At 32.3% G+C, this 72089-nt stretch overlaps 2 pseudogenes; one reads left to right on the top strand and one right to left on the bottom strand.

Moving 5' to 3' along the window:
* Positions 1-13021: 13021 nt before the first annotated feature.
* Positions 13022-17203, top strand: LOC149569127 (sulfate transporter 3.1-like; annotated as a pseudogene).
* A 6438-nt stretch (positions 17204-23641) lies between these two features.
* LOC149569126 (casein kinase II subunit beta-1-like) lies at positions 23642-53963 on the bottom strand (annotated as a pseudogene).
* Between the last annotated feature and the right edge of the window lie 18126 nt (positions 53964-72089).

The following is a 72089-nucleotide window of genomic DNA, read 5'->3' as shown; positions in this document are numbered from 1 at the left end:
GGACTTAGCTTTCAGATCCAAGGTTTTGACACCTTTTCACTTTTAGCCCAATCAAAGCAAGCAGATTAATCCGACACACTAACTAAGATTATCTCGAGATCTATGATATCAACCCCTAGTGATCTATCAACCTCTCCAGAGAAAGGATGCCTCAATCACCAACTTGAAGATCCATCTATCTAAGAGATTCTCAAAGTATCCTCCCCACCCACAAGGAATCCATCTTTGAGAGGAGTTTCACTAGGAACTCACTCCCTCAAGATCCACGAATAGTATTCATGGGGCCTAATTACTATGTGTGTACAGATGTTAATTCCCCAAAAGAAAATCTATCCAAGAATAATCAAAAAGCACAAGGTGGTACACTTAACGCTTTAACTAATGCAAGGTGAGTCCAAAGATGTGGAACACTTAACCCCTCACACAAGCCAAAACGAGTCCACAACTCAAAGATTAGTGAGTTCTAGAAAGCACAAGAGGGTTGCCAGGTGGAGCACTTAACGCTTCTATCCTGTAGACCCCTCCCCTTTAATGTGGCGCTGATCTTGCAACCACAGGGTGGAATGAGGGGCCGACGGATTCAGCGAGTCCAATAACCCAATATAGCTATCTAAATCTATCACTAATAATCAAGCTTGCTAAATAAAAATCAATGGAGATTACAACCTGGTATCAATTATGCATGTGTTTGAAAAATAAAAGCATAAGCAAAACACACAAGCTAGACACATGAGAGGTTCATTTTAAGGTTCCAAATCAAAGTGTTATCAGCCAAAGAAGAATACCTGGAGTCCTCGCAACGCGCTTAGTAGATCTTACCTATTTTTAACAACTTTAGCATGTTTTTCCAATGAAATCACAACTTGCTGCTATGTTGTTCCAAAAAAATCAAAAAACACAGAAAAACCCAAAACAGTGAGCAGTTAGCAAAAAAAACCAGAAAAACACGAAAATTCCTGCAAAAAAAATACGAATAACCTAGTCAACATGATTAGACCTTTTTTTTTGCTATGATTTCGAATCCAAAAATAGAAATGAAAAGAAGAGACCCCTACTAAAAAATAAAGAGCTTTCCAAAAATGTAAGAAATTCAAAAAAATCTCTTCATTTGTGCTCTAGGGACCCAATTTTTCAAAATAGGCCAGATTCATCAAATCGAGTTTTTGATCCTTAATACGGCCTCAAAATTCAAAACACAAAGAAAGAACACCCCTTAGAATTCAAAAATATTTCTGAAAATATAAATTTTTTCAAAAAAATATGTTGATTTGCGATCAGAAACAGCTTTTTATGAAAAATAAAGAGAAATTCATAACTCGCGCAAATCATGTCAAAATGATCTAAAAATTGAACTGGGACATGTTGAGCACATACACAACCCACAAAAAAAAAATTAGAACCAAATTATAAGTGGTTTAAAAGATATTATTGAATCTTTAAACCAACTAGATTTTTTGCCTGCAAACCAATCTATATATGGGTTGGCCTTAAAACCAAAGTGAAAAATTTACAAAAGCACTTGATTAGATCCAATATGATGCTGTAAAAAACCAGAGATAAAAAATAAAAGAAAGTGGAGCTAGAAACTTGATTTAAGCCCCATGGTGGGTGCCAAAAATGTGTGCTAAAATGTTGTCACACTTCTATGAATCATTATATGTAAGAAAACTCAAGAATGAGCCCTCACAAATCAATCCATAGCTCTCTACTCATAGAGTGCAAGGGTTTGCAATGGAGGCCCTCAGTTTGACCTATTTTTGTGCCCATGCAAGTACACCATGAGATGAGAGATTCAAAGAGGAAAAGCAAGAATGCTAGTCTCCATGATCTTCAAATATGCATGAAAATAAGATCTAATCTATGAAAGAAAAATCTAATCTATAAATGCAAGATCTAAGCTAAAAGCCCATGATGGGTGCAAGAGAGAAAAAGACAAGAAAATAGAAGTTCTCCACAAAAAAGCTTTTGTATTCAAACTCCTTCAAAAATTGGTCTTCAAACCTGCAGCATAATGATAGCATAATCATGGGTGTCTAACATGAGGAGAGGGCTCTCCCTTATATAGGAAATTATGGAGGTGAGAGGATTCTCACAACCAATATGGGATAATAGAGCTTGATCCATGTGAGACAAAATTCCACCAATGAGAAAAGAGGAGTGGTTGAGAAGAAAGTGGTGATCCATGTGAGACAAGATTCCACCAATTAGAAAAGAGGAGTGGTTGAGGAGAAAGTGGAAAGATAAATCCCACTTAGACCACATTTTTAAGTGTAGAGAAATTAAATAAAAGGAATTTATTTTATTTCTTTTTTTATCAAAAGAGATATTTAAGTGGGATTTTTATTTAATTAAAAGGGAGCGAGTTCTTTTAAATTAAATAGAAGATATTTAATTAAATTAAAAGAGAGGTTTTTCTTTTAATTAATTAAATGTGGATGAACTGTTTAATTAAAAGAGAGGTTTTCTTTTAATTAAATGGGGATTTTATTTTATTTAATTAAAAGAGAAGATTTTCTTTTAATTAAATAAGACTTGGAATAAAATGATCAATCTTAGAAATGAAATAAATCGAATTTGATCAAGGAAATTGATTTGAATTGATTTAATAAAATATTACAAACCATTGATTTAGAAAATTTGATAAATTGATAAATTGAATAATGGGGGCCCATAGTCTAGGCAACCATTTTTGGGTGCATACACTATGTACAGACAGATTGGGAGACTAAGACCTAGGAAATATTGAAACCTAGGAAGATCTTAGGAAGAATCCATAACTAGGTTAGGGGTTGGTTTGGAGAAGTTGGGATATATCCCAAGAAAAATGAATCTTAGAGGCCTAATTGGGGGCAAAAGGCTAGAAGGCCTATAAGTAGCAAAATAAGAACTCGATAGAAAACCCAAGAAAGAATCCATTAGAATGGGTTAAAATGGATTGAAAAAGTCAAGGAATAGGGGGAATAATTAATCCTATCTCCAAGGATAGTAGGAGAAGGAAAATGGCTAATTGAATCCATGAGTGTATAGTTGGAATCTAAGGCATAATTGAGTGTTTGAAGTTGGCAGAGAGTTCTATAATGAGTTAGGGATCCTAGAAGTGATATATGAGTAGGGTAGTGAGGGATACCCTAGTAGGACCAAAGAATAGGTCTTAGAAAGAGGTAGAGGGCTCTAAGAATGTGGACTCCCCATCAAAGTGGTATTAGAGCCATTAAAAGGCTTGGGAAGTGAAGTGCATATGTTAGAGGAAAGAGAATCCATAAGAGAAAGAACCATGGTGACCAATGAAGAGTTAGAAAGAGATTTGATAGAACAAAAAGAGAAGAATAATCTTCTTGAGTAAGTTGTGGAAGAGATGAAGAAACACCTAGAAGAAGTTGCTAAGACTGCAAGAAAGATGAAAGAGAAGTTAGAAGTAGATGAAGACAATGGAAAAGGTCAAGTATAAGAGGAAATAGAACTTGAGATAGACCCTCCATTGGATAATAAACCTTTCCTCAAGGCCTTAAGGGCACTAAGTGACAAGGGACTAGAAGGCATTCCTATCTTTACTGGAAGGATGGACACAAAATTAGTTATGGAATGGATTGAGGGTATGGAAAACCACTTTGAGTTTGATAGCATAATAGAGCCAAAAAAGGTGAAGATAGCCAAATAAAGATTAAGAGGACAAGTTTTAACTCAGTGGAAGTTCTTGTAGGAAAAAAGAGAGAAGGAAGGCAAGAAGCCAATAGTCAATGTAATAGTATGGTGGTTAAAGTGAAAGAAATACTACCTACTGGAGGATTATGACATCCAACTACACAAGAAGAAACAAAAACTTAGATAGAGAGACCTAGAAGTGGCTGCCTATATTGAGGAGTTTCAAAAACTAAGCCTTGGGTCTAGAGTGCAAGAAAGTGAAAGAATCAAGGTTGCTAGGTATCTAAATGGCCTTATATGTAATATACAAAAAGAGTTGAGTCTCTTTACACTTACTAACCTCTATAGCTATTAGCAGATGGCTATTATAGTGGAAGAAAAGTTGAAAAAGAAACAAGACTCCAATAGTAGGGGTAGAGGAAGAGGCAAAATTCTAGCAATGGACATAGGGGAGGCTCTACTGGGAGAAGCCATGAGAATAGAGGCCAAGGAGACTCTAAGTTCATTGAACAAGAACATGAACCTAATAATAGGGGTGGTTATGGCAAAGCAAAAAGTTTTTCTAGTGGTGGAAGAGGAAGATCAGGTGGATTTAGAAGAAGTTCTCACTTTTCTTCCATGAAGTTAACACTATAATTGTGCGCAGTTGGGTCACCCTTCTTAAAGGTGTCTTGTCAAACCATCATCCTTACAAGGAGAGAAAAAGATAACATATGTTAAAGAAGAGGATTGTCCTAAACACTTAGAGGTGAGTTTGAATTTAGAGAAAGGTGAGAATTTGATGCTTAGGAGGATAATGATCAAAGAACCTACCAAGGATGAGCACAAACACATGAGAACACTTTTTAGATTCAAGTGCAAGATGTTAGGCAAAGTGTGTAGGGTCATAATTGATTTAGGGTCTATTAATAATTTCATCTCAGAGGAGGTAGTTCAAAAGTTGAACCTTACAAAGATACCTCATGAATGTCCCTATAAAGTCACTTGGTTGAATAAGCGGTAAGACATATTGATTAATGAGCAAGTATGCGTTGAGTTGACCATAGGAAAGTATCAAGATAAAATACTCTATTATGTGCTACGCATGGATGTATGCCATCTATTTCTTGGCAGACTATGGCAATATGATAGGGAGGTAGTACACCATGGTAAGGAGAAAAAGTACTCATTCAAGAAGAATGAAGTAACTTTTAAGATTCAATCTTTGATAGACAAAGATGTAGTAGAAAAGGTAGAATCCAATACAATTTTTGATGAATGGGAAGGAGTTCCTAAGAGATATGAAGAGAGAAGGAGTTAGCTATGCTATATTGGTCAAACCAAAGGAGGAGGAGTCATCTAAATAGCCACCTATGCCAAAAGATGTAAACAAATTGTTAGATCAATTAAAAGATATTACCAGTAAAGGTACACTAGTTACATTATGACCAAAGAGAGAAATCAACCATTAGAAAGACTTTGTATGAGGGGCATCATTGCCTAATAAGGAAACATACAAGATGACACAAGAACACAAAAAGGAGATAACAAGACAAGTTGAAGAGCTATTGGACCAAAGGCTGATCATAAAGAGAACAAGCCTATGTGTTGTTCTAGTAGTGTTGGCTCCTAACAAGGGAGGTAAGTGGAGAATGTGTACTAAATCTAGGGAAATAAATAGGATAACTATTAGATATAAGTTTCCTATTCCTAGAATAGATGACTTCATGGACTTCTTAGGAAGTGCAAAATACTTATCCAAGATTGATTTAAAAAGTGGATATTATTATATTAGAATGAAAGCAGGTGATGAGTGGAAGTCAGTCTTTAAGAACATAGTGTTGAAATTCTATAGAATAACTAAGGAGGGTGAATTAGTTATCCAAGGTCCAAATGTATAAATAAAACTTTTCATAGCTTAGTGAACCCATAAAACATTCATACCCATGCATGCATCCAATAAGATTATGAAATCCCTAACACTTGTAGGTTACTGTCAAATCAACTTGTAGAAATGTAAAGCATGAAACATAATAGATTTATCAACACACTTGACACAATTATTTACATGGAAACCCAATTTGGAAAAAATCTACCAGTATCATGCTACACTTTTTCACTCTTCTAATGTGATGCCTTGCGAAAGGCCAACCCTTTTAAAGGTTACAATACACATTGTTAAATGTGACCTGGTTAAAGGATTTCAATCACCCTATTCGAAGTGAGCCTTGTTAGAGGACTTTAGGCCATTCACTTGGAATGCCACCTAGTTAAAGGATTTACAAATGATTGTTAGGTCAACCTTAATCCAAAGAATTTACCCTAGACTAATACAAATGTTAGAGAGTAATAATAGAGCTTTGATCTCATATAACTTACAACTTCTCTTGTAGATTAAAGATCTTTGTTTAGTCCTCCATTTTTCTTAGCTTTCATACTTTGCAGCTCTGACAACTTGTTCACCCTTCAACCATTCATCTCCTTAAGCCTTCTTTCTTAACATGCCATTTAAGATTCTTCTCTTGGGTCACTTGATGAAGCAAAACCCTTAACTTCTTCTCTTCCTAAGGTTCTCACACATGACTACTTCACTTTATGACCATAAATTCCTATAAATAGGAAATTAGGATATTTTCCCACTCATTTTGCATCATCTAATTTAGGTTTTGAATGAATTTGGTAGATGCAATGTATCCACCCCATATCTTTATCTCTTCTAGAAACTTCTCCTAGAATCCATTTGAATTCACCTAAAAATTGTTTACATCAATTTCTATGCCACTAGCTCATTGACCTTATCTTCCTATTGGTTCACATGTTTCAAGAAAAAAAACTTTTCATCTTAGATTTAGTGAATCTTTGATCTTTAACATAATGTAGTAGCTCAACATTATCATCCTTCTAATGCTTAGCACACACTGTATTGCTCCACATCAACTATAAAATCACTTGGCATCAACTAAAGTTTACTAATGAATGACATCAACTAAACTTTACTTGGCATCATCTATCTTGCTCGAAATCCACTCGAATTTCCTTTTGCTTGGCTCCAACTGACCTTCTTCTTGTCTTGTACTAACTTTTCTCGGCACCTACTATCCACTTAGTCAAGCTTAGCAGATAAACTTTGTGTAACTTATTTTTCTAAACTTTCTAAGTGTAGCCGACATTTTTAACCTTAAGTAGATTATCAATTCAGCATATCATCATTGTCTTAACTAATCCTTGTACTTCATTACATAATCATAACTCAACCTTTTCTCTAGGTTCTTTTGTTACATCTTGTTGATCAAATCCTCTTCATCAATCAACTAAGCGATAGTACTGAAATCTTATAAGTAGTTTTCTTACTAGCAAATAGCAGGTTTGACATTAGTGACAAAAAAATGATTGAAACACATAATCTTCTTCAAAAATATCCCTCTTTCATTAATCTCTCTCAACAATGATCTTTTCAAATCAGATTTCAACAATCTCTTTCTTTGGCATTAATAGAAAACCAAAGTGATCAACTAAGTCAATCAAATGATGAACCTCTTATTTAACCAAACTAACTAGGCTAAAACAGTAAGACAATACCAAAAAGAAAACTTGTATCAAAATTTGTCCCTCTATCAACAACTTCCATCTTCTAATTAGGTTACAAAACTCTTTCTTATAACTCCCTCTAAGTTCCATAACTCCTTTTACTAAGTAGATTAGGATTTCTCCCTCTTTCTTTTGTACTAAATTGATCAATAAAATATCTCGCTCTGTGATTATATATTTTGTCTCTTTGATTAATGTCTCCCTCTTTATCCTAACTTGACTCTTGGTATCTTTCTCTAATATACTTGATCAATAAATCTCTCTATCTATTTTGACTCTTGATCTCTCCCTTCTATCTCTTGATCAATAAATCTCTCCCTCTTTGACAATAATGCTAAAGACATATACCGAAAAATTGTCATTTTTAAAAATATGCAGATATAAGCTTTTGCAATTTCCTTAGTTTCTCCCTCTATCACCTTGCTTGTGACTAATTTGAAGTTTCACCTCTATGATTACTTTAGGAAGCTCCTAAAGTAAGATCCACTGCATCAATTTGTAACATATGAACATCAACTTGTTTGATATAGGGAACTTCTTCTATTGCTTAGATAGCCTTTGATAGTGGTATTGCCCCTAGTTTACCTGTTAGATGTTCATGAGCATCCTTAGGTAATGATTTTGTGAAGATATCAGTAATTTTCTCCTTTGTGTTAACGTATTCCATCTTCACCTCTTTATCTTGAACTAACTCTCTCAAGTAATGATACTTGATTGCAATGTGCTTAGTATTTGTGTGCATTACTGGATTCTTTGATATCTTGATAGCACTTGTATTGTTACAATAAAGTATCACTAGTTCTGTGATGTCTTCCTTCATTCCTTTGAGTAGTTGTTTGATCCATACAATTTTTATGTAGTTTACAATAGTAGAAACATATTCAGCTTTAGTAGTAGATTGTAAAGTACAACTCTATTTATTTCTAGTCCATGTAACTAGTCTCCTACCTAAAAAAAATTCTCCTCCATTGGTGCTCTTTCCATCATCAATGTTTCTAGCCCAATTGACATTAGTGTAGGCTTTTAATTCAAACTTTTCATTCTTCTTGTAATATAGACCAAACTCTTTTGTTCCTTTTAGATATCTTATTATTCTCTTCATAGCCATTAAGTTATCCTCCTTGGGATTAGGAGAGAATCTTGCAACTATCCCTACAGATAATGCAATGTTGGGTCTACTATGCACTACATATTGCAATTTCCCAATCATAGACCTATATAATGTTTAATTCACCTCAGCAAAATCATCATAATTTGACAACTTGTGTCCTATCACCATAGGTGTACTTATCAGTTTGGAATCCTCTAATCCAAAAGTCTTCAATATTTCTTTGAAATACTTTGATTGAGTGATATATATATATATATACCCTATTTCATCTGATAGACTTGCAAACCCACAAAAAAATTGATCTCTCCAAACATAGACATTTCAAATTCTTGCTTCATTTGATTTGCAAAATCCTTACATAAAGCATCTTGACCTCCAAATATGATATCATCAAAAAATATTTCAGATAATAGAATACCTTTTCCTTTCTATGTCTTTATGTACAAATTTTTGTTATTGTTAGTCCTTTCAAGTCCAATATTCACAAGATAAGTATGAATCTCTCATACCATGCTCTTGTTACTTGTTTCAAACCATATAGAGCTTTGTGTAGTCTACATACCATATTCTTATTGTTATCATCAAAAAAATCTTTCATCTATTCTATGTAGACTTCTTTTTCTAATATGTCATTTAGAAATGTAGATTTAACATCCATCTAATAAAGTTTGAAACCTTTATATTCAACATAAACAAGAAGGGTTCTTACTCCTTCTATTCTAGCTATATAAGTAAATGCCTCCCCATAGTCAATTCCTTCTTCTTGTGCATATCCCTTGCAAACTAATCTTTCTTTATTTCTTATGACTTCGCCATTCTCAACTAGCTTGTTTCTAAATACCCACTTGGTGTGAACTACATTTTTATCTTCTGCTCTAGGAACTAGACTCCAAGTTTTGTTCTTTTCTATTTGTTCAATCTCTTTGTCCATGGCTTTATACCAGTCAACATCTTCTAATGCATCTTTCACTATTTTGGGTTCCTTCATGCTTAACAAACATGATTCACTTCTCAATATTTTTCTTTTCATTGGCCTAGCATCTTTATTTCCAATGATTTGATTAGCATGATGATGTCTTTTTCCATATTTGGACAATCTTGGCTCAACTCTTATTTCCTCACTTTGTCTTCCATCTTTAGAATTACTGTGTATATCTCTATCAGATACCTCAACATCTACTTCATGTGTACTATATTTAGAATTAGAATGTGCATCTACTTCATTCTATAACTTGACATCTAAATGAAGCACAACTCCTAAATGCAACTCGATTCCTAAATGCAACTCAGTTCTAAAATGTAGCTCAACATTCACAAGATGTGATTCGGCAGTCACTAAAACTTGCTGTTGGTTTCCAACTTGATTTGCAACATCTTCTTCAGTAGGAATTCCTTCATAAATGTATACAAATGATTTTTATCCTTTTGGTTCTTTCATAGGTTCAATATCATGTACTTCTGTATATTCATCAAAATTCACATTTGCACTTTCCATAATTTTGTTAGTGCGTATTCAAACACTTATAAGCTTTACGTCTCGTGGAGTAGCCAAGAAATATACCTTCTTCACTTTTTTAATCAAGCTTTCCATTCCTAACATCTTTAAGAATGTAACATTTACTTCCAAATAACTTAAAGTATTTTACATTGGGTGGATATCCATACCATAGTTCAAAATGTGTTGAATGAGTACCTTTCTTGATTTGCACATGGTTTAGGGTAGAAACAACTGTACTTACAACTTCTCTCTAGTATTTCAAAGAAATATTCTTCTCCATCATGAGTGTTCTAGCACAATCCATTATAGATGTGTTTCTTCTTTCAGCTATTCTATTTTGTGGATGGGTCCTAGGTGTTGATGTCTATCTTTTGATTCCTCTTTCATTACAAAAAATTCCAAACTCATTGGTTGTGAATTATCCTCCTTTTTGTAATCTCAAAATTTTTAGATTCTTACCTATTTCTTTCTCAACTTTTGCTAAGTACCACTTAAACATTTGAAAAGCATTAGATTTCTGTTTCAAAAACATAACTCTCATCATCCTAGAATAATCATCAACAAATAGTATTATGTACTTATCTCCCTTGTAGCTCTGCACTTCAATTGGTCTACACAAATTAGTATGAACAATCTCTAGTATTTCTTTAGAGGTATAAGCTTTACTCTAAAAGCTTGACTTTGTCATTTTGTCTAACTAACATTGTTTGCACATTGCATTGTCAGGTTTCTTCAACGTAGGCAGATCTCTAACTATCTTCGTGTTACTGATACTAGCCAAATTATATCAAAATTAACATGACATGACCTCTTGTGTCAAAGCCATACATCATCAAATTTTACAAGAAGACAAATAGCATCCTCTATATCAAGATATAATAGATTACTTATAGTTTGATCACTTTTTTCAATCAGTTTCCCATTTGTATCACATATCTTAGCAATCTTATTTTTATAGTGAACCTTGCATCCCAAATTATTCAATTGTGTCACACTTAACAAGTTATAGTTTAATCCTTCAGAATAGTGAGCATTGTCACATGAATCTTGTCTATGAATTTGATATAACCTTTTCCTTTTATCAAGCATGGTGCATCATTACCCAATCTTACACTATTTTCATCATAATAGTTTAAGGTAATGAACATACTTTTGTCTCTAGTCATATGATGTGAGCATCCATTGTCAATGATCCATCTATAATTTTCATCTTCATCATATTTTTCCTTCATTGAAACATACACCACTTCTTCATCATGTTCATTAGAATCATCCCTGGTTTCCTTTTCAGTAATGTAGCATGACTTCTTGCCTTTGACTTTGTAATATTGGCTGTCATCTTCTCTTCTATTTTTGTACTTGTTTCCATCTCTATAATTGTCCTTCTTTGTACATCTTGTAGCAATATGAGGGTAAAAGAATAGATCTGTGTCACCGTTTGTGATATTAAAACCTATTTTGGTCAAATTTCATTTCTCTATCAAAACTCAATTTTTTTCAAAAATTAAAAATACCCTTTTATAGATCTTAGATTCAATATCATCATTATATAAATTTTTGATTATTTTGATTAGTTATAATATGTTAGAATTTCAAAATATTATAAGTCAATATTTCAACATTTCAGAAGATGCTCACTTAAAAAAGGTAAAAAAATAGTAAATCATACCAAAAAAATAAAAAAATTATATTTATCTCTAGATAAGAGAGTCCTCTTCATGAATATGTAATTTTTTCTCAAGAAGGTGTAGATTTGATTGGGAAGTTTTGACGGGAGGAAAAAACTATTAGCTTCTGAGAAGGTCAAGCTTGAGTACTTATAACAAAGAAAATATAGATCAAAAATAATTATTTCTTTTTTTGTGCACTAGATATACATGTCATCTATAAAATATTTTCAGATCAAAACAAAAAAAGATGATTTGCATTTTTTTTTGACGGGAACTACACACTATATTTTTTATAGTTAAAAAGGGACTTCAAAATAAAAGAAATGAATAAATTCTTACTCAAATTTTTTTTTTAAAAATGATAGGCATAAATTTCATCCAATTCTACTCATTTCATCAATTTACATCATTTTCAAATTCTAAACACAAATACCATTTTTTTGTCATTAATGTTGAATTGTCGCATTCTGATATCATGTTTCTTCATAAAAGGTGACACAGGTTTGTGCTTTTACCCATGACCAACTTATTTACAATTAAAACAAATGATGGGTAACTTACCTTTGAACTTGCCTTTGCCTTTGTGGAATCTTCTTGCTAGTAGTGCTTCCAATTGTTCAACATCTTCCTCATCTATATCACTATCACTAGACACATATTTTATATATTCTTTTCTTCATATTCTTCTACTTCACTTAATCAGAGTCTTTCAATAATAATTTAGCTTTGAAAGTAGATTCAAGACTCTTAGGTTTTTAATTATCATAGTTAGATAGCTCAAAAGAAGTGAGTCTACCTACCAAACCTTCAAGGGTTAGATCATTTCCTAGAATACATCACAGTTCTTGAATTGTAGAAAATCTAATAGCATAAATAAGTAGTAGTGTTCTCAAGACTTTACTTAGCATAGTATCATCATCTATATGACCAGTAGCTCATTTTATTGTGCTAAAAAATTCTTTTATTCTAGCAACATATTGATAAATATCTCACCTTCTTCCATTCTCATATCATCAAACTTACCTTTGAGACTCTCAGAGTTGGCTCTTTGAACACTTTTGTCTGGGCCTCCATAGATAGTATGTAGAGCATCCCACATTTTATTTGTAGTGTCACAACCTTTGATATCATCAAATTTGGCATAGGTTAGAGCAGAGGAAATATCCAACATCACCTAATTGTGTTGTTTCTTCTTCTTCATATCTTCAACAATTAGGGCTCCAACTAGATCAACATGTTCTACTATAATGGTAGATTGTGCATGATCTCCAAGTCTTCCAAGGTGTAGCTTCATCGAACTTTATCATATAGAAAATTTATCTCTATTAAGCTTGGGTACATCTCTTTTTTACATCTTGATCTTTGTGTTTCTAGTACCTTCGAACTAGTCCTCTTAAGTAGATGACTCTGATACCAATTATTGAATTTTTTTAGAAAAACTAGAAGGGGGGGAGGGATGAATTAGTTATCCAAGGTCTAGATGTATAAATAAAACTTTTCACAGCTTAGTGAACCGATAAAATATTCATACCCATGGATGCATCCGTTAAGGTTATGCAATCCATAACACTTGTAGGTTACTGTCAAATGAACTTGCAGAAATGTGAGGCATGAAACATAATATATTCATCAACACAATTGACACAAGGATTTATGTGGAAACCCAATTTGGGAAAACCTACTAGTAACAAGCTACTCTTTTTCATTCTTTTGAAGTGATGCTTTCTGAAATGCCAACCCTGTTAAAGGTTAGAATACACGCTATTAAATGTGACTTGTATAAAGGATTTCAATCATCTTGCTAGAAGTGAGACTTGTTAGAGGATTTTAGGCCATTCACTTGGAATGTCACCCAGTTAAAGTATTTACAAAAACTAGTACAATTACACCCATTTTTCTACCAAAAATTTTGACCAAAGCTATGAATCCTCCTTTTTTTTGTTTTCATTCCCACGTTGGTCACAAAAAAAAAAAATTCCTTCTTTGGTTGAAATTTTGACCAACATGAGTTTGCCCAAGTTGAAAATATGCAAAGTTTTCCCAAGTTGGTCAAAATTTCAACCAACTTGGGTCATAATAGAATTTAGACCAACAAAATTTTGATAAAGAGCACATGTATTTGAGTTTAATAAATTTTTCATTACATTTGGTGATTTTGTGGGAGGATGAACTTTGGTGATTTCATAGGATTTCACATTAGCTTTGATGATTTTGACCATTTTTGCTCATGAGATTTCATGCCAAAACTATGAAGTGGGAAGTGGTTGGAAGCTTTCAGTGGTTCCTCCATAATGACTTTGTTCTACTCTTTAGTCCAAGAAATGAGAAGTAGTGGGGGGATCTTCTTATAATTTGGATAGTTCAGAGCTTTTCCATCATAAAAAATTAAATGCCTAGGCTATTAGTCAGTTCTTAGTAGGTATCTGGCCTAGTCCCTTCTTGGATGCCTTGTCTCTATGTGGCTAAGAAAGCTAGGTGCTTCACATGAACACTCATACTGCAAAGGCTAGAGAAGATATAGCTGAGTAGGGCCTCGATTTGGCTATACTATGGTAGGTAGATGAATGATGTTTCCCTTATTAGGTCAGTGTTTCCTTCAAGGCTGTTTATCATGACACCTTCATATGTCATATTCATTTAGGCTGATCTGGGTGACATACAGAGTAAAAACATAGATTTATGTCACCGTTTATGATACCAAAACCTGTTTTGGTCAAATCTCATTTCTCTATCAAAACTCAATTTTTTTCAAAAAATAAAGATACTCTTTTATAGATCTCAAATTCAATATATCATTATATAAAATTTTGAGTGTTTCGATTAGTTATAATTTGTTATAATCTCAAAATATTATAAGTCAATATTTCAACATTTCAGAAGATGCTCCCTCAAAAAAGGAAAAAAATAGTAAATCATATCAAAAAAATTTAAAACATTATATTTATCTCTAGAGGAGAGAATCCTCTTCATGAATATGTAATTTTTTTTCAAGAAGGTATAGATTTGATAGGGAAGTTTTGACGGGAGGAAAAAGTTCTTAGATTTCGATAAGGTTGAACTTGAGTACTTATAACAAAGAAAATATACATCAAAAATAATAATTTTTTTTTTCACTAGCTATACATGTCATCTATTAGATATTTTCAAATCAGAACAAAAAGAGATGATTTGCATATACTTGTTTGACAAAAACTACACCCTATATTTTTTTACAATTAGAAAAAGGACTTCAAAATAAAATAAAATGAATAAATTCTTACTCAAAAAATTATTAAAATTATAGGCATAAAATTCATCCAATTCTACATATTTCATTAGTTTACATCATCTTCATATTTTAAACACAAATACCATTTTTTTTGTCATTGATGTTGAACTGTCACATTCTGATATCCCATTTCTTTATAAAAGGTGACATAGGTTTGTGCTTTTACCCTAAAAAATAGGAAGGAATAGCAATTGGTAGAATTTTTGGGCTCATTAAGAACTACCATATTGATGGCAACAAGGAGATGATTTCCATTGGCATGATGAACATTATAGGTCCATGTTTCTCTTGCTACCTCACAATGGGTAAGTCTTTGGGCTTCTTATTTGTTTGGACTCCTGAAGCTTTAGGTTTTGAACTTAGTATGGCACTAAAGTTTTTTTGTTTTAATACTGAATAGCCTTGCTTTACTATACATGAGGTTTGTTCAGGTGTCTTTTCAAGGTCAGCTATAAATTTCAATGTTGGCTACAAAGACAGTAGTATCAAACATTGTGATGGCCATTGGAGTGATGTTAATTCTCCTCTTCTTGACTCCACTCTTTCACTACACTCCCCTTGTAGTCCTTTCTTCCATTATAATTTCATCCATGATTGACTTAATTAATATCCTTAGAGCTTACCATCTCTAGTAGGTGGACAAAATTGATTTCATAGTCTGCATGGGAGCTTTTTCTGGAGTGGTCTTTAGAGATATTGAGATAGGTCTTATCGTGGTGGTATGTTGATAATTCTTATTATTTCATTTCCAAGGACCATGAAAAAAGAAGTATACATTATATTTGTTCCAATAGTGTTATTTTTGAATTTAATACATCTTAAAATAAACTAGTAAAATAAGTAATGAAGTGCTTTCTTTACTCAACAAAGTTTACATCCTTTCATTGCAAGTGGTCATTTCTATACTGAGATTGATAATGACCATTTCAAGGCCTCATATTGTAGCTCTTGGAAATATCCCAAACACCACAATATATACAAAGATACTGAGTAGTATATAGATGCCATAAGAGTTCTAGGAATTATCATTCTACGCATAGATTCTCCAATGTATTTTGCCAACTCAAACTACTTAAGAGAAAGGTTAGTTATCTATTTATCAATCAAACATTGTAAATAATATCTTCAAGAATCAATTTTATTTAAGTAATTTTTGAATCATTCATAGGAATGATTTACACCTTCAAGTTTCCAATAAAACATAGTACATGATCCTACACATTTCATCTTCATAAAGTATATTTATAGGAAAAATGGCCATATCACACATATCTACATGCCATGATCTGCCATTGAACATAGACTGATGAGATGGATAGAGGATGAAAAGAATCTTTGGGTTAAAGAAGATATTTTACAGTATGTTGTTCTGGATATGTCATGTAAGCTGTGAAATCCACCCATTTCTTCTACTTACATAAATCCCATTATTTGTTATCATCCCATGAAAGAGGCTTCCTTTAGATGAATCAATTCCCCAATTTGATATTTAGTGTCACATAGGTCAGATTTAATTGACTTTTTTAAGTAGTTCATATGAAATTATATTAAATTTTTAAGCTTCATCTACTATTTTATGTGATTCTAAATGATCTACTTGCACAAATCAAAACTTGTTTAAATAGTTCACATGAAAATATGTTAACTTTTTTAGCATGATCTACCTTTTGATGGGGATTTCAGATGATCTAATAAACTCTATGTACTTTGAATTTTGGCATATTGAGTTTAAACTACATTTAAATGATGCACTCCTCTATTTTCATTCATGAAGTTGTGGCCAAAATTGACACTAGTGGAATTAGAATGTTACAAGAGATTAAGAGGATCCTTGATAACAAGCATCTTCAAGTGAAAAAACATATTTATTTTTAACTTCAATTTATATATCAATGTTACAAGGTTCATGGAATTACATAAGAAACATGCAATTGATTTTAAAGTTGGCAAATAGGTTTTTTCAAAAGAGACAATGTTTTCATAGGAGAAGTATGTCCTTATATAAGACAATATTCTACTTAGTTGAGCTTATATGGGTTTTAGCTAGCATTGGCCAATCCTAGTGTGAATTTGATGGAAAATTTTAATAAGGAAAAGTTTACAAAGTTTCTAGTCCAAAATTGGTTGTTTGTCACTATTTCTGATGGTGTGACATTCTGCAATTTGCTCCTAAATGCTCCTAAATAAGAAATGTGTGGTGGCAAAGATGAGCTAAATGTTCTTAATACAACAATAGCTTGAGTGGTAAAACTTGATCCAAACTCAAAGGAAGATAATCTTTGAGAATTTTTAGTTTTTCTTTGACTATTTGAAGACAAGGAAAGAAAATAGTTGAGATAACAAGGCACTCCAAAGCATTACATTCAATTTTCATGGACCTTACTAGAAGATTAGATGAACTGTATTGCCATTGTCATATAGAAGTACCTCCTTGGTCTAAATGTTAAGAAGGAATGTTCATAACTTCAAATAGGGTGAAGTATTCTTTGGTTTCATAATATAAACTATTGAGAATCAGATGGAAGGACTCATATTTTTCTTCTAACCCCATGCAACAAATTGGGTCTTATTTCTTCAAAATTGATGCTAGTTTAGGCAATCAAAGTGAGTAATTTTTATTTTGTATGCCCATGTGTATTGGAGAGGTTGAGTGTGTATCTTCCACAACTAATAAGTAACAAAAGTTTCAAAAGTTTCTATGTTGTAATTATGCTATCTGAACTAAAGAAGGAGGTGGTATTTTCTCCATTCTCCAACTTGACTATTCAACCCAATGCCATAGGAATTTGATGGCCTTAGTGGCTTTTGCTAGCTTGTCACCTAAATCCTTAATGAAGTTCTCTATATTCACTTTCTTTCTAATCAATGCCTTTAATGTTTCCTTGCTACCACCATATTGTCTCTAAGAATGCTAACCATCTAAACTCAGACTTGATGAATGGAAAAGAATTTAGTAAGACTAATGCTGCATGTTTTCATTAGTAATTAGATCCTCTCTCATTGATACTAATGTTAGATAAAAGGTCCACCACCTTGTTATCTTCATGTAGCAATGAGAAATAATTTATTTGGGAAAGTTGCCTTAAATATCCCAAGCTTTCCCATAATTTTATTAAGTCTCCAACTTGTTGAATTCCTTTTGTGCATACAAAGGATGATAATAATCAATATCTTTCAATATGAGTTAACAGTTGAGACCATGACTTAGCCATTCTAACTACCACTATTGACTAGCTCGTAGATGAGGTGATAACTGCAATCATACCCTCGATGTAGTTAACTTTAACCATGAGTTAATAGTTGAGACCATGACTTAGCCATTTTATCTAACTTAATACTAACTATCATGAAGCTATGCCTGGTGGCTAACTAACTATTTCACATAATAGCTGCACTATGCCTAATCACAACTTGACTACATGATCACATGATCTGGGCTTTCCATGCCAAGGGGAACCTTCTAGTTTGTTCTCCTATCGCTTGCATGTCTAATCCTATCACCTACATATAGCATCAAAATTTTGCTGATGTCGCCACCACCAGCTAGCTAGATGGGCACCTTATTAGCCAAAAGGAGAACACGGAGAAGAGTATTTGCCCCTCTTTTATGGTTTGTTCTAGGTGGGAAATTCTTGGAAGTTGCCTTTATTATTGTACTATGGTCACCCTTGATAACACTACCAACACTCAAATGTCATGAGTTGCCTCTTGCAGTTCCATTTAAAGTTTAGTGTGAATTCCCCTTTCGATCCTGGAGTCTATTTGATTTGTGCTCTATTGATGGAGGAGAGGAAGTTGAGGGAAGAGGTAGGTGGTTTAACCAAAAGATCTCATCAAGTGGAAAAGTGACATCAAATTTTGTTTAGATTTTTAAAATGCAACAACAAATAGAGGATAAGCTCAAACAGTTACAAAAAACATAGCGCTGGTTTAAAAAATAAAAAAAAAATCATTCAAATTCTCAAAGATTGATTACATTTTAGTATTTTAGACACTCATAATATTTTCAATAGCACAATAATGCATTGTGTTATAAAGGTTGCATCCTTGTAAAAAAATCATTCTTTCCTACTAAATGAATGATTACCAAATATTATTCTTGTTGATAACATTCCATGCATTCAACATGAATTTTTTTGGAAAGTTGTTGTAACTGGCAGATCCAATAAAAAGCTAATGAAAACTACCTCTCAACTAACTGTTAAAACATCACATGAAACCTCCAATAGAAAGGCCTCCACCTCTTCCGCCTCTATTTATGATTCAGACATCATTTAAGGTTATCTTTAAACCAATTTTCATTCTTGAGTTTTTAGACATAGAGAAGAAACATGAGGAAGTCCAGGTTCCTTTGAATGATTTACCTTTTTTCCCAAAATACACAAGTTTTCACAAACTAGAATTGGGTGAGTCATAATTAGTGTATTTTTTTTATCATTAGCATATGTTATATTGGTTTGGAGATTGTGAGGTCAACTTCTATATTTGTCAATTTATCCAAAATCCATCTTAGTCTCTAGGAATTAGATTTGGGTGGATCATAACTAGTGTATTTTTGACAATGAGCACATCATAGTATATTGGTTTGAAGATTGTGAAGTTTACTGATATATATACCTATTTGCCCAAAATTCATCTTAGTCTGTAGAAACTAGAATTGGGTGGATCATAATTAGTTTATTATTGCTCATGAGCCCATCACAGTATATATTGGTTTGGAGATTGTTAGGTCTACTTGTATATTAACTAGGACCTAGTCCAACTAGTTCACATCATGACCAATCAATCTATTATTGTATACTAAAATTTGCCTCAACTTCTCTATCTAATCTTCTTGTCTGGGGCCATAATATGCCTTTTAACATTACCTATTTTATTGGGGTTCCCATAACAAAGAGAAAACACTATTAAAAGGAGATAGACAAATGATATTAATATCTTCATGATCCACCCTCACTATCATACTATGGTATTTATCTATAGTCAAATATTTCTTTTTTCAAATGAATAACATTAATGTAAACAAGGTCTCATAATATCTGTTAATGTGTAGTTTAAGCTTTATGTTCACAATTTGAGTTAGCTACAGTTACTCCAATTCTCATCTATATATCCTTCTTTGATATCCTTCAACATTTCTTAATGCAGTTGAGTAGGGTGGTGGTATTCAAAACATAATGAAAGTTGGAAATTTTAGAGGTTTAGGCACTCTAGCCTATCAATCATATCAAATACTTCAAGGATCTAATTTGCCAAGACTATCTTCAAGACTCCTAAATGAATGGTTTGGTTTTATAAAATTTAAAACACTTAGACTCAAGGCTTATAAGGTTCCAATCAAATTCCAATACCCCCAATCCATACAACTCTTCCTCAAACTATTTAAAAAACCTAGTAGAATGTTTAGTAGACTAGCAGTAGAAAAAAAACCCAAATAACTTAGACTTCTTTCAAGATACCTAACAAGGTGATGGTATTTATGGATACCTTTTTCAATGTTCTATGACATATCAAAAAATTTCATATGCTTGTTTTGGGTCAATACCATTATATATGATTATACCCTTGTTTTTAATGCATGGAAATGACTAGTTTTCCAAAGGAAGTATCAACAAATAACATCCTATCAAACCCAACTACTAGATAGTAACTAGTTATGCATTAAAATGGCCATATGCAAAAGGAATTAACTCCAAAGGGTCCATAGCATCAAAATCCCTAATTTGTGCCTTAAAACCCTATCTAGGGCTTCCATAATCTCCCAGTTCTACACTCTCCTACATCAAATTGAAGATGGATTCACCATCTAATGAACATCACATAATGTTACCAAACATAAAATACACTCCTTGTTTGACCAGATTAGCCACTGCTATACCTGATCCACCATTTTCATTATTTTTCCTTCATTGTTATTTGCCGTGATCACTTCTATTCAATCCAACTCTGCAAATGCTTGGTCAATTATTTATAATACAAGTTAATAGTTGTTTAATTAGGGCTGTGTATTCATGGAATGACTCTAAATTATTCCTAAACCCTACTACAACAACAAACTTCAAACATAAACAACAGGTAATAGTAATTGGTGCAATAGTGAGTCACTACAATGTTTGGAAGCACATCTAAAGTAAAATAAAATGATTTAAGAACCCTGTCAATGCATTTTAAATTCAATAAATCAAATTGAGAATTGATAGATTAGGGAAATTGCAAAGTTTGAATAGTTTATTGCTTGTTGTTCACCCAAAACTATATACACCAATTTCAATACCTTCTCTCCTATCCCGTAACAGAGACCCTTTGCCATTAAAAAGACTCTAATATAACTCCAAAAACTAATCTAACCAACTCTTAGCATTGAGTTGAATGTTTAATCCAAAACATAACAAAACAATAGTTCCCTGAGATAGCCATTATTATTTGAAAATTTGATTTTTTTAAATACCATAAATGGTTTTATTTGAAAATGTGACTTCTTCCTAATTGTTTCCTAAAGTCCTAGACTCATCCCCAACCTATCTTAGACTCCTAGAAACCTTATTAAGAACATTATTGAAACTTGGACAACTTTGGTTCATTACAACCAACCATTAGTCCTTTTGAGGACTTACAAAATGATTGAGGAATTGCATTATTTTAGTTTCATTATAGGTCTTAAGATCCTCCAATTGATCTAATGATCCTACTTATACACTCCATCCTCCTAATTTTTATTGAGGGTCTTTGAGGTCTCTATTGTCTTGAAAATGTTAAGATAGTAAATCAAAAGCATCTTGGTTTGGCGGCATTGGTTTTCAATTAGTTTTAATAGAGAAATAAGTGATCATTGTTCATTGACAAACCCTTAGGTTGGAGAATAAATGTGATTGCCACGTTAAATATAGTGAACTATGGGTACAAAAACCATCTTTCAATTGTGGAACCTCCTTATCCAAGGTGATCAATGTCCTTTCTCTTCAATTGAATCTGGTGCAAAGGTTGTGTTGCATCAATTGGGTACACTACATAATTGAGTGGTATATTGAAACAAAGAAACACAACTTCTGCACACTTGATTCCAATTAAGAGAGAAAGCACATGGATCCTCAATGAAGATTCTTCAAGATTGAAAGATGGTATCCTACCATTCATACTAAAAATAAATTTCATGATCTAATATGTCCTTCCAATGCATAATGCTCATTTGTATACATGATTGCCAACATAAGTCATCCTTAGACTCATGTACTCTCATAGTACATCCACCACATAATCCATCCCATACATCCATCATAACTTATATTCAACATCTCATGAAGAGTTACAATGTTCCTTCATAGATCATAGGGAAGATATTATACGATATCTTGGAAATTCTTTTGAGGCAATGAAGATGGGATACCATCTTTTGAATGTGAAGCATCCTTATCCAAAGGAGATCAATGTCCTTTCTCTTCTATCAAATTAGGTGAAGAGGTTCCTTTACATCTATTAGATATGCCACATAATTGAGTGCTACATTGAAACAAAGCAAAGAAACTTGTGTACACCTAATTCCAATAAAGAGAGAATGTCATGTAATCTCATAATGCATCCAACACAAGCTATCCCATACATTTATCATAACATATATCTGATATCTCATGAAGAGTTACAACACAGCTTCATAGCTCTAAGTTATTTTCAATCAAGACTCAACAACTGATGCTGTGTCTATCTAGATTGACTTAAGATCCATTCTAACTTATCGTAGAACCCATCATATTTTGGGGAGATAAAAAGGAGATAAACAAAAACAAGAATAAGAATGAGAGCAAAGAGTAAGAGAAGGGACAAAATAAGCCATGGGGAGCAAGCACAAATAGCATGAGGTCAAACAATATCTTTGGTTAGAATCATAATAGGGTCCTAAATGTGCCTTCTTACTTTGGCTTGAGTATTAGATTAATTTATTTCCCATAAAAAAAAATGTGCAAGATGTAAAATGCTTTTCATTTTCTTGTCTAGAACCTTTCGTTTGAAAAATAGCATATGAGTGTGATATTGCATGATGTTCCAATTTTTAAAGGTTATCTTAAGTTCATTATTCTAGGTTTTGAAAAATTATAGAGGGTTTCATACCCTTTTAGAAACATTATCTTTCTTGTTTCTTTGGTGTTTTCTCTACTCAAGAACTGTAGAACAATTTAGATCTCATTATCCAATCTTGAAAGAGTGCTTTATATTACTAGCTAAAATTAATGATTCTATGTGTGAAAAACAACATGCTACACAAAATATCTTCTCTAAGGATTTTTTGTAGAACTTCTTAGAAACATAGTCCATATGAAGAAACTGAAAATGGCTTAGAAAAGCCATATGATTCTAATTTTCCTTCAACAACAATGGTTGGTTCTATGAGGGCACCCCTTTGCCCAATTTCTAAACAGCAATAGAACTTGCAAGTCTTTGTACAAATAATTTCTCTAGTTCTCGAAGATTTGATGGAACTCCCACCAAAACCAAAGGGAAGGGTTGTGGAAAGGTTGATGATTCAGAGTTACCTCCTTTTACATCACCACAAAAGAATGGATCTATACCATCCTCAACTACAAATTTGAATAATAGAAATAGGTTTGGTTGGGCACAAAGACATGAAACCAATATCACTAATGGAAGGCAGTCTCCACTTCCATAGGGAAATCATAGTGAAATATCTAGAGACAAACTATACATGGGAATAATGGAGGTGACACATGATAAAATTATACCATAAGAATTCAAATGAAAATAAGCTATGGAATAGGCCCCTCATTAAAAGCCATTGGTCACAACCAACTACATTTTACACCTTTATGTATTGCCCATCTTCCCTCTTGTAGATTTTAAACTCGGATGCTTTTATGATATTTCTTTGCAATGGCTCATTTGGCACTTTTGTGGATTTTAAACCCAAATATCTTCAAAACATAACTTTGCACTAGCTTTGATGGCTTTACATGTCCATATGTCATCAAAAAAAGATGTGGAAATGTTGTTCCAAAATATGCCCCATTAGTATCTATCTTAGTTGAGGAAATTATATGGGCATATAACACTATTAGTGATGCATATTTGTATCTCAAAGTACTGATTTTCTCTCAAAAGGAAAATTGTTAAAATACCTCCACATTACAGATTTAGCCAAAAATATGAAAATATTATATATGAAATTAAATGAAAACCCTAACATATAAAATGACCATTTACTCAAGCTATAAATGTATGACTTTTTAAAGACTAAAATTTATGCAAACATGCTTTATTAAGGATACTACCTTGATATTTGGACCTTGGATAGTAAACATCTTCACATTTTGGATAGTAAATTTTTATTATGCTTGTCCATGGAATATCTAACTAGTACACTGGGAGACATGGCTGACCTAGATAGTAAACTCTTGGGCACCTTCCAAAATTAGTACTCTTGTACTTCTCCATTTGTACATGTAATATCAAGAGAAAAAAGAGGATCATATGCAGCTAGCACAAGCACCTAAATCCTATTTAGGTTCAACTGATTTATGGTCGCATCATAACATAGAATTCATCCCCTTGCTTGTTAAAATATAATGGACATGGATCAAACCATAAATCATCTTAGCAGCAAACTCCACCAACTCATTTTTGTTCCTCAGTTAATATATCATCTATAAGAAAAAAATATAGAAGATTTTAGTCATTATTTATTTTGATACTTAAAATTAAACAAATACAAAAGGAGGTGTTGCATATCATTCATATAACTAATTTCATGTTGTAACTTTGCCAAATGCAATGAATTGACTTCATAGAAACATCATGAAAAATGAATGGTATCGAGATTTATTATAATGAAGGAAGAATTAATAAGTTTCCCAGCTCCTACAATGTTGATGAATATTTGGAGTTGTTTCACCTTGATTGGGATGATCAACAAAATGTGCCAAAAGTACCAATTAAGTAGATACTTGGATATGGTTATTGTAATCTTTTTTAACAAGTTACTTCTAAAGTGACTGATATGCCCAACTAGTTTTACATGTAGAAATTTTCAATTCTTCTTCATTATTTCTCTTGCCCTCCCCTTGTCCTGCTACCTATACGCTGCTCTTTTCCAGACCTATTGAGCCTTCACCAAATAGAGATATTTTTTGTACAAATGGGTTCTTGCAGACTAGACTTTATTAGTTGCAATGGTTATTTACTTTTAAAGTGATTTGATATGCCCTTGACTAGTCATACAGGTAGAAATTTGCAACTCTTCCTCATGATTTTTCTCAAACTCCCCTTGTCTTGCTACTGGTCTACTGGCCTTTCCTAGACTTTTTGACCCTTCACCAAATACAAATATTTCTTTTAGAAATGGATTCTCATAGAGTAAACTTTATTAGTTCTTGTGGTTATTCGTAATGCTCAGTTTATTCTCTATATATGTATCTAGCTTTACATGTGCTTTTTGTATTGTAGTAATATGCCCACATGCCACACATGTAGAATCATTCTTGTTTTCTTTTAGATCCCATTTTTTTGCCAATGATAAGTTGATTTTGTTATCAAAATACATGGTACCTTAAAAGAAAGAGTGATATTACATTTACCATATGGAAAAATGTGAGCATCATCCCATTGCTTGATGTCGCCAAACAAGAGATGTGGATATTGCTAACAACTAAGCAACTATATATATTAATATATATGATTTTTCCCTTGTTGATTAAAAAATGGTTTGTGTATGGTTAGGGACTACATGCACTCATTTATGATATTAATACGAGTAGGGAGACTTTTGAATGGGTTAACTTGAAGGAGCCAAATGTTGACAAAGTTGAAGTTTTTGGACTGTCTAGTTGGGTTTTCCATTGTTGTATCACTAATCATGTTTAGACATAAGGTATTAATTAGTGCCTAAGAAGATTTACATGGTTAGGCTAAAAAGTATTAAGTAGTGGTTTGGCTCAAGGTTTCCCTCTTTACTGTGAAGCACTATTATATTTTGGTTTAAGAATAATTAATACAAACATCATAAGGTGCATAATGATTTTCCATATGATCTCCACTGGGTGGTGTTATTTGCATATATGTAGCAAATGGGAAATCAATACCTTACACAACATACTATACCATACAATATCAATTCACTCCCATCTAAAAAAAGCTACCACAAAGTAACAAAAGCTTTTACAACCTAAGCTTTATCATCCCTAGTTCATGTAGTCCACAAGTTAAAGATTGTCTAGATTCCCTCTTTTATTATTGTTTCTCTTTCTTCCATAAATGTTTTTGTAGTCTACTTTTCCTTCCTCTATCCATGGGTTCCTTCCAAACATTTTATCAATGACAACATACATTTCTAATTGTGCCTATGAACTATGACTGACATTCTTCAATTTTGTTAGATGTTGTATTTATTATCATTTCATTCAAGTTGCATTTGTTGCAAATAGTCATTTTATCAGAGTGTGCACTATTCAATCCCAATTAATGATTGTGTTGAGTCCAAATATTTTGCATCCAATCTTTAAAGGGTGGCATAATAGTTTCTTAAAACAAAATCTGATTCTACCTTTACATTAATGATTAGTATTACATCTTGCCTATAAATAATAGATTTGCAAAGATTTTTTAAAATCATTCTCACATATGCTACTAGAATAACATGAGTACTATAATAAGCTGATAACATTTTCTGAATTGCTGCCATGCAAATATTCTTACAAGGTTGAATGGTTTATTTTTGGTGCATGTGACTATTTTTAGTATTTCTTTTATATAAGTGAGTTTTACGTTGTAGGCCTCTCTAGAAAAGAAAAATATTTTATGCCAAGAATTACATATTCATCTAAAGGAGTCATTGTGCTTGTGGAAAAATTTTTTTCCATTAAATGCAAGGTAAATTCTAGTTTTGTACTTGGTACTCATAAGAAGCATTTGTTTGTGACTCCAAATATTCTAATTTCATTTTTTAGTAGTCTTTTCTACTATCTTATGCAACAACATTACTCTTTTCATATTTGGTGTTACAGGGTTGCATTCTCAAAAATGGTAGATGAGGTAGCTATGCTACTTATGTCATAGAATAAAAGCAATGCATAGGCTCAATCCTTGCAAATAAGTTGTTTTGACACAATAATTGATTCTCCAGTACCAAAGGACCTTCACCTCTGCCATCTCCAAGATGCTATTTCAGTTTTCACTTCACGACTCTCAAAAGTGTCATCATAAAGGTTTTCATTGGTTAATTTCCTCTTTTGATTACTAAAGTCTTGAAATTGAACACTGCACCTTAGTTAGTGTGCAGTGTTCAATTTCTTAACTATGTTATATGCATTCCCTTGATCACACTTTTTTATGTATTTCATTAAACTATGGATTATGGTTGATTATTTGATTATGTGCAAATGAATACTGAAAATTAATGGCTATTTTCAGTTGTATGCTTGATATCAAGGTCATTTTTTGTTAATTATCTTAATTTCAAATATAATTATCCAAAGAAAGCTTTTGATTGTATGCTTGTTATCATATACTAGATTCTATTCTAATGTACTTTTATATAGCAATCATATTTTGTAGTTAGATAGATTTGAGTCATCTTCACAACGTTCATCTCTGCAAGTTGAACTTGCCCAATCGGAGGTATTTAAGCACTCCCTTACTTGGAAGGAAGATACTATAGAATATAAATGAAGATGGAAAAAGAGTTAGATTAAGATTAATTTTCTATTTGATTGATAATTCGAATTGGTCTGGCTAGTATTTTATAGGTGAGTTCTTCATTTGGTCTTTGTTATTGAAACTGTGATTATCATGAATTCCAAGCATGGACATGGTTGTTTTACTATTTTCCAGTTTTCTTCATGAATTGCAAATCTTATTGGCATAAATTTATAGAATTATGTAAGGATGTTGCATTATAGATTCACACTATAAACAAAATTTTATCTTTAGTTCCATGTTTGGGAGCCTAGTCATGGAGTAAAATTTTAGACACATGGAGTCACATCTATATCAATCTATCTCATCCATCTTGGGAAGGGAAGAATGAAAAAATACTAAAGGATATTTATATAGAGTTTTTAGTACAATGAGATAGAGATCTTACTATTTTCCAGTTTGCTTCATGAACTTCAAATTTTATTGACTTAAATTTATAAAATTATGTGAGGATGCTACATTGTAGATTGACCATGTAGACAAAATTGTCTTTAAATCCATGTTTGGGAGTCTAGTCTTCAAAGAAAAGCTTAGACATGGAGTCACTTCTTTAAAAATCTATCTGATCCAACTTGGAAAGTGAAGAATGAAAAAAATACTAAGGACATTTATGAAAAATTTCATAGAACAGTGGAAAAGAGATTTTTCTTACAACTATTGTTATAACTATTTTAGTGAAATTTTTTTTATCTCTTTTCTATATAAATTTTATGCCCTATTTGATTTTAGTAAACTTCAAAAGTAGTTGTTCTAGTGCTAAAGTTCTTGTGGGATAAAATGGATAATTTTCATATATAGTGGTGTTCAATTTAGGATACTTTTCTTCTTTAACTTGTGTACTATACTGTACTGTACTTTGAAAATTGACTGCCATGAATATGAAATTCCTTCGTTACTTTGATTATATAATATATCATTATTCATAGTTGAAATAATTACAATAAACTTTGGTAATATCAAGAGTGCATAATGAGGCATGTTACACTTCAATAGTTCTGCTTTTGCTTACATTCTTAGATGCTTTCATTTCAAAGAAGACATGTCCATGTTATATGTCTACATTCTTCTTTGTTCCATGCTATATCAAGAAATGTCTCTTATCCAATCCATTTAATTTGCAACCTTTTAAATCTTTGCAAAGATAAAGTTGGAGTAGGAGAATTTTTCTTCTCAAAGATGTCCTCTGATTGTAAAGTGTCCATTCCATTATCTGTTCAACAAACAAGACATATCTTGTTCAACAAATAATGGAATGGATGCTTTATAGTTAGAGGACACCTTTGAGAAGAAAAATTCTCTTGCTCCAACTTTATCTTTGCATACATTTAAAAGGTTGCAAATTAAATGGCTTGGATAACAAAAAATTGCTTGATACAACATTTTAAAAAATTCTGACCAAACATTGGTGGGAATTTTGATCAATTCTTGATAGTTTTCTACTAAGACTTGGTCAAAATTTCCACCAATTATAAAAAAAAATTGACCAAACATTGGTGGAAATTTCAACCAATTCTTGATAGTTTTCTACCAAGACTTGGTCAAAATTTCCACCAATTATTAAAAAAATTGATCAAACATTGGTGGAAATTTTGACCAATGCTTGATAGTTTTCTACCAAGAATTGGTCAAAATTTCCACCAATTCAAAAAAAAATTCAACCAAACATTGGTGGAATTTTTGACCAACACTGACAAATTAGAGCTAGCAAAAATTTAAAAAATTTGATGAATGTATTGGTTAATATTTTGACCAAACATTGGTTGGTCAAAATTTTGATGAGAAAATTTACCACAAACTACTTAGTCAAAATTTCAACCAACCTATGTCAAAATTTTGACCAATATTCATCAAAAATTGAGTTCAAATTTACTAGCGAAATGATTGTTAGGTCAAGGTTAATCCAAAGGATTTACCATAGACTAATACAATTGTTAGAGAGTAACAAAAGAGCTTTGATATGATACAACTTACAAGTTCTCTTGTAGATTACAAATCTTTGTTTAGTCTTCCATTCTACTTGGCTTTCATACTTTGTAGCTCTGACAACTTGTTCACCCTTCAAGCATTCATCTCCTTAAGCCTTCTTGCTCAACATGCCATTGTAAATTCTTCTCTTGGGTTACTTGATGAAGTAAAATAATTAACTTCTTCTCTTCCTAAGGTTCTTGCACACGACTACTTTTCTTCATGTCCACACATTCCTATAAATAGGAAATTAGGATATTTTCCCACTCATTTTCTATCATCCAATTTATGGTTTGGATGGATTTGGTAGAATATAATGTATCTACCCCATATCTTATGTCTCTTCTAGAAACTTCTCCTAGTCCATTTGAATTCTCTTAAAAATGGTTTACATCAATTTCTATGCCACTGGATCATCAACCTTATCTTCCTCCTTGTTCACAAGTTTCAAGAAAATAAACTTGTTGGCTTAGATTCAATGAATCTTTGATCTATAACATAATATAACAACTCAACATCATCATCCTTCTAATGCTCGACACATACTGTGTTGCTCAACATCAACTAAACTTTACTCAACATCAACTATCTTGCTTGACATCCACTATAATTTTCTTTTGCTCGACTCCAACTAACTTTCTACTTGGCTTGTACTAAATTTTCTTAGCACCTATTTTCCACTCAATCAAGCTTGGTAGACAAACTTTGTGTAACTTGTTCTTCTAAAATTTCTAAGTGTAGCTAGCATTTGTAACCTTAAGTAGATTATAAATTCATCATGTCATTACTATCTTAACTGATCCTTGTACTTTATTGCATAATCATAACTCAACCTTTCCTCTAGGTGCTTTTGTTACATCTTGTTGATCAAATCCTCTTCACCAATCAACTAAATAATTTTACTTGAACCTTATAAGCAGTTGCCTTACCAATAAATAGTAGGTTTCACATCGATGAGAAAACAATGATTGAAACACATAGTATTTTTCAACAATCTCCCTCTTTCAATAATCTCTCTCAACAATGATATTTTGAATCAAATTTCAACTCATAGAGGGGTTATATGAGTGGCTAGTAATTCCATCTTGGCTTACAAATGCACCTAGTTCCTTTATGAGGGTGATGAATGAGGTTCTAAAGGACTATATAGGAGTCTTTGTGGTAGCTTACTTTGATGATATCCTTATCTTTAGTAAAACAAAGGAGGAACACATGAAGCAGCTAGAACTTGTGTTGAAGAAACTCCAAGAGGAGAAGTTCACCATAAACCTTCAGAAGAGTGAGTTTATAAAACAAGAACTACTCTATCTAGGATTTGTAGTATCACAAGGTAACTTGAAGATGGAAAAGAGTAAGGTTGAGCCATTTTAAGTTTTCCTACTCCTAAGATAGGGACTGAATTCACAAGCTTTCATGGGTTGGATTGGTTATATTAGAAGTATATAAGAAGATTTAGTGAAATTTGTGGACTAGCTCTTAACATCATAAAAGGAGGAATCAAGACAAAGTTTGTGTGGACCAAGGAAGCCAATAAAAGTTTTGAGAGATTGAAGAAGGAAGTGGTTGCCAAACCTACACTAGTGATGCCAAGTTTTGATAAGCCATTCATAGTGAAATGTGATGCAAGTAACATTGCAGTGGGTATAGTCTTAAGCAAAGAAGATAGGCCAGTGGCATTCTTTAGTAAGAGGTTGAATGATGACAAGTATAGGTACTCATCCTATGATCTAGATGTATATGATTTATTTCAAGCCCTTAAGAAGTGGATGCACTTCCTATTGCCTAAGGAGTTTGTAGTTTACAATAATTACCAAGCCCTAAGTTACATCAACACTCAAGATAAGCTAAGTTTGAGGCATATCAAGTGGATGGAATTAATACAGTCTTACACCTTCACCATTAAGCACAAGAAGGGAGTCAATAATAAGGTTGTAGATACACTTATTAGGAGGTTTCTCACTATCAAAGAAATATAATTGCAGAGCATTGGGGTTGAGGAATTCAAGAACCTCTACAAAGGAGATGTAGACTTCTTAGAGATCCACAAGGTATGCACTTAATTTTATAATCATTTTCATAGTGAATATGGTAACTACACATTAGAAAATAGGTTACTATTTAAGGGAAAGTAGTTGTGTGTTCCAAGTGGCTCTATGAGGGATAATTTCATTCAAGAAAAATACAATGGGAGTTTGAGTGGGCACTTTGGTTTGAACAAGACCCTAAACTTAGTAGAAAGGTTCTACTATTGGCCTAAGATGTAGAATGATGTAAGGAAATATGTGGAGTAGTGTGGAGTATGTCAGAAGGAAAAGGAGAAACCGTCAAATGAAGGTCTCTATTATCCATTTTCCATCCTAGATAGGCCTTGGGAGTGCATCAACATGGATTTTGTAGTGGGGTTACCTATGACACCAATTGGCTTGGATAGTGTCCTTGTGGTAGTGGATATATTGATTAAGATGAGTCAATTCATCCCATCCAAAACAACACATGATGCTAGTCACATTTCTAACCTTTTCTTCAAAGAGATAGTAACGATACATTGGCTTCCATTAATCATAATTGTAGATAGAGATGTGAAGTTCATGGGACACATCTGGACGACCCTTTGGAGGAGGCTAGAAACCAACATCTCCCATAGCTCTTCATATCATCCCCAAACTGATCGGTAGATAGATGTAATTAATAGGGTACTCATTAACCTATTGAGATTTTTGAATAAGGAGTATGGACAAGGATGCAAAAAAGTCATCCCTTAAGTAGAATTTGGCTTTAATGATAGTACAAACATGACTACTAGCAAGAGCCCATTTTAAGTGGTGTATGGATTACATCCAAGAGGAGTCCTTGAGCTTAGAGACTTTAAGGGATATGAAGGGATCAATGGCCATAATGATGAATTTTCTCAATCAATGAGAGAGGTACATGAGAAAGTAAAGAAGACCCTAATGGAGACCAATTAAAAGTTTAAAGCTAAGAGAGATGAAGGGAGAAGAGATCTACAATTTGAGGTAGGTGATCTAGTGATGCTATTCTTGAACAAGGCTAGACTACAAAAGTGTATACCAAGTAATTTAAAAATGAAAAGGATTGGACTGTGTAAAGTGTTGGCTAAATATGGTCAAAATTCCTATAAGGTGGAATTACAAAAATGAGATGTTCATCTCTCCTATCTTCAACATAAAGGACTTGATCAATTATAAAGGACTGAAGATGAATGGAAAATAGTAAAATATTGAGGCAAGTAAGGATGTGGAAGAACTCAAGGTACCTAATTAGATAAAACAACAAGTTGACAAGATTCTAGATTCAAGAGTGAAGAAGAAGACTAGAAACAAGACATATATGGAGCACCTATTGAAATGTAGACACCAACCAAAGTCAAAGGCTACTTGGATAGCAAAAGGAAACTTCAAAAAGTATGATATCAACAAGGATCTATTAACACCACAACTTCCTTAACTTCCTTGTTGCAGCGGAGAATGGTGTAGAAGCACCTTAGGGTCTTCTTGGGAGATCTTTACGATTTTGAATTTTAGGTGGTTCTAGCCAACCACTAAGGTAAAATGAAGTTCCAAGGTTCATTTGGTGTGTGGGTTGAGATAATGATGTTAAGATTTTTGTTATTTGTGCATTCAATTTGGGCTCTAGAGTCAAAGTTCTAGGAAAGTCAATAAAAGGGTCAAAGGTGGACCAAAATACCAAAATGGAGTGGAACTTATGATTTTGATGTTTTCAAGATGTTTGGGATCCAATTATTTGATTCTAGCTTGAGACATGCAAGTTAGGCGAGGGAATTGCTGAATGAGCAAAAATTACAAAAGGTGCTCATAACAACCTTGCAACTTTGCAACTTTGTAAAGTTGTCATGACAACATTTCCTAAAAACTAGGAAATTTCCTCAATAGTGTTCTAAGCCCTACCTAAGGTTCCAAGAATGTGGTAATATTGTGTATAATGTTAAAAATACCCTAGCTGACAATTGAGAGTGTTATTTGGAAAGAACAAGATCTAACTATATTTTCATAATTGAGCCTTCATCTAGTCATGACATGGATTGAAAGGACTGAAATAATACTTTGAGACTCTAATTTGTGTTTTTTAATTTCCTTTTGTGGCATTTTCTTAGTTTTTTTTGTACAACTAGTTATCTTTTTGTTAATTCCTTATGTTTCACTAGTTCATTGCTTGGTTCAGAGCTAGTTCACTGCCTACTTTAGAGCCAGACTTGTAAATATGTGCCCCACTTGAACTCCCATGGTTGAACTTTCATGGCCTTTTTCAATAAATTAGGGGACTCTATATATAGTGTAAATAGGGTTTGTGGAGTCATGATTTGTAAAGGATCTAAATTTACCATCAAGCCCTAGGTGAGTGCTAAGGTATTCTAGCTAGAAGTTTACACAATACAATAACAAGAAAGCTTGCAAGATTGATTAGTTTGTGCCAAATGATGGTAAAAATGAGAAAGGGAATGTTTCCTTGGTGTAGAATATAAGGAGGAGTAAATAAGAGTTTAATAGAGCATCTAAAAGAATCCAAGAACCTAGACTGGTTCACATGCCCTAGAAACCCTCACAAATAGGGGTTTGGTGAAAGTCCTATGTATGGACAATATGGGAGACTAAGACATAGGAAATCTTGAAGCATAGGGAAATATTAGGAAGAATCCCTAACCAAGTTAGGGTTTGGTTTGGAGAAGTTGGGAGATATCCCAAGAAAACTCAATTTGGGAGGCCTAATTAGGGGCAAAAAGGCTATAAGGCCTAAAACTAGCAAAATAAGAACTTGATAGAAAACCTAAGAAAGAATCTATTAGAATGGGTTAGAATGGATTGAAAAAAGGTAATGAATAGGTTGAATACCTAATCATAGCTTGAAAGATAGTTTGGCAAGGAAAATTTCTAATTGAGCCCATGAGTGCATAGTTGGAATTTGAGGCATAATTTAGTGTTTGAAGTTGGTGGAAAGTTATGTAAGGAGTTAGGGATTCTATAAGTTATCTTTGAGTAAGGTAGTGAAGGATAGCCTAATAAGACCAAATAATAGGTCTTATAAAGTGCTAGAGGCTCTGAGAGTGTGGACTCCCCACCACTAGTTAATTATGGTCTTTTTTCTATTTTCATGATCTAACTCATCAGGTTCAATGTATCTTCCAATATTCTTATTTTCTAGAAAGTTCTTTTCTAATTATTTCCTTAGTTATAATACCTTATCCTCTCCTTGAATTAAGTGATCCAACTCATCAATCTTATCTTCAACATGGTTTCCATATCCCAAGAAATCAACTAAGTCAGTCACGATTCCTTGAACACAGTCAAATACTATTACTTGGCTATATCTAAGTTCTAGCACTTGGCTGTCATCGAATTGCTTAGTTACTGTAGAGTTGACATCAGCACTATCACTCGGTTGATAGTGAAGCTTGTGCAACACTAAATTTACATGGCTTGTACTATGGCTTAGTTAACACTATCATCACTCAACATTCCTTAATATTTTACTCTATTGCTTGGTCAAGATTTACATAGGTAATATATCTTGACTTGTATTGGAAAGTCTAACTAATCAAATGTCCATTGTAACTTTCTTTTCATAAATCAACCTTTCCTTTAGGTGATTTTATTGTGGGAGAAATCCAAAATCCTTTTTATCAATCAAACAAACATGACATTTGGATTAGATAGAAACATGTCTCATCAACAAATTTTGACATAAATGAAAAAAAAAGAATTGTTCTAACTATAGTTTCCAATAATCTTCCTCTTTGGCATTGATGGCATCATCTCAATACATCTTACGATATTACTTTCAATAAATAAAATTTTTTGCATTATAGGAATACAATCTCCCTCTTTGCTATCATGCAATCCAAAAAAATTCACTAACATGAGTGAACAATATCCTTAGTTTCATTTTGATTCTCATCTCTGCAATTTCAAAAACTTTTCCTCTTTCATTATTCTCTCCCTTTGAGGTATATCTCATTATTTGGTAATTTTCTCCCATTTTGGTTATTCCTTGTTTGGTAATTCTCCCCCTCTTTGACAACAATGCCAAAGATACTAGCTCTTATTAGCTTCATATACTTATACATCTTGATCATGTTAATATTTGTATCTCTAGATGATTTTTTAATCTATTTATGATTGATCTATTATGTTGGTCTTATTCTTAACTTTACTACCTTAGGCATATCCTCAAGTATAACTGCTTACATCAATCTGTATGATATTCTAATTAGCACATTTGATGCAATGCACCATTTCTCCTTAAGTTGCTTTGCTCAGGGTAATCACCCCTAACTTTCCTCTCAGATATTCATGAGCATCCTTAGGTAAGGCTTTAGTTAATATGTATGTAATTTTTTCTTTGATGTGCACATATTCTAACTTCACTTCTTTGTCTTTAACTAGCTCTCTCAAGTAGTGATACGTAATAGCAATGCACTTGGTCTTAGTGTGCATCACTAGATACTTTGATATGTTGATAGGACTTGTGTAATCAAAATAGATAACCACTACATGTGTAATTTCTAATTTCATTCATTTTAGCAATTTATTGATATAGATAATATTTGAGTAGTTCAATGTAATAGCCACATATTTAGTTTCAACTATTGATTGGGAAATGCAGTTATGTTTCTTGCTTGTCCATGAAACCAATCTCTTTCCTAGAAATAATGCACCACCACTAGTACTTTTTTTATCATCTATATTTCCTGCCCAATCAAAACCAATGAGTAGATTTATTTCACACCTATCACTTCTCTTGGAATATAATCCATAGTCTTCTATACCTTTCAGAAATCTCAATATCCTTTTCACTAGCATCATGTAATTCTCCTATAGATTTTCTAAAAATCTAGCAACTATCCCAACAACTAATAGAAAATTAGGTCTACTATAAATTATATATTGCCATTTTCCAACCATTGATATGTATAGTGTCTGGTTCACATCAATAGATTCATCATTCTTAGATAGATTATATCATTAGTGATACAAGAGCATCTTGGGTGTAAGAGAAGTATTGCATCAACCAAAATATTTCATTTCAGTTGTTTCAGTAAGGGTTGTCTTAATGTAGAGTTGCTGACTGTGGAAGCTTGCTAGTTAGTAAGTTAGTCATATGAGCTCAAAATGTCCTAATTTTAGAGGTGGGTATTCATCTTAGATATATCAGCCTATCAGTTGAGGTTCAATGCCATATCATACATATTCATGGATTTACTGCTGATTTTTGGTTTGTAATTTTTGTATATAAACTTTAGGCTCATCATTGAAGGCCTAAAAGTGCCCAAATGAGGCACAAAAACTCAATATATGGGCACTTGTGTAGATATGAGCCTGTAGATTATTAGCTAAGGTTTTTTAAAATTGGCTATAATAGCCAATCAAAGCAACAATATTCCAAAGTTGGGCCAACTAAAACATCCAAAATAATTATCAAAAATGTATTTGGAAAACTTTATATGTATTGTTAGAGTCTGTCAGCCCTAGGTATTAAGTTTGAGTGTCTAAAACCTTCTCGGGAGACATAAATTGCCTATTTAAGAAATGCCCAGACATTGTCTATGATAGCTCTAGGTGATAGTTCACAACTTTGTATTGCAAATTAATGTAATGAAGGTGATCATGTGGGTTAGCATATTCTAATTATGAATTCTATAAATCTACATTTGCAATGATAATAAGAAGCCCATAATTTGTTCTTGCAATTATTGTTGCTTCTTTGTTTTTATTATGTGTTTATGGCATTAAGGGGAGCACCCTTCATCATGTAGACATAGGCGTGCTCCTTGGTCTTGAATCTTCCATTCCAAATTTTTTTAGTATCTTCTTGATATATTTGGGTCAAGTAATAAAAATACCAAACTTCATTTGCTATACTTACATTCCAACAAAGAATTTGATTTCTCCAAACATTGACATCTTAATTTCTTTCTTCATTTCATAAACAAATGATTTGCAAACTACTTCTTTTTCTCCAAATATAATATCATCAATAATAATTTTAGATAAAAATACTTCATTATTCTTACGAGTCTTCAAGAATAGACTAATATTATCATTTTTCCTTTCAAAACCAATCTTTACTAAGTAAATATGTAGTCTTTCATAACATGCTCTTGGGGCTTATTTCAATCCATATAGGCTTTGTTTAGTTTGCATACCATATTCTTCTTGTCTAGACGTACAAATCCTCTAGGTTGTCCTATGTACACCTCTTCCTCAATATACCATTTAAAAATTTAGATTTGACATCCATTTGATATACCTTGAAATTTTTGTAGGCTAAATATGCAAGTATAATTTTGACTCCTTCTAGTCTTGCAACAGGAGAAAAAGTTTCTCCATAGTCAACTCCTTCTTTTGCATCTCCTTTGCATACTAATCTTGCCTTGTTCCATGTTACTTCACCATTTTCATTTATCTTATTTTTGAAAATCCACTTTGTTCCATTAACATTTTGTTTCCTTTGGTCTTGGTACAAGGGTCTAAGTATTTTTCTTCTCAATCCATTCACTTTCTTCATTCATTTCCTACATCCAATCTTCATTTTCTAAGACATCTTTTACTAATTTGGGCTCGAATTCAAATAGTAAGAATGCACCATATTTGAATCATTTTTTGTCATAAGACTTGGTTCAATATCACCAACGATTTGTTCAAGTTTGTGATGTCTTCTTACAAACCTGGCTACCATAGGTGGTTTCCTTCTTTGTTATTGAATAGGTTCATCTTGAAAGATAATATTAGGCTCATTAGTTATTTTTTCTTCAAGTTCTTTTTCTAGTTCAACATGCTTGGCATTGACTATTTGATGTTCAAAATTTCCTATCTATGGCTAGACATCATCTATCTATTACTTGGAACCCATTATCTATTGTTTGACAATGTGTTGTTGCACCTCATCATTCCTTGTCTGCTGAGGAACTATAGTTTTTTTGTTTATTCAATTTGAGTTCTTGGAGAATTATCATCCACATAGATAAATGAGTTGTAATCTTCAGGTTCTTCCTTACATGGAATATCATTTCTTTCGATAGATTCATCAACTTTCACATTTTCACTTTTCACAACTTTTTTAGTATTAGAATTTAAACACTTATAAGATTTACTCTTAATGGAATATCCTAGGAATATACCTTCGTCACTCTTCGCATCAAGTTTTCACTTCCTATTACCTTTGAATCTGTAACACTTTCTTCCAAAGATCTTGAAAAATTTCATGTTAGGAGCATATCCATACCATAGTTCAAAAGGTGTAGCATTTGTACCTTTCTTGACTTGTACTTTGTTTACTGTATAGACAACAATGCTAATAGATTCTCTCCAATATGTTTGTGATATATTATTCTACATCATTAATGTTCTTGCATAATCTATTATTGATCTATTTCTTCTTTTAGCTATCCCATTCTGAGGAGGGTTGTTGGCGTTGACATCTGTCTTTTAATTCCTCTATCATTGTAGAATGTATTAAACTCACTAGAATTAAATTCACTACCTCTGTCAAATCTCAAATACTTCTTACTCTTCCCTATTTCTTTTTCAACTCTGGCCAAATACCACTTAGACAACTAAAAAGCATAAAATTTAGCTTTAAGAAACATCATCGTCATCATCCTAGAGTATTCATCAACAAATAGAATGAAATTCTTATCTCCATAATAGCTTTGAACATCAATAGGTCCACATAGGTCAGTATGAACTAATTCTAGAATATCACTATATGTGTTTGTTTTGCTTTTGAAACTATACTTGGTCATTTTTCCCAATTAACATTGTTTACACAACATCTTCAAGCTTCTTTAATTTAGGCAACCCTCTTACTTTCTTTGTTTTACTAATGTTTATCAAATTGTCAAAATTCACATGACATAACCTTTTGTGCCATAACCAAACATCTTCTTTTTGTGCAAAAAAACCATGTCTCATTAGATAAATCTAGATAGAACAAGTTACCTCTTGTCTGATCACCACATCCAATTAGCTTACCATCAACATCATATTACTTGGCCTTTCTATGATGGAATTAAACTCTGTATCTTGATTTATTTAACTATGAAACACTCAACATATTATAGTTAAGTCCTTCCACCCATTAAACATTACTACACTTGGTTGTGTTAGTCTATTGAATAACACCTTTATCTTTCACAACACATGGAATATCATTACCAAATTTAACACATCCAACTTTGTACATGGTTCAATATCATCAAATTATTTTTTATCACCAATCATATGATTACAACAAGCACTATCAATTATCCATTTCTCACTTTTATTCAGATAAGAAATTAATGCAATTTTCTCATCTTCATCATAATCTTCTTTCATAGCAACATATACAACTTCATCATAATTAATTTTAGATTCAACATCAGTTTCTTCTTCAACAATATAATAAGAATTATTACCTTTTTCATCCTTTTTCTTCTTGTAATCTCGGTCATCCCTCCTTCCCTTATACTTTCTTTCATTTTTTTCATCCCTATCTTCTCTATTAGGACATCTAGCAACAATATGACATCCAACCTTGTTGCATGGAAAATAAGAAATAGGTAAAATTTACCTTTGCCTCTTCCTAATATTTTTGCAATAAGTGCTTCAAGTTCATCAAGCTCATCATCAAAACTGTCACTATCACTCTTCACATACTTGCCTTTTCTCTTTCTAAGAACCAATTGTGACTTAAAAGAAGATTCACTAGTAGTAGGTGTGTAGTTATCAAAGTTAGACATCTCAAAAGTAGTAAGTCTACCAACTATGCCTTCTAAAGTCAAAGTATTGCATAGAGTGCATCTCTATCCTTGTATTCTAGAAACCCTAATGACATATATAGGAAGTAGAGTCCTCAATACCTTTCTTATCACCATTTCATCTCTGATCTTTCTATTTGCACCTCAAATAGTATTGATAACTTCTTTGACTCTTGTGTAGTATTTCATTATATTCTCACCTTCCATCATTCTCATTTCATGAAATTTTCCACTTAGGCTATCTTGCTTGGCTATGAGGACATTTTCATCTCCTCCATATATGGTTTTTAGTTCAAATGTCCCATATCTTCTTTGCACTATCATATTATTTTATATCATGAAACTCAACATAGCTTAGGGTTGAGGCAATATCCAACATTGTTTGATTGTATTCTTTCTTTTGCTTCAGTTGTTTAGCTATTAGAGGAGTAATAGCTATTTTCACATTCTCATAGTCCAGAAATTTTATAACAACATCACCGATACTGGATATATGTAGCCTCATCAATGTTTTCCATGTAGGAAAGTTCTCCTTGTTCAACTTAGGTACCTCCCTTTTGTGAGTCACGATCTTTACCTTCAAGAACCTTCCTACTTCTCTTTATAAGCATAAGGCTCTAATACCAATTGTTGTGGGGGGGGGGGGGTTTGAATCAGTTGCTCAAGGTCCATAAGTTCCACTTGAACAATCAAACATTAAACATCATATGCTCTATTAATCTTGTTGTAGCTCAGTCTCTACTATGTACTGATAAATAAAATTACTAGTAGTTCACTTTCCTATTATAACATACTTTACTAAATGTAAACATGTAAATACAAAACACCATAAAAAATTCAACACAAGTTGGACACTGGAATTTTACATGGAAACCCAATTTGTGAAAAACTAGCAACAATATGTCACCACTTTTTCACCCTTTCAAAGTTAGCTCTATTAGGAGAAAACCCTATTAAAGGTTACAATACACACTATTAAATGTGATCTGGTTAGAGGATTTAATCACCCTATTAGGAGTGGCCTTGCTATAAGGCTTTGATCATTCCATTTAGAATGTCACCTTGCCAAATGATTTACATAGACTATTAAGTCCTTCAATAACTGTTAGATCAACCTGTGATTAAAAGAATTTCAATACAAATTGTTCACAATTATCTGAAAGAAAGTAATAGGTTTTGATCTGTATGATTACAACTCACTTTGGAGTTTTAGATCACTATTTGGTTCATGTGGTGATTCTCTGATAAGTTCCCCCTTGTCACCTTTGTCCTTTACTCACTTGGCAACCCTTCAAGAAGTCAATCTTCTCCACATCAAATTTAAGTCTTCTATTCAAGTTCATTTATCAACTTTCAACAACATCTACACAAGAATTTATTTGTCTTGCTTCACTCTCACACTCTCACTTTTTCTCATTGACTCTATGCCTCCTTAAATAGGTATAATGATCTTTTTTCATTTTAATGATCACCATAGATCTTAGGGTTTTACAATCTAATTCATCAAGTTCAGTGTATCTACCCATCTTCTTCTTTTCTAGTAACTTATCTTTGACTTATTCCATTGGGTATAGTACCTAATACTCTACTTTAATTAAATGTTCCAACCCATCAATCTTATCTTCAACACATTTTCCATATCCCAAGAAATCAATTGATCAGTTGAAAATCATGATTCCTCAAAATGCATTCAAAATAATGTTACTCAACCATAACTAAGTTCTGGCACTTGGTTACCACTAAATTGGTTGGTCATTATATATCTTGCCATCAACACTATCACTTGGTTGATACAGATGATTGGTCAACACTAAATTTACTTAACTTTTACTGTGGCTTGGTTGACACTAGCATCACTCAACATTACTTAATATTTTACTCTATTGCTTGGTCAAGATTTACATAAGTGATATATCTTAAAATGTACTAAAAATATTTGAACATCAACATGATATAAACAAATCACTTTATCTTATCAAATTCTAACTAGTTAAATATTCATTGTAACTTTCTTTCATAACTCAACTTTTCCTCTAGGTTCTTTTGTTATGAGAAAACTCTCAAATCCACTTCATCAATCAAATAGATATGACATTTAGATTAGATAGCAACATGTCTCATTAGTAGGTTTTAACACCAATGACAAAGCAACAATTGTTCCAATTGTAGTTTCCAACAATATCTCTAGTTTTTTAGTTGGAAAGGCACAAAGGTCCTAACAGTATGTCTATTAATCAAAGCATATTTTATTTTGATAATCTACATGGTAACTCCAAGTATTTTAGTAAAAGGGTTAATAATTTTCTTTAGAGGGAAATAATTATTAGAAAATTCCTAAAGGGAGGTGAATTTATTTATTTATTTGAGCTTTAAAGATTCTTTAGGATGATATAAGATTATGTTCCTAACATATTTTCATCTACATTATTTACATTGATCAAAGTGATCAAGTTTAGTGAACTTGAAGAGAAGATTTTTTCTTGTATGTCAACATACTAAATGAATATTGTGAAATGGACCTTATGAGTAATTAGTATTTTTTTTTCATGGTTATAGTTAGTATCTTGAGATGTTTGAAATAATGTTTAGGCAAGAGCCTACAATACAATGGTAACTTGTGAGCCTCTCATGTGGGAGGTCTTGGGTTTGAATTTCCTTAACACATAAAATAATTATTACAATAAATAATAACAGTTAATCTAAGCTTCAACCGCTTATCAATTTTTTTTAAAAATCTTGAGGTGTTTGAAATGAATAAAAGATATGTTTGGAAAGTTCTTAGTGATCATGACATTTCATTTTGAAGATGGGACATAGATATTTTAAGATTCAGTTTCTTTGACCTAGTTCTTGTTAAATGTGATGAAGAAGGGTTTGAATCTTTATATGGTGTATAGGAGATTTTTTATGCAAATGTTAGGGGTTTTCTTTAATATTTTTTTTTTTTAAAGGCTGAAATCATTGTCTACATGTGGTTGAAAGAATTACGACAAGAGATCTAACTACACCTAGAGGTGACTAAACTAGGAATCATGAGATGCTGATAGTAATTTATTATATGTATAGATTATGATTTGTATTGTGGTTGCAAATATGTCAGAATTACTTGGATGAATACCTAAGTTTATTGAATAGTGCATATTAGGTAGTGTTCTTGAATGCTTACACATTCTCCTTACCACCATAAATCATACTTATAGCAAGGTAGTAGACAAATTATAGGTATTAATACCAATTTGGTTTTAAACCTATTTAGGTTTGCATGATAAAAATATTTTTTCTAGGTGGTATTTTCTTTCTTACCAATTTATGTTTACATGTTTTACTTAATGTATATCATTAACAAAGAACAAGAAAATGTCTACACTCCTAACTCCAAGAATGGGAGGTTGTCATTCTAGGAATGATTGGGGTATTTTAGAAATTCTATAATTAATTTATCATCGGTAGTCATGGGTGATTTTAACCCCCCCACCCCCTTGAATGAAAATGATAAATTGGGGGCATTTTTTGGTAATTGCACCAAGGCAATGTACAAAAAGGAGGTATAAGTGGACAAATTTTTCCTAAAATTAGGTAACCCTAAACTTGGATGAGATGTTTGACGGTCATCCACTCAAAATGACAAGATGTGTACAAAAGATATAAATTGTAGTACTTTGAATCTTCTTTCTAAAATACTAGAGTTTTTAAAAAAATGGATATGATAAGGTGGGTCAAGATTGCAGACACGAAGAAATAGTTCCTGATTTTTTTAGAAAATAAAACATAGCTATTTTTGTGTGCAACACAAAACACCTATTTATTTTTCAAATCCCTTTGGTACGATGATAGTTAAGAGTGATATCTAGAAGTTGTGTATTTTTGTGTAATTTTCTGATTAGTATTTTTAATTATGAATTATTGAAGCGACTTCATACTAAAATTCAACTGCTTGTTTGTGTGTGAAGCATAACTTGCATCAAAATAATAATAATAATATTTTTTTAAGTTTATAGAATAGAGTGTAGAAAAAATATTTATGTAATTTATTTTGCATTTGTTTAAGTATATTAAAAGTTATTAAAAAAAAGTTAGACATATGTCTATGAGGACTAAAAAGATAGTGGTAAAACTAATTAATGTTTACAATGATAATGTCAAGTCAACAAAAAAAAATTACATATTCAGAAAGGTAAGAAGATGTGTCATATTATTGTTGTGATTTCAGAGATACCCACCTTATTGTTTGGAAACCCAATGAAGGAAAATACATGAATTTATCTTCGAAGATGAAAAAATGTTCAAAGGATTGAAATTGGAAGGAAAATGAACTCCCAAGCCTTTGCGTCAACTCCCAATGCCAATTCCAAACCATGGCTAGACTGAGTTTTATGTTTTCAAATAACCCGATTGGGTTATTAAAGCCATAATGTGTTGCACTTATTAAGGAACCCAATTTAGTTTAAATGAGAAATAACACAATCAATTTTAAATGAGAAATAACTTGATTGGGTTTTAAATGAGACAAAACCTGATCAGAATAATAATGAGCGAATGGAAAATATATTGTATTCACATAACCTTTCGGGTTACTATGATAGCAATAACTTGACCAGGTTATGTCCATTAGAAATAAACTATATATTTATAAATATATACCCAAATTAATATATAATTAAATTATACAGCTAAATTCATTTATAATTAAATATGTTTAATCTATTATTTTATATACAATCATATGTATATGTATACATATATTCATAATCTGTGTCTGTGTAGACTGATCTATCCCCTTACCCCCCTCTCTCTCTCCTAACCTCTATATCTATCTTTATCTAACTATCAAACTCCTAACCTTTGTATTTATCTTTATCTAACTCCTAAACCCCCTCTCTCTTATTGACCCCTAATTCCTAATGCCTCCCTCTCTCTCAGATATTTTTGTATAATAGTTCTACATACCTTCATCAAGTTTTCTAAAAACTAGCTAGGTTATGACATCCTAATAAAGATGTAGTCATGACTCAATAACCTGATCAAGATATTGAAAAAGGTAATTAAAAGAGCATGTCAATGGTTATTATTTTATTTCATTGTGGCCCAAGAGATTGTATCACTGTTTCAAATATCTTCTTGACTAGGTATGCAAATATTTAATCTATTTTTCTTGGGAATGTTGAATTTGGTCCTTTTTGCCCTAGGTTGAAGCATCAACATATTTTGAGCATGTAATTGGCCTAGTTGAACTAGGTACTAAGTTATCAATTTAATACTTGGTTAAAATATATTAATTTAAATTTGGGCATTAACTTATTGTTCCATATAATGCAGGTAATGTATATGTAGTTATTGCATATGAGAATAATGATGAAGGTATTGATTACTTTCTATGTTAGTGTATTGAGGCCATTAATAAATTGATAGCTAAAGTCCTTGATGGTGAGGGTATTGAGTACCCAATAGGATGTCATTGACACATACATATGGCTTAGAAGGTAGTATATTTTTGTTTGGTGGCATAAAGACCTCTTTAAGTCAGTCTATCATGTTTAATGTATCAATTTTGACGTTAAATTATCTCTATAATTAAATGTAGGCACCATATCAAGAATTCTAGCATGTGGTAGTTAAAAGATTTTGAGACATAGACATATTCTTCATTACTTTAACCTTATTATGGCAACAAATATTCAATTGATATTGTATCACTATAGACCTCTTAAAAAGAAGTTGTGGAAAGTTCATGAGTTTGATTACAAGGAAAAACTTGATATAATAAGGGTTAGAGTTGATCCACAAGGTTACCTTCATTGATTATGTAATACCCCACCCAGAGATCCTTGGAACAATGATTCAATAGAAGCCAATATATATATATATACAAGTATGAATGCACATGGAAACATCATAGAAAGATCACAAGGATCACAATGGAAGACTTAACCATAATCTCAACAACCAAAAAATCTCAAAATGCCACTACCAAACTAATATGCTCAAACAAAAAATGAAATCCAAAGACAACAACATAGCTCAAAATCTCAAATCTATCGAAGCATAGAAATACATAAAATCCAAAAGGGTACTCAAATCACAAAAATGTATTCTTTAGAAAATAGCAAAGGTAACCCTTATTTTCAGTGTGAGAGAATCCAACCTACAATTTTACATAAGAAAGTGCAATAAGCCACTCAAGGATCTACATTTTGTATGAATAAACCATTGGTCCAACAAGAAAAATACACTGCACTAGTGCTGAGTTTTGTGTGAAGAAATATAAGGAAGGGCACAAAGAAATGCAACATGCCATGTGAGAAAATGCTAAGTCTCTTGTAGGAGACTGTACAATCTTGTGTAAGAGAGAGTACATTCTTGTGCAAGGATTCACAAAAACACAAAAGAAAAACATAAGAGAAGAAGATAGGGAAAAAAATTCCGCGAGGCTTAGACACCTAAACACAATGACATCAAGATAGAAACTACATCTAACCATCTAACACATAGCAAAAATGGAAAGGCATTGAAAGCAACATCACAATGAATGAACATAACAAAACTCATGCATAGTTACTCCCAACCAAAGTAGCATCATGAAACCTTGAAGGTCCTAGCCATCCACCATGCATAACATCCCAATCTACCAACTAGATAGTTGAGGTATTCTTATGAGGATGTCACTACTAAAATGTAATAACATCATAAGAATAGGAAATCTAATATGCTAAACCAATAGGCAATAGATACTCCAACTAAGAAAATCACATTATCTAATCATAAGCTAAACATCATAATATAGGAATGCATCAAATAACTAACATCATCTAAACATGATATCCAAGCATTCCAATAAAAATATAAATCATAAGGAAACATAATCTAGATAAATTGAAATACCAAATGAAAATCAAGTATTGGTTGCACTAGAACAACAAACCATCTCTGTTCACCATTCCCTAGTAGTAGTATAGGTATTTATGCCTCCCAACCAAGTGAAACCTATAGGTTCACTCTAGCCATGCTGATGTAGATAATGATCCAACATCAAACACACATAAAGTAAATGTCCATGGATAACACTCATGCTAGATAGTACAATGACTGCAACCAAGATCATGAGACAATACAAGTCCTACAAGTATTGGCTAAACACTTAATGGATAACTATGTAGGCGATGAAAAAATGAAGAGTCACTTGGCATTGGATAGCCCAAACTAGTATTGGTAGCTCACACTTCCCAATGGAAGGAGAAAAATCCAAATTCTTTTTATTATTTTAGTTTTATTACCACCCAATATTTTATTTAGTTACCACTTATTTAAAACTTCCTCTAGCAACCCTCTAGGTACAATGATCACTAGACTGTGAGATACAAGCCCCCTCCATGATGCTACCATACCCTACCCATGTTCATCCAATGATGAGTACCTATAGGCATGTGTATTCCCAACCCAACTCCAAATGATCATAACTCCCAAAAATACTCTAGTAGACCGAGCCTCACAAGTGTCTTGACAAATGCATGCATATGCACTTGTGTGTGGTGCACCAACATCATGAAGATCATAACACAACAAGTGGATGAGAACATAATGTAAAATAATACTCAATTGAAAATAGACTTAGGAGGATGAATGTGGCATGCATCCCAATGCAACATAAAAGTACAATGATGGTTTGAATCATATCCTATGGATGATCCATGTCCATGACCAACATCATGTTAAGAAAAGTTGAGAAAATTGGGCAGCACACAAATTGAGGTAAAACCTTAAAACTAAAAAAATTTAGAATTAAAACCCATTTGGTTCTTGGGCACAAAAAGCCACAAAAATCTAATAAAATTTAGGTTCAGAAACCATATGCAAAAATGACCAGCATAACAATGTGAAATCCCAAAACCTCATCCCAAAAACTGGGAAAATGTTCATACCCGACCAATTGTGCATAACCATCAATCAGAAATAGAGGAAAACACCAGTTCTTATCCTCCTAACAAACAACTACCAAAAAAAAGTAGAAAAAGAGCTAAAACATGAACATGGGAGAGCCCAATCCAGCAACCAAAAGGGTTAAAATGGAAAGCAATTGGATAAAATAAATATCTTGCAATTTTTTTGAAAGTCATGGAAAGGTAAGGTGTCCTTGAGTTGAATCCAACAAGATTGATTTCATGAAGATCCAATGCCCATAGCTCTCATAATGAATAGAAACACAATCCTCTAGAAGAGGATTTTGGAAAGAGTTATCAAATTCTTAATTTCCCAAAAGTGACAAGTGAGGAATTAATTTCCTCTTTGGATACTTGTTCACTTTTTGAGTGAATAATCAATTAGGGTAATTAACCAGGAAACCTAGTTAAATCTCAAATCAACCCAAATGAAAATAGGCTATTCCAAGTAATGTAATTTATATATGGAAAAGATGCCAAAAATTAAGATCAATTAAAATAAATCCCGAAAACCCAAAATCATTGAAATTCCTTAACAACCTTTGTGACAATTCAAACCTCTAAATGAATAGACACATTTACAAGTCTAATCACATAATGAAAATGAGTCTAGATTTATCAAAATATTGGAAGGTTTAATTTAAAAATTAATAATATACATCGACCATACAGGGATGACAATGATAAACATGAATGGCTAAATCACTAATTCCATGTGCCACTACTAGGGATATAAATCATGCACACTAAAACACATCATCAAGTGCAATTTCATATAGTAACATACCCAAAGCAATAAATGCATTAAATAACCTAATTTAACCAATTATTTGATTATATTGAAATAATCCATTTACATCACTCACGTTTGCATAAAGCATATCAAAACAAGAATGAAGTAAATCACCATAGCATTAAATCCACATCTAACACAATGAGAGATATTTCCAAATACTACATAACTAGATATCATCATATCTCAAAATGGCATCATCATGCAAATATGATCAACTAAACAAAATAGTAGTCTAACATTTGTGATATTGAAATCAGAGTATAACATCTGACCCTCATGTCATCTTGAGTGTAAAAATAATATGAGTATAAGTATCTCCCAGATCAAAATAAAATAAGGTATAGACTGCAAAGATGAGAGGTACTACATTCTCCCCCACTAGGCCTAGGTTTACTCCTAGAAGCCTAAAAAAAATAGGGATATAATCCTCTCAATCATGTATCATCCTCCCAAGTAGAAGAGGTCTCATTACTCAGGTCCTACTAGACCCTTACCTGCTCTATGCCTCGACCTCTCAAAGTTAGTCTGTGATGTTGAAGGATATGTATGGGCTCTAAAGAAAGCTTCCTATCCTACACCTATAAAGAATCCCAATCAAGGGAATGGGTCACATCATGAATATATTGTATTAAAAAAAAAACATGAAAAATATCATGCATGTGTGATAGGCTAGGTGGCAATGCTAGTCGATAAGCAACAGGACTGATCCTCTCAAGGATCTCAAATGGTCCAAAAAAATGTGGCACCAACTTAGAACCTTTCCCATAATAGATGGAGATCTTCCTTGGATGCACTCTCAAAAACACCCTGTCACCAATAGAAAAGTGATGACCCAACCTATGGGAATCTATATATACTTCTTCCAACTATCTTAAGTAATAACAAAATGCTCTCTAATATGAATAACTTGCTGCTCCATATCTAGAAGCATCTCTTGACCTTAAAGAACTTAGTCCTTCAAAAAATCCCTAGTCAAAGGGGTATAACATGATATACCATACAAGGCTAAAAAGATGACATGCTAAGAGAACTATGATACTTGTTATTATAAGAAAACTCAACAAGGTATAAATAATCCTACCACTTCATCTTCTTGTCCATCACATACATGCATAGCATGTCTTCTAGAACTTGGTTCACTCTCTTAGTTTGACCATTGGTATCAAGGTCATAAGCCAAAATAAAATTGAGCTACACACCCAAAGCTTATTGGAGAGACATCCATAGTGCTAAACTAAACACTGGATCTCAATCCAAAATGATCCGATGAGGGATCCCATGCAAAAAAACTATATCCTCCAAGAAAAAATGCACTACTAAAGAAGCTATGTAGGATGAATACATAATACAATCATGTAGTCATGATGACATAGGCAACCCTGGGATAAAATTACTGGATAGTGTATCCCATTTCCACTTTGGATTAGTATGTAGCTACAAAAGAGCTGTCAGATTTTGATGCTCTAACTTTACTCTCTAGCACTCGAGACATTGAGAAACAAAATTAGCAACATTGCACCTCATCCCTACCTAGAAGTACAATTGTTTAAGATTGGCATGCATCTTCGTGATGCTAGGATTTTCTAAATACACTGCACAATGCAATTCCAACAAAACCAAGGTGTGAAGATCATCTGACACTCATATATGTAGATATACTACAAGTGTCGTAGTTTTCCATTAGATTCAATAAAATAACCTAAAAATATTTCCTCAAGGTTATGTCCAAATTCAATCTCCTCCCTCACCTCATGATACCAAGTGTCACTAGGCAAAGCATCCAAGATATAGCCTCACAAATCTACTCCCAATGAAAAAATTGATATCTCATGTCACTTCCTCCTCAAGGAATTTGTGATGAAATTTTCTTTTCATTTGATATAGTGAACATAAAAGTAATATTCACATAGGAAATCCATCTAGTAATGTTATCATGCATTCAAGTTTGGCTGAGTAAAGATATACTGCAAGCTTTTATAATCACTATGCAACTCAAACCTATGTCCCAAAAGGAAATGCCTCCAACAAAAAAGAGCATGCACCATGCACCATGAATGTAAGTTCAAAATCATGAGTAAGCTAGTTAATATCATGGTCCTTGAGTTTTCTATACTCAAATGCAATCACTCAACCATCTTGTATCAACACCACACCCACACCTTCCAATGAAGCATCTGTGTAGGCCATAAAATCACCTATAGTATTAGGCACTACAAGGACTGGTGCATTGGTCAAACAGTCCTTAAGAGAAATAAATGTTTCCTTACACTGGTTTGACCAAACACACTTCTTCCCTTTCTACTAAAGAGAAGTGATTGGATGAGCCACTCATGAGAAGTCCTTCACAAAGTGATGGTAATAACCCACTAATCGCATGAAACTACAAACCTAAGAAACATTAGTGTGTACCAGCAAATTCATGATAGTTTGGATTTTCTTTGAATTTAATGCAATACCATCACCTATGATGATATGCCCCAAATACTTTACCTCTGATTGGAAGAAACCAAATTTAACCAAGTTACTATACAACTAATGATCTCACAAGCACTATAATACTTGGTGTAAATGGACCTCATGCTCCTCAATAGTCTTTGAATAGATCAATATGTCATTAAAGAATATAATGACACATCAATCGAGGTAAACAAAAAATACTCCATTCATTAGGCTCATGAACACTAATGGTGCATTGGTTAACCCAAAGGGTAGAATCATGAACTTATAATTCCCATATCATGTATGAAAGCTATCCAATGAATGCTGGCCTACTAAATATGAAGCTGATGGAATCCCAACTTAAGATCAATCTTTTAGAACACTTGTGCTATCTTCATCTGATCGAATAAGTCATCAATCCTTGGCAAAGGGTATTGGTTCTTTACTGTCACCTTATTCAACTGTCGATAGTCAATGCATAAACACAATGGTCCATTATTCTTCTTTACAAAGATGATTGGTACACCCCACAAGGATAAACTAGGACAAATATGGCCTTTGGAAAATAATTCCTCCAACTATAATCTGAGCTCACTCAATTCCTGAGTAGTCATATGATAAGGAGCTCATGAAATCAACTTTACTCCTACTACAAAATCAATCCAAAAATTAATGTCACATTGAGGTGGCATACCTAGTATCTCATTAGGAAACACATTTTCATACTCACGAAGGAGTGGGTGATCATCAAGTATCATTATATAGATCTCAGCTTCCTCAAGATCAATGAAAAAAACTACAAACATATGACAAACCTTTCACACACTCCACCTTAGCTGATTATCTGAGATCATCAGAAGTGAGACTAGTCTTTGGACCCTTATAATTTCCACCTACTCATCAATAGACTATACCAACTTATGACGATAATCTCTATTCACTTGATGGGTAGGTAACCAATCCATGTTTAGCATAATACCATATGATCCTATAGGTAGGATATGAAGATCCACTATGGTGGTGAAGGTTCCCAAATTCAAACTACAACCACTAACCAAGGAATCTACAACCACCTTGGATCCTATGGCTAACTCATTTTTCCACCTATCAACTTAACATGTTGCCACTAGCCCACATCACTATACAAGAGATGGTGAGATAAAATAATCTATAGCACTTGAGTCAAATAATATTGAAGATGAAATACCATGCAATATACCTATAGCCTCGACTATGATACCTTGATGTTGAACTTGATAGTTATCAATTGCCACAAAGACTTGATGGCTTCATCCTGCATCTCCCATAGTAGGCTCTGATCTAGCTACACCTCTACCATATTATACAATTTTTTTAATAGGACATCCCAAAGCCTTATGGTTAGGTCACCCACAAGAATAATAGTTTCACACAAAGATGGAAATAGTTCCATGACCACTTTGAGCAATAGTAGAATATGGCGCACTTCCCTTGCTAGAGTTTTGCTTACTACTTTGAGGAGGGAAATATTGCTAAGACTTCTATCCATGGATCTAGTCATCCCCTTTCTTTCTTGAGGCACTTGAATACTATCAACCCTTGGTCAAAAACCCCTTTTAATTCTTCTGATGATGTCCACCTTGAAAGAGTGTTGACTAGTCTTGGCCCTTTCTAGAGGAATAAGTAATTTGTGCATCCTGCTTTGAAGGTCATGCACTATGGCTCTACAAAATTGATTTTCTATTGAACTTGATAGCAACATTTCTCTCAAGAATTCTTTCCTTCTCCATGGAAAGTTCAAGTTTCCTTGACTAGTGAGCACATACATCTCCAATGATAGAGTCTTTAAGACCCCTAACAAAATGTTGAGTGAGCAGTGCTTCATCATGTTGATAACTCAAATAGTTCCTCAACCCAAGAAAATGCATCTCATACTAATCCACTATCATATTCCCTCTCTTGAGCTGATGAAATTTATTAGTATGGGCCTCATGAAACTATGGAGAAATAAATTTCTCTCTAAAACTCTCTTCAAAGATCTCCCAAGTGAGATCCACCACATCAATATGGAGCTTTTTGCACTCCATATCCCACCACATAGATCCATGGTCTCTCAACTATTTGATGACACAATAGACATTCATGTTGCTTTCATAAGGTAATAGGGATAAGCAATACCCCAAATCTAGTAACCAAGTCTTGGCCTTGAGCCCTATACCTTGGCTATCAAATAGTGGTGGTTTAGACCTTTGAAGTTCCTATATCATCTCCACTTGGGTGAAGTCATCATCTTGGCCATGACCCTTCCATCAGTGCCCTCTACCACTAGGTGGTGTACGAGAATGGTCATGCTCTCTGTCACATTCCTCTTCTCTATGCTTAGACTTGTGGGAATCTCCATGTTGAGATTTCTCTTCATAGCCATTGTCATGTTGGTTTTCCTCTACATGAGGCCCCAACCAAGAAAGAATCTCTTGTAGCACCAACATCAATGCCCCAATGCCACCCTAATTTTTCTTACCTTGTTCTCCCACACCAACATAATGTTCTTCCTCTTGCTGCTCTTCTTCATGGTAATTTTGTTGATTACTACCCCAACCACCAGGTCTAGACATAGGAGGCATCACTATGGAAGTAACAAGATAGTGTCAAAAACATACACCACAACATAGAGTCATAAACATGAACTGCAACAAGATATCAAAAATAAATAGAATATAACAAAACACATATTAAAAATAATAACATATTAGAAGCATAACATAGAGATCCCAATGTTGCAACATGGGCTCTGATACCAGATGTAATGCCCCACCCAGAGATCCTTGGAATAAGGATTCAATAAAAGATACATGCGCACACACACACACACACACACACACACACACACACCCACACACACACTTACACTTACAAGCATGAATGCAAATGAAAACGTCATACAAGAATCACAAGGATCACAATAGAATACTTAACCACAATCTTAACAACCAACAAATCTCCCAATCCAACTACCAAATTGACATGATCAAATAGAAAATGAAATCCAATGACGATAGTAGAACTTAAAATCTTAGATATGTCGAAGCATAGAAATATAAGAAATCCCAAAGGGTACTCAAATCGCCAAAATGCATTCTCCAAAAAATAGTCGAGATACCCCCTATTTTTTGTGTGAGAGAACTCCAACCTATAGATTTTGCATGAGAAAGTGCAACAAGCCACATGAGGATGCACCTTTTGCAAAAAGAAACTCTTGGTCCAGCAACCAAAATACATTGTACTAGATCTAAGTTTCACACAAAGAAATGCAAGGAAGCATGCAAAAAATGCAACATGCCATATGAGAAAATGCCAAGTCTCACATAAGAGAGTGTACAATGTCACACAAGAGAGAGTATATTCTTTCCTAAGGATTCACAATAGTACCCAAGAAAAACATAAGATGAGAAGATAGGGAAAAACATTCCTCCACAATAGGGAGTACTAGATCCACAAATAAAGTTTTAGACACTCGAACACAATGATAACAAGATGAAAACTGCATCTAACCATCCAACACATAGCAATAAAGGAAAGATACTAAAAGAAATATCATAATGAATAAATATAACAAAAAACATGCACAGTTCCTCCCAACCATAATAGCATCATCAAACCTCAAAGGTCCTAGCCATCCCCTGCATGTAACATCCCAAATTGCCAACTAGATAGTTAGAGTTGTCTTAGGAGGACATCACTACTAAAATGTAATAACATTATAAGAATAGGAACACATTAAATAACTAACACATCTAAACATGATATCCGAGCATTCCAATGAAAGCATAAACCACAAGGAAAAATACTTTGGATAAATTGAAATACCAAGTGAACGTCAAGCATTGATCACATTGGAACAATAGACCATATTTGTACATTGGTCCCCAATAGTGATATAGGTCACTATGCCTCCCAACCATGTAAAACCCATAGATCCACTTCAGCCATGTTGATGGAGATAACGATCCAACCAAAAACACAAATTAAGTAAATATCCATGGCTAACACTCACACCAAAGAGTAAGATGACTAAAACTAAGATCATGAGATAATGCAAGTACTACAGATCCCGGTCAGACACTCAAATGGATAACTATGTAGGGGCTGACAACATGGAGAGCCACTTGGCATCAAATAGTCCAATCCAGTATTGGCAGCTCATACTTCCCAATGGAAGGAGAAAAATCCAGAATCTTTTTATTATCTTGGTTCTATTACCACCCAATATTTTATTTAGTTACCACTTATTTAAGACTTCCTTTGCTAACCGTTTGGGCATAATGATCACCAGACTATGAGATAGAAGCCCCCTCCATGATGCTACACTACCATACCCATGCTCATCCAACAATGAGTACCCATAGACATGCATATTCCCAAGCCAACCCCAAATGATTATAACTCCCAAAAATACCATGAAATATTAAGCCTCGCAAGTCACCCAAAAAATGCACATGCATGTTCTTGTGTGTGGCATACCATCATCACAAAGACCATGATACAAGGACTAGATGATAACACAATATAAAATAACACTCAACTGAAAATAGACTCACAGGGATGTTGACATCCATCCTAATGCAATATAAAAGTGCAACAATGGTTTGACTAACATGCTATGGATGATCCAAGTCCATGACCAAAATGATGCCTAGAAAACCCAAGGAAATTAGGTGGCACATAAATCAAGGTAAAACTTCAAAACTCAAAAACTTCAAAATTAAAACCTATTTGTTCTTTGGGCACAAAAGCCATGAAAATCTGATAAAGTTCATGTTTGGACATCGTATGAAAAAATGGCTAGCATAACTATGCAAAACCCCAAAACCTCATCCCAAAAGCTATGAAAATGTTCATACCCAACAAACTGGGAAAAACCAACAATTAGAAACGAAGGGGAATGCTAGTTCTTAGCCTCCTAACAAATAACTATTATAAAAAAAAATAAGGAATATATATGAAACATGAAAATAGGAGAGTTCTACTTGATAGCCAAAAGGACTAAAATGGAAAACATTTGTATAAAATAAATATTTGGAAAAAACTCACAAAAGTCATGGAAAATAAAGGTCTCCTTCAGTTGGATCCAATGAGACTAATCTCAAAAGATCCCATACCTATAGCTCTCACAATGAACATAAATGTAATCCTTCAGAAGAGGATTTTGGAAAAGATTCTCAAATTCTTGATCTCCCAAAAGTGAGAAGTGAGGAATTAATTTCCTCTTTAGATACTTATTCACTTTTTGAGTGAATAATTGATTAGGGTAATTGACCAAAAAACCTAGTTAAATCTTGAATCAACCCAAAAGAAAATAGGCTATTCCAAGTTATTGGAATTCATCTATGGAAAATTTGTTAGAAATTAAAATCAATTAAAATAAATCCCAAAAACCAAAAATCACAAAGAATTCTTAACAATGCAAACCTCTAAATGCACAGACATGTTCACAAGTCTCATCACATAATGCAAATGAGTTTGGATTTATCAAAACACTGGAAGGTTTAATTTAACAATTAATAGGATACACTAACCATATAGTGATGACATTGGTAAACATGAATGACTAAATCACTAAATCCATATGCCATTTCTAGGGATATAAATCCTACACACAAAAACACATGATCAAGTGCAATTTCATATAGTAACATAATCGAAGCAATAAATGTGTTAAATAACCTAATTTAACTAGTTATTCAATTATACTAAAATAATCCATTTACATCACTCACATTCGCATATAAAGCATATCAAAACAAGAATGAAGTAAATCACCATAGCATTAAATCCACATCTAACATAATCAGAGATATGTCCAAATACCAGATAACCAAATATCATCATAAAACATACCGTCATCTCAAAATGGCATCATCATGCAAATATGATCAACTGAACAACATAGTAGTCTAACATCTATGATACTGAAATTAAAGTATAACATCTGACCCTTAGGTCATCTCAAATGTAAAAATAACATGAGTACAAGTATCTCTTGAATCAAAATAAAATGAGGTTTAGACTACAAACATGAGAGACACTATAGATTGTGCATTATATTGCTGAATCAATCTATATATGGTAGAATAATTTTGGAAATTTTGTATATATGTTACACAAAATGTTGCAACTTCATAGTGATGTGCATATATGGATGCCATATCTTTTATATAAAAAATAGAAGATCACTTGTTGGTATACCCTTTCATTTAAAATTTATACCCTCCAATCATGCTTCCTCATGATGTACACCCCTCAATCCTTCTTTCCTACACCTTATTTGATTTGTTATGTATAATACATGTTATATTTTACCTCACTCATCCATAGTTGCATGTGAGAGCAGTACAACAATATTTTTTGTGTCTTTTTCCCACTCTTACCAATGGTGTATGCCTAAAATTTGTTCATCCTATGATTGCAAAAACTTTTCCATTATCTCTTGTTGGCTAGGTCTAGGCTAGCTCAAACTTTTTTAGGGCTATAGAGTCCCTTGAATGTTATCGACTACACTAAATGAAAGCATCCCTAAGCATCTCTAAGAATCATTGGACATTGATATTTGAGTGGACATATCTCTAAGATCATACAAGGTATTGAAAAACTACATGATCACATTGTCAAGTCCTATCAAAATCTATCTCAAGTTTGGGATATCTGAATTTGTTTGGATTTGGCATCCCTTTCTTTCCTAATGCCAAAAGTTGTAGTGTTTCTTAGTTCAAAGGAGAAAAGTTGTGTATATTTAAAATCATTCATTCCAGGATTAAATCATCTAATTTGTTAGCTTTGGTTGGCCGAGTCTAGGTTAGGGCCAACCTTTTTAAGTCATAGAGTCCCTCAAATGTTATTGACTATACTGAATGGAAGAATCCCTAAGGGTCTCTAAGCACTATTGGACAAATGATCTTTGAGTTTGTGCAAGGCATTGAGAAAATTTTAGGTGCTACAAGATCACAATGTTGAGGCCTACAATAACCTATCTCAATTTTAGGAGATCTATCTTTTTTTTTTCAATTTGGCATCCCTTTCTAATATAATGCCAAAAGTTGAAGTTTTGCATAGTTTAAATGAGCAAGATTGTGCATATTTAAAACCATTCATCCTAGGACCAAACTATCTTCTTCATTAGCTCTAATTGACTAGTTTTATGCTAGGGCAACCTTATTTTAGCCATAGAGTCTAGAGGATGTTATCAACCACATTAAATAGAAGCATCCCTAAGGGTCTCTAAGCACTATTAGGCATCAATCTTTAAGTGCATATCTCTGAGTTTGTGTGAGGTATTGATGAACTGCAAGGTGCTATAGGATCATGTTATCAAGGCCTAAAATAAACTATCTTAGTTTTAGGAGATCCAACTTTGTTTGGATTTGGAATCCTTTTCTCTCCTAATGCCAAAAGTTACAGTGTTGTTTATTTCAAATAAGAAAGGTTATGTATATTTAAAACCATTCATCCTAGAATCAAATCATCTACTTGGTTAACTCTAGTTGGCTAGGTTTAGGATTGGTCCAGCCTCATTTCATCCATAGAGTCCCTTTGATGTTATCAAGCACACTAAACATAAGCATCCCTAATGGTCTTTAAGCACTATTGGGTTGTGATTTTTGAGTGGGCATATCTTTGAGGTCATGTAAGGCATTGACAAACTATAAGGGATACATAATCACATTTTTGAGGCCTACAATAACCTATCTAAATTTTAGGAGATCTAACCCTTTTTGTTTTGGATTTGGCATCTCTTTCTTGCCTAATGCCAAAAGTTACAATGTTGCTTTAAATGAGCAAGGCCATCTATATTTCAAACCCTTCATCCTAGGATCAAACCATCCACTCTATTATCTCTAGTTAGCCAAGTTTAGGCTAGGGAAAACCTCATTTCAGCCATAAAGTCCCTCAAACATTATCAACCACATTGAATGAAAACATCCCTAAGGGTCTCTAAGCATTATTGGGGATCAATATTTTAGTGGTAATATCTTTGAGCTCATGTGACGTATTAACAAACTATCAAGTTCTACAAGATCATATTATTGAGGCCTACAATAATCTATCTTGGTTTTATAATATCAAACATTTTTTAGAATTGGCATCCCCTTCTCACCTAATGCCAAAAGTTGCAATGTTGCTTAGTTCAAATGAGCAAGGTTGTGTATATTTCAAAACATTCATCTTGGGATCAAATTGTCTACTTTGTTATCTCTTATTGGCTGGGTTTAGACTAGGGTCAACCTCATTTCAGCTATAAAGTTCCTTAGACATTATCAACCATACTGAATGAAAGTGTCCCTAAGGGTTTGTAAGTACTATTGTACATTGATCCTTGAGAAAAAATATCTCTAAGATCATGCAAGGTATTAAAAAATTTCTAGGTGCTAAAGGATTATGTTGCTGAGGCTTACAATAACCTATATTAGTTTTAGGAGATGGAACTTTATTTAGATTTGGCATCCCTTTCTTGCTTAATGCCAAAAGTTGGAGTGTTGCTCAGTTCAAATGAGAAAGGTTGTGTATATGTCAAACCATTCATCATATGATCAAACTATCTACTCTATTATCTTTGGTTGCCCAAGTTTAGGGAGAACCAAAATTTTGCAACAGAGTCCCTCAGACATTATCAACCATGTTGGACTAACTGCCAACGTCCCCCTTCAAGATTCATGACATGGCTTAACTACCTCCTATGTTCTATAAGTCCAGTGGTTATATTGGGCATTAACAAGTCAATCTTTTGGTGCAACAACAACTCTATCTTGTAACAAGTGGTATCAGAGCTTTGCGATAGGTTCGAATATCCTTGGGTAGTGTTGAGGGGGGGATTGTTGGACTAACCACCAATGTTCCCCTTTGAGATTTACGACACGGCTTAACTACCTCCCGTGTCTTATAAGTCTAGTGGTTGTATTGGGAATTGACAATTCAATCTCTTGGTTCAACAAAAACTCTATCTTGTAAAAAAGCACATTGAATGGAAGCATCCCTAAGGGTTTGTAAGCTAGCACTATCAGGAAGTGATCTTTGGGTAGGCATATCTTTGAGTTCGTACAAGCTATTCACAAAATGTCAAGTGCTATATGACCATGTTATCAAGGTGTACAATAACCTATCTTAATTTTAGGACATCCAACTTTTTTTGCATTTGGAATCCCTTTCTCACCTAATGCTAAAAGTTGTAGTGTTGCTTAATTCAAATGAGAAAGGTTGTGTATATTTCAAACTCTTGGTCTTGGTATCAAACTGTCTGATCCGTTAGCTCTATTTGTCCAAGTTTAGGATAGGGCCAACTTGGTTTCACTCACAAATTCCCTTAGATGTTATCAACCAAACTAAACAAAAGCATCCCTAAGGGTCTCTACACAACATTGGTGACCTTGTAAGGCTAATTGCTTTAGTGACTTGATCTACTAATACCAAAATTTATTTGATTCAAACATTTCATGGTGGAAGTGTCAGTTAGAGGCTTTTCACATCATGACTTAACCAAAAAACCTTTGGCCTTCCACTATTTTTTAGAAAAATGTGTAATGTTTCCATATTGTAACTTTTGATGCAAAGATGACAAACATAGCAAGTTTTCAAAATGCTTACAAAATCCTTTGGAGCTAACACCTACACATTTGAGGAGGCATATAAATCAACAAACAATATTATAAGGGAACCTACTTCCTTTGGTTGATCCTTTCCCAATTTTCCTTAAGTATGCACACCGGATGGGTGTCAAACCACAAGATAAGGGCTTCCAAAAAGACATCAAAATAAGTGCACAATTTTGGTAATTTATCAAACATAAAAAAGTCATGACATAATTTTACTAGACATGTTTATAATTACATCAAACTAAGTCTCATATGAGTTTTATTAAATGTTACAGTTTCCATATAAAATAATGAATGTCCATGCATTTGATTAATTGCAAGAAAGTAAGATGAAATACAAATTTTTATGCACACATTGCACATGTTGGATGTAAATTTAGGTTTAACTTATATCAAAACGAATAATATTGTGCCATATCAATCATATAGTTATAAAAATACACCATGTCTCATAGGTACAATACAAAAGTTGAATGTATACAAATGTTGAATGTGTACAATACAAATGTCAAATGTGCATAATACAAATGTTGAACATGTATAATAGAAAATTTCAATATATATACGATTATTTTGGATCATCAAAACTAAACCTCTTTGATGTAATACGTGGCTCACAAGGTGTCTACATAAGAAAAATTAACATGTTATATCAAATATATTAAAAATAATATGAAAATAGCTAAAAGTTGGGTTATAGTAATGGATAGTTGAGTTCTTTATTACCCCATCCCTTCATCTCACACTTGGACTGAATGATAACCATAATGGGCTCCTTTGTGGATGAGCGTGACTCCTAAAAAATTTATGAGGTAGAGTGATGATGGGAGATACAACCATCAATGAATTTGTGCTTATAAGAAATATAACCAATGATGAAACAATGCTAGTATGAGACACAACTTGTATGGTAAGTGATAAAATGTTAGATTTTTAGTCATAGGTGTTAGGGATTTCTAAATAGAGTAAAAAAAAGTACTGGAGCCTAAGTTGAATCTCTCATGCTAGTGGGAGGAATAACCATTGATGAAACAATGTTGGTATGAGGCACAACCTAAAAAGTATAGTAAGTGATAAAATATTAGAATTGGAGAGTGGCATTAGGGATTCAAAATAGAGTAAAAAATTAAATGTGTACTATAGCCCAAGATGGATCTCCCATACTAGCAGGAGGAATAACCATTGATGATTTAATGCTGAGCACTATGAGGCACAACCTCTATGGTAAGAAATAAAATGTTAGAATTGTAGAGTAGGCATTAGGGGTTCTAAATAGAGTAAAAAAAATTTACTACAACTTGCGGTGGATCTCTTGTGCTACCAAGAGATAAAGTCACTAATGAATTTGTGCTGGTATGAGGCACCTCTTATATGGTAAGTGATAAAATGTTAGAATTATAGAGTACACGTTAGGGATTTATATCATAAATAAAAGAAATCCAAATTGAGATCACAAGAGGGATTCAACTAATAATTTACATGCAAACCTCTAGCCTCTCTTGTTTTTTACCCCATCTTTGATGCTCAAGACTCCAAAAAAATGAAATGTGAAAGGATTTGCACAATGAAATGAGACATATTTGACAATTTCCTAGATGAAAAAATATAACATGTTATGAAACAATGATGAAATTTAATTGAAATACATTATGAAATTTTACCTTTTCTCTATCCTAAACATCAACAGTGTCAGGGTTATTCACCAACTCTAAAAAAATTAATTATTTTTATATATATTCAACAAAGAAGTTGAAACATACTCATCAATATCGAGTGCATGTATATACATTTATTCATAATAAATTAAAAAATATAAACTTGAATTTACTTTACACACCTTTTTGTGTTTGGGTGTTCTTGTTGATTTCTTTCCAATTTTTGCTGAACTCAAGCTACATGGCATTCCATAAAGAATAAATGAAAATAAAAAAAGAGGAATGAATAAGATATATCATGAGTTCAACTCAAATTGTAAACTTTCTAGGTGTGCAAACTATGATACCACATAGCTTTCAAGGACAAAATTAATGGTAAAAAGTGTGACACCATAAATTTGAGAAATTTTAGCTCCCAAGAAGCCCTATAAAATAGTAAAGAGTATTATTATAATATGAGATAATTTTGTGAATGGAAAGAAGGCACAAGAACAATAAGAATATCATAGGAGGAAAACAAGACACAAGAAGGATATGAATGATGAGATTGGAAGGATAGTTGGAAGATAGGGAAAATTGGGGCTCAAAAAGGCTACAAAGCCTAAATTGAAAATGAAGAGATTGGGAAGGAAAAGAGAGACAAAAATAAACTTTTGGAGCCTTGTCAAGAAACACAAGTGTATATTCATGACCTCCACACCCCTACAAGACACCCTAGGTGATATAGAGGTTGATAGGTTCTTGGATGGGGATGGGTATATGGAGGATGGACTCATGATATTCATTAAATGGTGTTTGGGTAATGCTTGGAGCAAGATATGTGGATGTGAATTGGATATCTTTGATTAATCAGAGGGTTCCAATGATGGTAGGAGATGAAAGGAGATCTATAAGAGGGGTTTCAATAATGGTAGTAAATGGAGGGGGATATATAATGATTAACTATTAAATGAGTACTTATGCAAGCATTGTAGACATACTAATGATTAAATATTAAATGAGTACATTGATGATGATCCATGTGGATGTAGTTATATAATTCATGATAATTCAATTAGTGATGAAATATATGTAATTTGTGATTTCATTATGTGATTATGTTTTCTGTGGACACTAACCTATTGATGCAAACACTTACACACTTAGAAGCACCACACGTTTGATAGTCCATATTATAATAATTTGTCTCAAGCTTTCATACCATGTAAGGATATTCCTAAGGCAAGAATGAAATCCAAGATCTAGAAGCTCAAGAGATATAAAAAGAGAGATAGGAAAAATAATGATCAACAATGCACTATAGAATGCCCAATTGTTGATTTTGAGATGAATAGATTATAGGAGTGCCTAAATATAAAGGCAATCAAGATGACTAGGAGTCATACAAGTGATAAGAATCATAACTAAACACATGCACACTAAAGGTGGATTAACCTCCATTGTGCATGAAAGTACATGAAATAATGAGAGGATAAGAATACAAAGGTGTATCTCATAAAGAAATAGTAGACAACACGAGCTCAAATAAAATGCAAACTACTATGTTGTATACATGAAAACTCATATGAAAATGCATTAACCTAAGTAAAGTTAAGTAAAGTGTAAACAATAAACACTTATTTACACCAATACATATGAATGATTATTTATGTTACTCACGATCAAGATGTGATTAAAGATGATTTTAGAAATTATAAATTTAAAGGGAAATGTTGACTCTTGTTATTTAAATTTATCTCCTTGAGCTATTGACATGAGCTTAAAGAAATGTTATTACATATATGTATGAATATGAAAAGAAGTGGACCATATGAAGTATCTACTCATGGGGTCAAATCCATGTGATGCCAAGGTATGTGATGAAGGGTGCTCCCCTTAATACCATAAACATATAATAGAAACAAAGAAATAATAATAATTTGTTATAACAAAATATGGTCTTTTATCATCACCACAAATGCGAAACTATATAATTCTAAATTATAATTTTGAAAAGTTAATTTTAAAAAAAATGTATAACATAATTTTAACAAAATTTTAAAACCATGTACCATTATATAGGGGTAAGTGCACCAAGTTGTGGTGCCAAAAGGGGGGTATAAGTGGACCCTAAAGATAATCTACATTAAACCCTAAACATAAATTAAAAACCAAACTATACAATAATTTATAAATAACCCTTACCAAAATGTTACTAGATTCAGGGTTAGGCCAAATAAAATGGAACCATACAAGCAAATCAAAGAAAATCCTAACAAAAACAAAATCCTATGAAAAATTAATGTCATTTGAACACTATCAATAAATTGTAAACCAAAAGAAAACCAAATTAAATAAAAAATGATATACTAAACCAAATTGAATACTAATACTAACTCTAATTGAACCTTATTGTTAAAAGTAATGCTACCTTAAAGATTATCTTAATTTTACCTTAAAAAAACATTTTTTTAGGATGGAATAAAATATATGGATTTAAAAATTATTACTTTTTTATGAAATAGTTGTGACTTAGGTGGTATACACCTCTTAATTACCACAATGGTCTTATTGTGCTTTGAACCTTAATGTTAAAAGTAATGCTACCTTAAAGATAATCTTAATTTAACCTAAAAAAGCATTTTTTTAGCATGGTATGCAATTATATGGATTTAAAAATTATTACTTTTTAATGAAATAGTTGTGACTTAGGTGGTATGCACCTCTCAATAATCACAATGGTCTTATTGGGCTTTGAACCTTGGTAGGGACAACAAAACAAGCACCATTTCACCACCACACTAAATGATGAACATTTTTTAAAATGAAGTTTAATAATTAATAAACAATAAATTATTTGACATAAAAAGAGTCAATTTCTTTTATTCTTATGTATTTGTGTGCCACTCTTACTAGCTCATGTGTGTGTGTGTGTGTGTGTGTGTGTGTGTGTGTGTGTGTGTGTGTGTCTATATATATATACACACGTGTGTGTGTGTATATATATTTATATACACACACACGTGTGTATATATATTTATATATACACACACATGTGTATATATATTTACACACACACACACATATGTATATATATGTATATATATACACATATGTACATATATATATGTATGTATGTATGTATGTATGTATGTATGTATGTATGTATGTATGTATGTATGTATGTGTACACACACACACACGTGTAAAAATAATAATATATCATAAATGGATTTTTATATTATACAAATCTTCAAATAATAGATTATATTAATTATGAAACTAGAAATATAAAGATATCTAATTATGATTTATTATACTTTTCATTATAGATATAGATCTATCTTAAAAGTGTTTCATAGCGATATAGCATGTATGCTTTTAATAGAAGATGTGATTATGTAACTCACACTACCATTCTATCTTAACTTAAACACATGAATATGATGATGAGGAAAAGTGAGTCATTCCAAAATATATTCTACTTCATAAGGAAAAAATAATATTAGCCCTTCCAAAATGTGATGATAAAGAAAAATAATTCATTCTTAAATATAATCTACTTAAACAATCAAAGATTTACTTTGACCCTTTTAAAACTCTCTTTCCTTTGTAACTCTATACAAGCACTTACCAGGTACAAATAATAAAAAATAAAAATTAAGAACTAAAATTGAATAAATGTTTAATACATTTTAATATACATTATACAATTATTACTAACTATTTAACAATTAAACGTACTAATATTTGGTCTAAGATAGTGACTCGGCTCAACATTAAATTTAATCACCTAACTATTTTAGGGTAAAGAAACATCAATCATTATCATCTCCCCTCATGCCATTAAGAGATACTGTAGATGTCGACAAGAACATACACTCACTTTCTTCCTAAATGAAATGGGAAGTATTCTTCCTTGTGACATCAAATCTATCTTCAGAAAGCCCTTTTTATATTGTACAGGGATTAATTAACTCTACATTGAATACCCTGCAAAATTATAATGCCAAGTACCCAATAGTTGAAGCCTATCTGTCAATAAAATATACATATAATTTAAGACAATTTAAAAACATTCTTTAATTCTGGTTGTGGATCTCTGAATAATCTAAAATATTGTTTAAAAACTATCAAACAATTGAAATCAGAAACAATGACTAGATATATTCACTACACAGATAGACCATTTAAATATAAGATAAAACATATGCACAATCTACATCCTTGCAGCTTTAAATAATTTAAAATAATAAATGCATAAAAATTAGATAAAATATTGATAAAGATATTTCTTTAAAGACATTATATTTCTAATCTATTTTAGTATTGTATGCCCTATGTAAACTTTATTTGATCAAATAAAATTTACACATTTAAGTCAAGCAACACACAAGAAAAATTATGGACATTTGACAAGACTTAATAAACTTATAATCTAAATTCATCAGCCCACCTATGCTTTGGAGAACAGTTGAATGTATAGAAAGAAATTGATGACTTGGAAAAATACGAAATAAAAATAAGAGATTTGATGCACAACTAAACAAAAATTTGGTTATGAGAATAGTTGTGAAATTGAGGAGCATCATAGATGTTTGTTGCTCAGGTAAATGACACTAAGCTCCTTAGAAAATAAAAGAAGTTTAGTGTCATCTTATGTTTGCATCAAACATGCCATGCTCTCATCTATTCTTTTGCCCCATTCCTACTTCTACTAAGGAAATATGCTAGAATAATGAGGAAAATCCCAAATTTATAGAAAATTTTAGAGGGAATGTTGAGAAATAATTAAATCTTAATTTTATTTCTAGGAAGCTTCATTTCATTGCATGTATTGAAATATAATGAAGTTTTTTTTGGAGATGAATCAAGCCCAATTCTTAGTCCTTCTAGATTATTGGACTTTGACCAATTGTTTCCCATAGTTATAAAAAGGATGTTCTATTTAATCTATAGCCCAAAGTTTTATTGCGTGGAAAGTTTATGATTTTGACATGAGACCAAATGAAAGGTGGCCTAGAGAGCCCTCAATCTTATTTTTTGTACAAACATAATTACTTACCAACTTTGGTGGAAGCATAGATGAAGGATCACTGTAATTACTAAGAAATTGTAAAAGGCATTCACCAAACGAGCTTGAATTCTAGGTGTGTTAAGTAATCTTAAGTTTGGATCATGAAAAGAAGGTTATTAATTATCTTTCTATCAAATTATTTGATGTTTGAATAGAGTGGATATGCTAGATGCAAATTCATTTAACAAGTGATTCTAGTGCATGTATTATTGTAGAATATTAATAGATATCTAGTATAAAATGATTAAAATTTAATTTACTACATTCAAAATTATTTACATTTTTTTTTTTTTTACTAAACTAATTTTTTTATTTTGATCAAACATTATAATTTTAACAAATATTGTATTTGGTGTTTATTAAATTATTTTTAAAAATATATTTTGTTTATAATTAAATTTAAAATTTTGATTAGATGGTTGTCAAATTTAACTAAAAAGAAATGTTAACACACTCACACCATCCCACTCTACCTTTTCTACCATTGTAGAATGCCTATCAGCATTAATAAGTGTTATTTTTTAAAACCTTCTTATTAGTGAATTATAAGTTAAATTAGTTGAAGTGCATATACATTATCTTAGATCAATGAGGTTAATGAAAATTTCAATGAAGTTAATGAAAATTTAAGTTTTTCTAAGTTAAATTGAATGATGTGTTCCTATATCATCTTAAAGGAAATTTAAACTTTTTTGATTAGTGATTCATAAGTACATAACATTGATTCTTTTCTTTCTGAGTATCTTGTTAACACAAGTAGAATTATTGGGTTAAAGTATAACTTGTTCTTAGCGTTCTTATTATTTCTCTTTTCCTTTTAGTTACTTTTAGGCACGTCATGGAGGATGCTCCAATTATGTTTCAAACAAGTAGAAAAGTTTCATGATAATTTTCCAATAGTGGAGTTACAAAGTTGTAGTTAAATGAATTTTTATAGAATAGCTATAAACATTTTGAAGAGAATAACAACATTGATATTCCTTTAGATTCATATACTCAACGATCTTTCTCCCATGATGTTTTTGAGGTCTAATAGGACTTCACAAGAAAGTAAATTATTGAAGACACTCAACCAAGATTTTGAAAAAAAAAAAAATCTTGTTTACAAGAGGCTAAAAGTGTAATAATTTTGTTCTTCGTGCAATTTTTTATGTAATATGGATAGCTAGAAACTTTTTCCATTGCTATCACAAGGTAGGATTTGCTAGAACCACAATTTTTATTTCTTCAAATAATATTTTCATTAGTGACTGAAGAACACAACCACAAAAATTGAGATTAATGGGTCCTCTTTAATATTAATAATCACTCCTTTCATTTTATTAATATTTATGATTTTGATGTTGATGTCAATGCCAAAAGATCTAATTCTTATTATTGGTTGGTTGGCTATAGAGTCCTTTAACAACTTGAGTTTTGTAGAAAAATTTAGCATGATAAAAGTTGTGCTAGATAGATGTAGTAATCTCCTAATGCATTGGATACTAAGTGAGAGGGAAGTGAAACACTCGAGACACACTTGAAAAATTGGTGCTTTATAATTACAATACTTATAATCATCATAATAGACATTTCTAGCACATGTAAACTAATATTTTCTCTTCATTTAAAATAGATTTCAAATGATTTGATAGTAGTTTATTGTAATTAGATAAATAAGGAGATGATCAATCCCTTAAAAGAGGCCAAAATGTTGAATGAGAGAGGACTCACAAGTAGTGGTACCATCAACCAAAATAATATGGAAATCAAACTAGAACAAAAATATTTACTGGGAAGAGAAACAAAAAAAACCAATGAAAGACAAACCATCATTGAACCTATCTTAGGAAGGGTTGAGGCTTAATATTCTTATAATCTTACTGAGGACCTTCAAATTTTATTTTTTTATTTTTCTACTTTCTTTGAGTCTAGGTTAGAGAAATAGAGACCTTCATTGCTTGACTTGAATGTCATCTCTATCCTTTTCTTATTATTAAATTATTTTTCTTAACTTTTCAAGTCACATTCCCTTTCTCAACATGAAACTAAATTAATTAAATATTATCATTTTGATGATTTGAAATCATGATCTAGGATTCTCTATTAAACAAAAGAGTTGGAGGAGAAACTAAACCATCTTACCAATTGTTTTAGGAAAAATATCATTAGCATAAGAAAACTTTAAAAGACAATTCTTTCTTTCTCAAATACCTTATGAAGGATTAACATTATTATATAAAAATTAGAATCAATTTTTTTAATACATGAACTATCAATTTTTTAAAGATTATCATACTTGTTAATTTATTTAGTGTATAAAAGAGGGCCAAGAAATCTTACTAGAGAAATGTACAATAGTTCAAGCTTTTGTCTATAATTAATAGGTTCTGAAAATAAAAGAACCATCATTTGATAGTTATAAAATTTATTATTAGTGAATTAATGTCATTTCATATTGTCTCTTCACTTCTTATATGGTTATGCATCAATAGTTTTTGACCTAGTATGAATTTTGGGAGGTCATATTGATTATAGACAATAATCATTCAATAAGCATTGTCTCTAATTAATTTTAAGAATAAAAAATAAAAATAAAAAAATTAATCTAGGCCTTGAATGATTACTTGGATTCATACAAATAAGGTGTATTGTTAAAAATAACTAATGTTCAAGACTAAATACAACGAGAAAATACTATCAATAAAACATATAATGAACACTAATTTATAATTTCAAAATATTTTAAGTGTTAGTTATTAATTTTATTTTAAAATTTTCTTTAAAAAATGCTTCTACTTACCTCACTATTAGTGATCATAGTGGAAAATATTTTATCTTGAATAATATGAAATCATTATTATAGAGTTTGGATTTGTTTTTAATTCATGTTGTTTCCTCAAAAAAATGTTAAATGTATTTACTTGATAGCTTCTTAATGGTCACACAAATGGGCCCTTGGTTTGATGGTGAAGTTTTTAAATTTAGGGATGGATTTTGGCAAAAATAAAATAAAATAGATACCTTACCTTATCCTCTTTTATGTGTTAAATTTTAGAAGATTAATATTATAGAAAAAAAATTGTCCCCTTTGTTTCTTATATGTTAGAAGATTAATATAGTAGAATTTTTTTTTCCCCTATATTTGTTATAAATAGACTATTGGGTGAAGGCAAGAGCCCACAACACAATGGTAATTTGTGAGCCTCTGATTGGGGAAGGTCATAGGCTTGAGTATACTCATTCTTAACAAATAATAATAATAAATCTCAACAAATAATAATAGTTCTAATCTAGGCTTTAACCCATTATTGATAAAAATAATAGACCATTGGATAAATTTTTTTTAATTCATTTCATTTTATTTACTTTTCAACATTTCTTTGAGATTCACAACTTTTTTTATAAGAGAGTTTTATGTTTTTCCCCTAGAGCTTCATAAATTTGTATTTTTAGTTTTCTAATTGGTTCTAGATTTTTCTATAAATATATTTAGAATATTTTAATACATTTTAGCTAGTGTCCTCATTGAACATTATTAATTGGTTTTGGTTGACTTATGTTTAAATCTAAGTGTAAATAAAACTTTGTGTTCTTAGTTCAGTTTTAGTTTTGGTAAATTTCCCTAATACTAGTGAAGTTAATGTAATTTATATTTCTAAACATTTATTATAAAAATAAACATGATAGAATTAGAAATCTATAATGAAATGATCTTTATAAAAGGAGAAATTTTTCTCATGGGTTATCCATCAATTATTAATCTATTTTATGTTCTCTAATAAGTGATTTTTAATGGTAGACCACCTTGTAACATTTTTGGGATCATTCTATAACTACTTTGAATCCCGTGGATATAATATGGGTATGTGTAAGATCATAGTGGGACAAACTATGGCCTAAGTGGCAATGAAAATTCTGGACATTAGTATTAATCAACTTGATCTAAAATCTTGAACTAGTTATGAACTTTCATGTCCCCTTTTCAAATAATAAAAAAATAATAATCTTTGCTAAGACAGGCAAGCCCAAGAAAGTGAAGTTACGGAAAAAGGGGGGTTAATCTTTGGAAACCGTTGGACTAATAAATGAAATTATTATTAAAATATGTTTCATTAACCTCTCTTGGACGTGAGTTACAGTTATGGCCTCTTTTAAGGGGTTTGGAAGCATTTTGGGCAGGGAGGAGAACTTGATTTTTGCTCATTCTTTGTTATTCTTCAGAGGCTGCCAAACCTGTCGAGAAGGAGACCCAAGAACGGGAGTTTGCAAGTTTTCAGGGAGACCCAAGAATGGGAGTTTGTAGGTTTCTAGGAAGGCTAAGGACGGGAGTTTGAAGCCATTCCATGTGCATGCTCATACAGAGTTTGCCTTTGTGCTAAATAGTGTAGATTTGTGGGTTTTTGGGTGTGGTTT

The sequence above is a fragment of the Cupressus sempervirens genome, chromosome 3 (assembly GCF_028749045.1).
Source record: "Cupressus sempervirens isolate cs-2001-9-10 chromosome 3, ASM2874904v1, whole genome shotgun sequence".
Taxonomy (NCBI): Eukaryota; Viridiplantae; Streptophyta; class Pinopsida; order Cupressales; family Cupressaceae; genus Cupressus; species Cupressus sempervirens.
This window is presented reverse-complemented; position numbering and strand designations above follow the sequence as displayed.